The 72,089-nt window shown below is 43.9% G+C and overlaps 1 long non-coding RNA gene across 2 annotated transcripts; it reads left to right on the top strand.

Annotated features, from left to right (window-relative positions):
* Positions 1 to 36,780: 36,780 nt before the first annotated feature.
* LOC143443260 (uncharacterized) lies at positions 36,781 to 52,028 on the top strand. Of its 2 annotated transcripts, XR_013112066.1 has the most exons (5): positions 36,791 to 36,904; positions 37,760 to 37,897; positions 40,488 to 40,602; positions 45,218 to 48,385; positions 51,823 to 52,028. It is a non-coding gene; the product is annotated as an uncharacterized LOC143443260 (long non-coding RNA). The 2 variants fall into 2 exon arrangements; XR_013112065.1 differs by lacking the exon at positions 37,760 to 37,897 and having other exon boundaries at positions 36,781 to 36,904.
* Positions 52,029 to 72,089: the final 20,061 nt, after the last annotated feature.

The following is a 72,089-nucleotide window of genomic DNA, read 5'->3' as shown; positions in this document are numbered from 1 at the left end:
TGAGAAATACACGCCTACACAGAGGACTTCTGAGGCTCAGGGAAAAGGAACAAAACATGGACAGAATCTATTTGTGCCTGATTCACAAGCAGGATTTGGAAGGAGGGAGCATGGAAAGGACACAGGAGGGGCTGGAGGGCTGGAGGCTAAGGAGAGGCTGTGGCAGCCTCTCTACTCCCAGGATCCCTTTTCGATGAGGAGGCCACAGCAGTGTGATGTGCCAGGAGCCCTCCTGACACATCTCACACTGAGCTTTAGGACTCAGTGTCCTGAGAGCTGCACTGCGATTCAGAAGCTGGAGAATTCCCTCCTTCTGAAGAATAGCATTAGAGACTCTCGGATGAGCCCCAGCTCCATGGACATAGCCATGGACATGAGCATTGGGATGTGTGCAAAGGAGGGGCTGTTTTTTCCTACTAATTCCAACTCTGAAGGAATACCCAGTGACACCACCACCTAGAAGCAAAAAGCACATCCTAAAGGTGAGGAGAGCCTTGGTTCACACACACTGGAGCAACAGTCTGTTGTTCATGACTGTTAGTCTCACATTCCCTAGAATAATAGGTATAGTGACAAATTTTGGCATTTTTTTATTTTTACAAAACATAAATATAAGAATAAGGGGGGGTGGTTATATCTCATATGTGAAATACGGGGCTGCTTCAGAGTGTCCACAGCAGCTGACTATGATTTGCCTCATGTTAAAGCAGGAGCATCATTTTGCCAGCAGCAGATAGTTTCTGTGTTTGTGTGGCATTGGGAATTCTGGGAACTTTCTAGGGGGAAAGCTCCTTGAGAGGCATAGTGGTTATTGGTTGCTCTCCCGTGCTGCTGTTTGTGTTATGCTAAGTAGTTGTGTGCACAGAAGGAAGAAGAAGAAGATGCCCTGAATATCCTGACAGAAAAGACCAAACTTGACACAGGAAACTCAATTCCCATAATCATCAGGAAATCGTCTAACAATAATGGCTGCCGCTTTTCCTTCTATCCTTTTTTCTCTCCTATCTAGTGTGAGGGGATAGAATGGGTGGAAGAAAGGGAGTGAAGAATGGGGAGAGGGGAGAACCAGCAAAGTAGCTAAAGCCAAACTAAGGACAGGTGACGGGAAATCTCCACAGAGTCTGCTAAGGCTGACAGTCAAAGCAGAGGTGAGAGTGGCCCTGAGGTGTCTGCCTGAAGCTCTCAGAGCATCTGTACAAGGAGGCAGAGAGCCCACTGAGGATGACCATGGCTCCAGGAAAGATTGGATTTCTGAGTTGGTTGGGACACAGGACAGACTGTAGGAAAGTTCATCTGTCCTCGGCTGAGGCACTTGCTTTGTTTGTGCTGAGCTGATGTGAAGCAAGTGATGAGACCAAGGGCCTCAGATCAGGGCTTGAGTCCTCTCCGCTCTGGGAATGTGGATATCACCTGACAGCAGAGGCAGCTGAAGAGCTCAGCCTTGGGTAGGATCCTGTCTGAGGAACACTGACTGAGGACATCTGAGGTAACTATGGCATAGACAGTGCCTTCTTCTGTTTTTCCAAGGAAGCCAAAAGGAAATGTGTTTATGCACAGTGTGAATGAGTCAAGGGAGGATGAGAGAGTTCCCTGGGAAATGCAGGTTTCATGTATTATAGGACCAAAGAGATCAGGCAGCTTGTCTACCAGAGAGAGGAAGAGGGAACCCCAGCTCATTTGTGTTGTTTCTAATTGGCAGGATGTGCAGAGGGGGCAGAGCAAGACCAGGAAGAAAAATGCTACTGTAAAAGGTAAGTTTCTGCTTTCCTGTGGAGAGGAATTCCATCTGGCCCACCACTTGGTGTCTCTGAGGAAATGAGATGGAATCAGGAAGAGGTGGCTTCTGGGAAGGAAATTAGAATCAGGGAATCTCCAGGTCTTGTGATAGAACAGCTGTGTTTGGCCTGGGATGGGCGCTACACATGGGAGTGCTGTTCAAGGCAGTGGACTGATGCTGTGCCTGTGTATGGGGGACTCCCAGGTCCACGTGACACCAGGTAACTTCAATTCTCCCAGCCGCATTTCTCTTTCAGATACCTGATCCCATGCCCCTTGCAATATTATAAGAAGAATGACAGGAGTGGAGGGAGGTGCAAGGGACATGTAAATGGACAGATGAACGCTCTCCATTCTCCTTGCTCACTGTCAGTGTCCTGTCCTTCCACTATGGTGGGTGAGCATTAGACTCCTAGCCTGGGTAGTCATAAGAGAGATGCCTCACTCCTGGGTGTTCTCATTCCTTGTACTTATACTACATAACTATCTCCAGATGGCAGAAAGGGCAAGAAAGGGGTGGAAGAGACTCAGACTCCAGCACGGCCTATGAAAATGTAAGAAATGTCTTGTGGAATTTTTCATACCAGAATGTGAACTCAGGGTCTAGGGATCTTCATACTGAAGATGCTATGCAGGATAGGATTAGAAGACAGTCCTGCTGGATGCAGCACTAACAGGCATCATATATGCAGGCAATGGAGGGACCATATGGCTACAGGGGCCATGGTTACACAGACTGATGGGCCTCTCTATCCCCTGGATGGTACTGTTGCTTTTGCTTCCTGTCTTTTGCAGTACCACCAAGCAACTTTTCCCTGGCTCCACACCACAGTGCTTTTGGAACCCTAGTGAGAAAATGAATCAGTTTCCTCTCTGTCCCTCATCTGTTGTCTTACCTCAAGGCTTTGGAGGATCCCATACAGCAGAAATTTAGTGGACTTATCTGGGGCATATCCTCTGTATTCTCAGAGTCAGCTGTGGCTACTACTCAGGTCTTCAGAAGCCCTTCCTCAGAAGGACATAAAACTGTGAGGTTTAGTGTTGCCTGTGTCCCTGTCCAAGGACTACTCCAGGCTCATGAACCTCCATAGCTTTCTCAGGACCAGCCATTACCTCAACAATTTGTAACACCAAGCTTGGTAGGTGTGACAAAGTTACAGATACTGGAAGAATTACCAAGTTCTACACCAAACCAACACCATTTTGTTTCCAGAGTAGGGCCTATGGAGTAGCATGTCCTACTTCATGTCAGAGAAGGATACAGGCATCCCTTCCAACTGAAAGCCAGCCATGGCAACATGGACTGTATTAGAAAGACACCAAAGGGTTTGATATCCAAAACATCAAGCAGCGATTAGCAAGCGGACTGGCAACTTGTCCAGGAGCGCCCTGCCCACTAAAGCCATCAGGTCAGCCTCCATCCTTCCTGACCATTGTCAGATGCTCCAGCATCATGAGGAGCCAGAGAATGAAGACAAGGCAAATACTGTGGGAGAACAACAAGGAATCCCAGTCAGATTCTTCCCATCCAAGGAACTGACCCAGCTTCAGGGACACTTCCCAGAAAACAGTGATCATTATTGCAAGAACAGGCCTCAACTCTCCCAGCCTGCCCAGGCCTCCACCCTCAACTCTAAATGCTACAAATGTAGAAAAATGAGGGGTTCTGTGCCCTTGGGAGTACCCTTAAAGAAGGAATTAGCAAACTGTCGGATACATAACAGCATCAAGAAGGGCCTTGGTCTAGGAGACAAAGATGTGCCTTGCACTTCAAGCAGAAGCCCTGGTAAAGGGCTAAAGCCCAGGAACACTGCACTGAGGACAGACAAGCTGTTTCACAGGAACCCTGCTGAGCATCAATCCTTCCTTGACTCAGAGACTGACAGGAAGCTGGCATCAGACATCATGCAACTTTCAGAAGAACGAAGAAGGAGGCCATATATGCAGATCCTTGAGGCAAGGTATCTGACCCCACCTGGGCTTCCAGCCTCAAACCTCCCCCAGATTGTGTATCCCTCCTCACCCATCTGTGATTCCAAGGCTGAACACTATTCCAAGGTTTCCATGATCCTGGAAAATTTGCATCACCAAGATCCAGGAAGGACATTGGTACAAAGTGCATCAGATGCCAGGCTAGAGAGTGCTGAGAATATACACTCACCTGCAGAGGTTCAGGAGACCCAAAGAGACCCTCCACCTGCAGTCAGCCATGGGGCCTCAAAGGCCCATCCAGGTCCAAGTCAGGGATACCTGAGTGTTCAGCAAAGTGCTTTCTACTTCCAGAAATCCCCAACAAAGGAGGACTATCAGAGGAATGTGAAGAGGCAGCCTGCAACCAACTATCACCCCAAAAAATGGCCAAGCATGCACCATAGAAGAGGTTTGAAGATGTGACCTCAAGACACCCCTGCTGGAGTATGACAATGGTGAGCCCTGAAGAAAGGATCCCGCCTTTAGTGGCCAAACAAACCAATACATTGTAAAAGAAGAAAGAGCCACCCCCTTCATGGAGAGTAAGTCTGGGATCCAGTAAAATTCCCAGTGGCCAAGCCATCAATAGCAGTCCCAGGGACTTTGGGTCTTTAGAGGCCAATAGAATCCCAGGCCACCTCAAAACACCTACCCCGCAGCACTCATGGAACTCAGCTCTAAAAACACAGGTGTATAGTTAGATTGGCTTGAGATCAAGCATGCAGCCACAGTACTGGCCTGTGAGATAACATCCTGATGGCCCCAGTACACTACACCCTGCTAAGGTCAGCTTGCCTTCACAGCACTCACTGCCCAGCTTACAGAATATATGCCAAACACCCAAGACTTCCCAGGGCTTATGTGATGTTTTCATAAGAAGACATGAGAGGGTGGAGACTCAAGAGTTCAGAGTCCCCGAAGAATGATATCGCAGCAAAGATCACAAGTGTTTCATCCCCATGAAGAGAGGCAGAATATTATAATATCTAGAGGCATAAGTCAGGGAGAAAGGCTTGGGAGGATAAGGCCTTCCATTCCAAGCTCCACCCAGCTCAAAGCTACAGCCAAGACTGGGAGTCAGGTGTCCCTTGATATACCAGGAAAAGGAGAGGCAGCGTCTTCCTAAAAAGCTCTCTGAAGAACATCACAAGGAATGCTGTACAATATGGAAACTTTAGCACAAAATACAAGGGGCAGGACAACTCTTTAAAGAATGAAATTCTCTACTAAGCAGACACAGAAGGTTGTAACAAGAAACAAGGTCATCTACAATATGGTAGCTGAAATACAATCTCTTGTGAATATTCTGATCCAGATCTTGGAGAACACTGAATGGGACCCATCAAAGGTACAAGGGTGTGAAGTGGAATTCCTGACATCCAGCTGGGTGGCTCATCCCTCTCTTCTGAGGATCTCTATGATCCAAACCACAGTGGAGCAACAAGCAGAATGAGCTCTGGCCACGCCAGCCCTGAGGATCACAACCATTCTTTCACTTATAGGAGTATTGGAGACAACCACAGTAAGGCTTGGTGCCCAGAGAGCCTGTGCCCAATATCCAAAGCGAGTGAAGAGAGAAATGGGCTTTGACTAGCTCCCAACTCCCAAGGGGAATGACTATCCATATTGGCACAGGGAACTGTAGACAAGCAGGAACCAGGTCTTTCTCACAACAGAGCCTGTGACCCAGCTCAAATTAGTACAAAGATTGTAACGGGGCACTGTCCACATAGAAGCCACAACCTTTCATTCAGATACAGAGAAATTGAAAACTGGAAAATGGAAATTGCCAGGCATTTCCCATAAAGCCTGTGACCCACATCAATGTACAAAGAAAAGGATGGGCTATGGCTGCCTTGTAAGTTCCCAAAAGAACCATCCAGTCACTCACAGGGGAACTGACTGCTCCTGGCCTTCAGTTGCTGCCCAGCAAGGCTCTCACCCCAGGTAGACCTCACCAGGGCAGGTAAAGGAGCAGGTGGCTCAGACCATCCTTGCCTTCCTACACCAGGATTTTCTAGAAGATGTCCCATCTGCCCAGCCATATTTATATTTCCCCTATGCCTCCTGTTAAAAAAACAAAAACAAAAAAACAAAACAAAAACAAAAAAAAACCTCTTTCCTGGAGCTCTTCCTTGGGTGCTCATGGCGCCTTCCCAGATAGGAGCTGCTTCCTGGTTCATGCTCCTTCCTTGCAACACAGTGTTTTCTGTCCTACAGTGATGGAGCAGGGGAAGGTCAGCATTGCTTCTGCCTCAGTACAGTTTATGGAGAGGCAGTGTACCTGGGAAGACATGGTCACTTTGAGGTGTCCTCCTCACACAGTCCCATCACTGTGCAGTTAGTGTTCATCTTTCTGTCATTACAGAGACAAGAAAAGTCCACGTTTTTCAAGATGAGTCAATCCTGTGAAAACCCCACCCAGGTCTGTGATCCAATGTGTGTATTCCCTTCACTGTCCCATCTTGATGTTTGTGTCACTGTACGTAATGGTGTGCAGAGACAATAATCACAAACTGTCATTTCCAATTCCAAGACAGGAGAATCTCCACCTGCGTTTCTAGAACAGACATAGAGATGAACTATCCCAGGAGCCTCTACTCACCTTGACTGAGCCCCTATCACCACTGCCTGGGTGATAGGGCAGTGACTATCCACACTATGCCTTCCTCTGTGACTAGAGCAGGGCACAGCATAGAACCTGCCCAGTGACACAGCAAATCCTGCAGAGAAACCACAGACATCCCATTGAGTCCACTCAGTGCCCTCCCTGGAGACCTGGATCATCCTGCCCAGGTCATCACCAAACTGTTTAGTGTAAAAGAAAGGAAATATACCAAAATACATGATATCCATTCATTACTATCCTGTAAACAATTGCATAATTCTCCCAGGGTGGAAATCTCACCATAAGTTTCCCCTTCGCAGCTTTGTACCATGACATCTCATGGGTCCTCTTCACAGGGAGCCCTACCAGGCCACCCCACGTCTGTTCATCAGCTCTCTAAGAGCTTGATATAAGCCTGAACGCCACTCCCACTCTAGCATGTTTGCAATCTGAAAATCCCATACCCTGGGATAGTGCTTGCCTAATCTGTAGCCAGCCTTGTGTGATCTGCTCTGCATCACCACAGCCAAGTGGCATCTTTGCCCCTTAGTGGATGAGACTTAAGATGCTGTCCTTGGTAGCTGCTGTTAAACTTTCAGCAACAGCATCAATTAAGAGCTGCTTACTCCAAATCAATTTGCATTCTCTCAATTTGAAACCTTTGATGAGTGGTATCTTGCCCTAACTGGACTTTTCCTACAGCCTGAGAGGTTTGCCCTTAATGGACCTGTTCACTCTGTAAAAGAATTGGTTCCTGGAGAAGTTTGAACGATGCATTTTGATAATATGCACTTCTCCCCAATTCTCCCCAAATATCCACTCCTCCTCCATATCCACCCCAACATTTTGTCTTTTTTTAACCCTTTAAGACCCATTTGTGCTGCCCATACACTCTTGGATGCTGGGTCATCCATTGGAGCACTGTCTACTTACCAGGGGCTCTCAAAGAAAACTGTCTCTCCCTCTACCAGAAGCCACCAGTAGTGCCACTGGGTTGGGACTGTGTGTCTAACTCTGATCTGTCTCCATGCTTGGAATGTGGCCTGGTTTAAGCTCTTGTGTGTGCTGTCACAAGCAACATGAGTTCATGTGTGTGGCTGTCCTGTTGTATCCCCAAGATTCTTTTCCTCATCATCTACCACCTCTGGCTTTTATTCTGCTCCTGCCTCTCTTCTGCAATGATCCGTGAGCCTCTGGAAAAGAGGATGTGGTGTCTAGGTTTCCTTTAGGGCTGATCGCTCTACAGTCTCTTATTCTCTACACCTCGGCCAACCCTGGGTCTCTGTATCAATCCTGCAATAGAAGCTTCTCTGACAAGGGTTAAGAACTGCATTGACGTATGGATATGACAACAAGTCTGTAGGAGTTGCTTTAATACAATGTCCATTTAGCAGAATAATAGCAATAGGGTCTCCCCCAGGCATCCACGGCCACTCTATACACAGACTTTTGGCCTGCTAAGGGTACAATGTATGGGTGTCATCTTGCAGATCGGGACTCAAATCCAATTAGAAGCTAGTTGGGCACATCTTGTCAGGCCTGTCATTATGGTGGCTTGCAGATTCCACCAGCTGAGGAGGACTGATGATTGCCTCTCTCCTCTACCACCATACATAACACCTTCCAATGCTATGAAAGCGATCCAGTAAGGATGAAGCTTTCAGGTCAGTATCAGCTCGATTCTCCATGTTCTATAACTCATATATGAGATGCCTTTTTTTTTAAGACAGGGTCTTTCTAAGTAACAGTGGCTGGCCCGGAACTCATTCTGGATACCAGGCCTCAAATTCACAGAGATCCACCTAGTTTTGCCTCCCAAGTGCTGGGATAAAGGTATGTACAACCATACGCAACCAACAGTAGGGTCTTATCATCGTGTTCTGGAGGGTAACCAAGAACTTTGGCAATATCATGAACTATCTGGGGTTTGTGGGACCTCACTCTCCAACAACTCCAAAAGAAATAACCAATTCCTGGCACTGGAAGTTTTATTTGTGAGCCTCTGGTGTCTAGTAGGAGCATTGTTGGAGGGTGGGTTTTCAACAGAAGGGAGACCGAATGTACTGTATAAAAAAGTAAGGGGGAGAATGGGTATAAAGGAAGGGTTAAATTATAGTGGGGAGCAGAGGGCAGGATGGAGTAAGAAAGGATAAATAACACTAAAGATCTTTTGAAAACCTCATATGGAAATGTACTGCTACAGAAGCTTCCTAATACACACACACACACACACAAAGACAGACAGATACACACACACACATGCACATGCACAGATACACACGCACACACACAGACACACATACATAAAAGCAGACAGATACACACACATCTGCACACACACTCACATACAGACACACACACATTAGCACACTTGTACAGGCACACACTCACAGACACACACACACACTCACATACAGACAGACAGATACACACACACAGTTAAAGTGGAATTGCCATATAATGCTGCTTGCTCAGCGTCCGCTTGTCTGTAACTTTAAACTTGATTGTGCTTCCCCCCACCCCACCCCCACACTAAACTACATGGTGTTTTCACACCTCTCTGATCCTCCTGTCTGCTCCTTGCTCACTGTAGAGCTCCATAAGAGTAGCCTAGACTGACTACGCCCAGGCTGCACAGACCATTTCAGTCTATTATTTAATTCGGCTTCTCTCATGGTCTCAGGAACTGGACAGAATTCAGCCAGTCTTTCTCCAGAGTGTATAGGAATGGCCTCTGGCCTAATTTCAAACAGAATCCTGTTTCTTTCTGAAATCTCCTGGGCTTGGCCTGCATTGTTCATGTTTTTTTAGCATTTTGGTCTCCCAGAGCTTCATAGACTTGTGCTTCCAACATTTAGAACGTCAGCAGTCTGAAGCTCCAAACTCTTCCACATTCTCCCCACAAACAATTCCAAATGCCTATAAACCACTTGATTGGGTTTACCATAAAAAAAAAAAAAAAAAAATGTCCCCACTCTTCAGTACTAGTGTTCAATATCTGTCACTTTTCTCATCGCCATAGCAGAACTTGCAGAAGGTTTATTTTGACCCAGAGTACAGCAAAGGATATAGGTTACCCTGACATGGAAAGAGCAGCGGTTGGTCTCACTGTGTCCATAGTCATAACGAGCAAAGGGTAGACAGGAAGTAAGACCCGGCTGTTACGCTCAAGTCCCACCCACTCACTTCAAGTGATGTACTTCCTCAAGTGATGCACGAGGCTCTCAAGTGTACCCTGTCCTACCTACTGATAATTTAAACCAGAAAACAGATGCAGTGCTCTGAGCACATCCTGGTAGAAATTAAGAGGCTATTACTAGCTAGGGATAAATTATAATTTAAAAAGGCTTGATAAAACACCACCCCAAACAAGTGTGATTAAGAACAACAACAGTAAACCCAGACATGGGAGTGCAGTCCTTGGAACCAGTGTAAGCCTAGTTCCAAAGACTTGTGGATCAAGACACTCAATACAGGTAAAAACCACATTTCTCTTTTTATATACTCACTGTCTTGGTTTAGGTTTCGTAACTAGAATAGAAACGCCATGACCAAAAGCAACTTGGGGTAGGAAAAGCTGTATTTTACTGTATAGCTTATAGTCCGTCATTAAAGGAAATCAGGGCAGAGACTCAAGGCAGGAAGCCAGGGCCAGAAACTAAACCAGAAACCATGCAGAAGCACTGCTTATTGGCTTGCTCCCACAGCTTGTTATTCCACCCAGGACTACATGCCCATAACAATCATTAATCAATAAAAGACTCTACTGACCAATCTGATGGAAGTAAGCTCTCAACTGAGATTCTCTCTTGACAGATACGTGTAGGTTTGTGTCAGGTTGACAAAACCAACAAGCACACTTACATACATGCACATGCACACATCTTGGGTGTTTTATACTGCCTGACCCATGTTTAATATACTACATGATGGTTAATCTTCACTGCCAACTTGACTGGGCTTTAGAATTAACAAGAGACACATCCTGGGCACGTCTGTGAGGTTCAATCCAAACAGGTTTCCGTGAGCAGGGAGGAACTAGCCTGACAGCGACATCATTCTATGGACTTGATGTTAAAAACTTAAAAGACACACATGACATGGACACAGCTTTCACCTCTCTCTGCTTCCTGACTGCAGTCACTTCCCTAGGACGCCTCAGGCTCCCAGTCCACTGAGGCTTCCTGTCAGAAGAGCTCAATGTTACTAACAGTTTGTTCCAACCCAAACTGTGACCATGGGTTCCCGCCCGGCTTCTCTTGGGGTGTGACTTAGAGGAAAGCTACCATCACAGATGCTCCTTCTACCAGTGAGATGTCTGTCTTCTAGAAGTCTGGAATCCTCCTCTCTTTTCCTGTTTTGCTTTTTCTTCTTTTGGCTTTTTGGACACAGGGTCTCATGCTGACCTCAGACACATGATGTTCACGTCTTAGCTGCTGGAGTGTTGGGTTGACAACCACATGCCATCATGCCTACCCTGACTTCCTACTTCAGTTTGCTGCTTTCAGCATATCTGTTTGATTTTTTTTTAAAAGATATCTCTAATTGCTCAGTGCCATCTTCTTATTTTTGTTCCAGAATCCCAGCGCTTAAAAAATACTACCATCCTTCGAATGTATCCCCACACCAGTTGTGTTTGTTTGTTTTGTTTCTTGCCTTTGGTTTTTAAGGTGGAATTTCACATAACCCCTGTTAGCTACAAACTCTGTCTGTAGCTGAGGACAGCCTTGAGGTCCTTGATCCTTCTCTACCTTCCTAGTTCCAGGCATACACCATCCCTGGACCATTCTTCTGTCCCTCTCAGTCAATATCTGATGTTCATAGATGTTTTCATCTCTCTCTGTACATATAGCTGAGTGTCTTAGTCAGGGTTTCTGTTCCTGCACAAACATCATGATCAAGAAGCAAGTTGGGGAGAAGAGGGTTTGTTCAGCTTACACTTCCACATTGCTGTTCATCACCAAAGGAAGTCAGGACTGGAACTCAAGCAGGGTAGGAAGCAGGAGCTGATACAGAGGCCATGGAGGGATGTTGCTTACTGGCTTGCTTCCCCTGGCTTGCTTAACTTGCTTTCTTATAGAACCCAGGACTACCAGCCCAGGGATGGCACCACCCACAATGGGCTGGGCCTTTCCCCCATTGATCACTAATTGAAAAAATGCCTTCCAGCTGGATCTCATGGAGGCATTTCCTCAAGGGAGGCAGGCTTCTTTCTCTGTGATAAAGTCAACTATGTCAAGTTGACACATAAAACCAGCCAGTACACAGAGTCTGGAATCTCTTCCTCTGCTTATGTTGCCAGATCTGTCTATTTATCTGTCTGTCTGTCTGTCTGTCTGTCTGTCTATCTACCTTTAACTACTATTCATGAGCAATCACTTATTTACCTTATATCACTGATAATCTACTCAATCTAATTAATTACTTAATCTAATCTTATCCTCTGTCTATCACATTTATACCTGTCTCGTATTTATCAAATATCTGTCTATATTGTCTATCAATCATCTATCTTTTTACATACAGGCTTCTTTGTTTTTTAGACAGGGTCTCATTATGTAGTTCAAGATAGCCTATAACTTGCTTTGAATCCCCTCTGGCCTGGAACTACTTTCCCCCTACCTAAGCCTCCTGGGTGTTGGAATTACAGGTAGGAGACATCGTTTCTGGCTAGTTTAAGAGACTTGCCTTAAACTCCTGTATTTGAGTAATCCTCCTGCCTCGGAATTCTGAGTAACTGAGACTCAGAATTGGCATGCACCACTCTGCCTGGCACTTTCGGCCTGCTCAATTTTCTTGGCTAACTCCCTGTGTCTCCCCTGGTCTCCTAGTGTGCATCCTATTAGATGAGCTGGGATACAGATGATTTCTGGATCTGGAGCCGAGGGTGACCCTGAACTCCTTGATCCCCCTCCTTCACTACCCTGTATATTTTAGTGTTTCTCTGCCAAGTGCTTGGCCAACAGCTGCTGTAGTGAGTGAGGGACTTCCCTTTCTGATTTCACCTCAGGCCAGGAGTGGATTAAATACAGGGAAGACTGCAATATCAGAAACTGGCAGCAGATGGCACTGTAGGGAAAGGATACGCATATTAGAGACAAAACTGAAGTGTCTAGAGTGGCTACATCTGGTGATGGGTGTCGAACAGCAAGCACCTCTTGCTCATCCCCAGATGTTTCCCCTATGGACTCTTCAGTTCAGAGAGGCACTCGCTGTGGGACCCCTTCATCCCTCTCCCGACATTCACAAGTTCCTCATAACCTGGAAGAAAGTTTAGTGATAAGCATTTGATACTGGTGACCTGACCGGGAAAGCCAAGCCATTCCATTGCTGATGTTCCCATCACAGGCTCAGGACACACGTCAATGTCGCTCTGCAAAGTCTCTGTGGTTGTGAACATGGGGTATCACAGACTGCGCTATGACAGCACACATACCTTAGATCCTGTCTTAACGGAAGTGTTTATACCGGGACTCAGTTTCAAGGACTGGCAATGGTTGGTTCTCTTGGGGGTTAAGTTGAAACTGTGTTTGGGATGTGACCCCCTACTTTTTGCAAAACCAGTGTTTTACAGTGTCTGGGAAGAATGTTATGTGCTCCTTGGTGGGGTTTTCTTTGCATTCTTATTAAAGGGAGAGGACATCAACCAACTAGAACTGAGAAACAAGGATGCAACGATTTGTATATGCTTGGCTAAGGAGTGGCACTATTAGGAGGTGTGGCCTTGTTGGAGTAGATGTGTCGCTGTGGGCGTGGACTTTAAGACCATCATCCTAACTGCCTGGAAGCTAGTTTTCTCCAAGCTGCCTTTGGAACAAGAGGTGGGACTCTCAGCTCCTCCAACCTTATGTCTGCCTGGATGCTGCCATGTTCCCACCTTGATAGTAACGAACTGAACCTCTGAACCTGTAAGCCAGCCCCAATTAAATGTTGTCTAAGTGTTGCCTTGGTCGTGGTATCTGTTCACAGCAGTAACCCCTAAGACAAAGGAGTTGAAAAGAGTATCAAAGTTTCATTCTCACTCACAGGACACAGTAGCTAAAATAGGTGGAAGCAATCAAACAACTAGAGATGTAGCCCAGTGGATGGAGAGCTTGCCCAGCTTGCACAGAGCTGGCACAGTCACCAGCGCTGCACACTGTGGAGCTGAAAGAGGAGATGAAACCTCACTTGTGCAAAATGAAATCATTCTTATAGCAGTCTCTGTTAAGCAGATACTCTGTTTGATGAAGTTTCTGTCTCTGCTGGGTTGTGCACATCTCACTGTTGCTCTAAGCTATTTGGAATCCAACTTTGATTTCTTAGATTCAAATTCCTTCTGTGTTTTCTTTTCTTTCTTTCTTTCTTTCTTTTTTTTTTTTTGGTTTTTTTTTTTGTTTTTTTTTGTTGTTTTTGTTGTTGTTGTTTTTTGTTTTTTTTTTTTTTTTTTTTTTTGTTTTTCGAGACAGGGTTTCTCTATGTAGCCCTGGCTGTCCTGGAACTCACTCTGTAGACCAGGCTGGCCTCGAACTCAGAAATCCGCCTGCCTCTGCCTCCCAAGTGCTAGGATTAAAGGCATGCGCCACCACCGCCCGGCAGATTTTGAATGTACTTAAAGTGATATAAGGGCAGACTTGAAAAAATAAACCCACCTCAGTTTCAGATCTGGCCCTAACCATAACCATAACCATAACCCAACCTTAACCCTAACCCTAACCTTAACTCTGTCTAACCCTAACCTTATTCCTGTCTAACCCTAACCCCCTAACCCTAGTTCTCCTCAGGAAGTCTGTTTCTCCGTGTGTAAAACACTTGCTGCAACAACCATCTCCGTTTCCTTTAGCCTTCTTTACGTGTCTATAATTTGTTTACTAATTTTCCTTTTAAAATATTTTAAAAGGGCATAGATTTTATTGTTTTATTTTTAATTGTGTATGTGTGTGTCTATGTGTCTTTGTGTGGGTGTGTGTACATGAATGAAGATGACAGTGGATGCCAGAGGCATCAGATCTCTGTGGAATTGGGAATAATGGGCAATTATCCCAATGTAAGTGTTGGGAACCAAACCCATGCCTTGTGCAAGAGCAGTGTGTGCTCTTAACTAACTGAGCCAGCTCCCAGTACCACGCCTCTTTATTTTTGTACTAAGAATTGAACCCAGGGGCTTGTGTATGCTGGGCAAGCATTCTACCACTAAGCTAAAGCCATGGGCTAATATTTTTTTAATTAATGTATTTGGAATGCATTAGGGACCCTTTAAGAACAAAGAGAAAAAAAACATGACTTGATTAGTGTCAGTGTACTTATAACTGCTCAGGCTCAGGACCACGGCCACCCTATCACGTTGATGGAGCCTTAGTGTTACAGTAACCCTGTAGCCATAAAATCCCCAGTGAAAATACATGTTACCATATAAGCTGATCCCTAACAAAAAGTCTCAGTGTCCTGTTTCTCTAAACAAGAATCCTATAACAAAACCACACATTCACATCACATAAATGAGAGAGAAAGAGACAAACACAGAGACAGACAGACAGACAGACAGACACACACACACACACACACACACACACTCATGGCAAAAATTTATTCAAGACCTGTATGGGAAAACCCGCAAATCTCCACCAAACGACATCACAGAAAAGATAGTCCATGTTCATGGATAAGACTTGACATTGTTAAGACATTCCTCCCAACTTGATCTGGAAGATCCCGTGGGATCCCAAAGTCAACTTCTTCATGGATATTTACAAACTGATTCGACGATTTTATCTGGAAAACTTAAGAAGACCAGAGTGACCAACACAATGTTGACTAGGGACAAAGCCAGACTACTGACTCAGCTTCAAGCCTCTGTATGAGGCTCCAGTAATGAAGACAGCATGGAACGGGTGACAGAATGAATGAAGACACAGAAAGAGCACCTATCAGTGCTCTAGGACACATAGACAGCTGCATCAAAGCCTGCACAGTAAAGAAAAGAGAGACACACCAGACAGGACTGGACACAGTCACTACACAGTTTGTATCACACTGATATATAGTTAACATTAAAAATGAATCACAGACTTAAAACTTAGTGTAAAACACAAAACTAAAAAATGTGTAAAGGATAACAGAAAAAAATCTAAATGACCTGTTACTTGGTAATAAGTTTTAAGTTATAATTCGTAAAAGAAAAAACTGGTAAATGGATGTCATTAAAGACTCTTGGGGCCCAGGCGCCGGCTCCTGTGGTAAAGCCTTATGTGTGTGAGGACTTGAGTTTGGATTCTCCAGGACCTGGTGCCTGTAGTCTCAGAGATAATGAGATGGGAAGCAGAAACAAGGAGGTCCCTGGAAGCTGGGGACCAGTTAGTCTGGCTTATGTGACAAAGTCTCAGGCCACTGACAGACCCTGATTCAAATGAAAGGTAGGTGACAGCTTAGGACTGACACCCTAGGTTCTCCTCTGACCTTCACATGTGCACTATACACATGTAAGTACACACATCCCATAAAAATTAAAGACTTCTTATCTGAGAAAGAACTATTAAAGAATGAAACATAAGTCACAGATTGGGGGTGTAGGGATGTGGGGATTGTAAAATACCACCTCATAGAGTCTTTGGATCTGAATTGCACAAGAACTCTGCAAATGTCTCCATATTAAAACAAACTGCAATTATGGTAGCAAGTCATGTGACTAGACATCTCACCAGAGAAGACGCAGAGCCGGGCAACAAACAGATGAGCAAAAACGTACAGTATGAGAAATGCACAAGGCAGCTACGAGACAACAGTTGAGCCCTGGAAAAACAGCCCAGATCCCAAACGCCGCTGATGACAAAGATAGCAGCTGACTCATCCGGGTTTGGCGAGAATGTGAACAGGTGTGGCTCCTTGAGGAGACCATCGGGAAGAAGTGTCTCAGAAAGTTAAAAGCAATCCTTGACCCAGCTACTCCTTGGTGATTAACCAAAGGAGTTGAAAGGCTGCAGAAAAGTTTATACATAGCAGCTTCCTTCATTGTCAATAGGGAGAAACAACCAAGATGTCCTTTACCAGAAAAAGGAGACCAAAAATGAAAGAGATCCGGTGTGTCTGCCCAGCTATAAAGGGACGTGAGCTAACCAGCCACAAGAAGACATGAGCTGAGCCCTGAGGTGGCACAGGCCTTAGAGGACATCGGGGTCTACATAGTGAATTCCAGGATAGCCAGGGCTATATAGATTCTGTCTCAAATGAAACAAGGATGCAAGAGCAACAAAGTATCCAGCCATGGGGGAAGGCGAGAGGTGGGGGAGGGCAAACCAGTCTGAAAAGGCTATGTACCTCTGAGTTTCACTGTATGGCCGTTTGGAAAAGGCAAAACTACAGAGACTATGAAAAATGTTAGTGTTTTACAAGGGTTTAGGAGCCCCAAAGAAAGCACGAAGAATGAACACCGGAGGCCAAGAGCTAGTTAAGGCAGTGACACTCTCCTGCTGTGTTGTCATGGTAAGACTGTGGCTTTGTGTGTACACCAAAACACCAGAGAACACAAGTGTGAGCCTGAAATATGCTGTGGGCTTAAGTTATGAAAATAGATGGGTGCCTCGTGGTTTCCCGTGGCGCTGTACCCCAATAAGCTTCTTACCCATAGAAAATACTGTTCGGTCACAAGCACTGCTCCACCAGACCTGCTCTGTTGATGACGGTCCCCTGGCAGTGAGCAATGATGGACACCTGTCCCACTCACCATCTGCAAAGGCCACCAGTTAGAGTGAATCCTCAGGCTTGTCCCCATCAGCTATTCATACTGAGCTTCTCGGTTACTGAACTGATTTTCCCGATCAGCGATTGGCAAATGTGTTCTCCAGTTCTGTGGCTTCTCTTTCATCCTTTAGCAGGAGTTTTCAAAAGTGTTAACTTCTAATGCTCTCCTGCTTATCCACCTCCTCCCCTTTTTATCTCTCCTTCCTTCCTCCCTTCCTTCCTTCTTTCCTTCCTTCCTTCCTTCCTTCCTTCCTTCCTTCCTTCCTTCCTTCCTGTTATTTATATTTTAAGACAGAGTCTCATAAAACCCAGGCTGACCTTGAACTTCTGATACTCTTACCACTACTGCCTAAGGGCTAGGATTGTAGGCATGTGCCACCGTAGTCAGTTTATGAATACTGGGCAAATACTTTACCAACTGAGTTTCATCTCCAGGCCCTAAGAATATTTTCTTATGGTGTGTGTCTGTGTGTGTGTGTGTGTGTGTGTGTGTGTGTGTGTGTGTGTGTGTACATGTGCTCTCTCTCTCTCTCTCTCTCGCTCTCTCTCTCTCTCTCTCACACACACACACACACACACACACACACACACTCATTCACTTCCTTTGGGGACCAACCTTACCTATGACAGGCAAGTTCTCTATCATTGAGCTACACCCCCAGCCTTTCTCTGTGTCTTATTCCTTTTTGTTTTGAAACAAAGTCTCACTCTATACCCCAGGCTGGCCTTGAACTTTTGATCCTTTAGCCACAGTCCCCACTGAAATTGTAGACATGGTCTGCCCCCTCAACATATTTAGCTTAATTAATTAATAATATAATGTATCTTGCCATGGATTTTGTTAACCCTGTACTATTTATTATATGGTCACTTAGCATGTCTAAACTGTAGATAAAGAGATTTTGCCAAGTTCACAGTTTTCAGCCATTATCTCTCTGCACTACCTGTCTCCAGCAGGGTTCTCCTTTCTGTCTGTTACTCCTAAGAGGTGAGCGTCGGACCTTTTGTTTATTCTCATTAGTCCTTGATGCACTGTACTTTCCCTTCTTTAGTGTTTTTTCTCCTCTGTTTTTCAGATTGTACATATTCTATTGTTTTCTCTGATTTCCCCGATGTATTCGTTCTTCTCGTTCTTCTATTGAGCCCGTCCTGAGAGATTTTTTTTTTTTTTTTTTTTTTTTTTTTTTTTTTTTTTTTTTTTTTTTTTTGGTTTTTCGAGACAAGGTTTCTCTGTGTAGTCCTGGCTGTCCTGGAACTCACTCTCACTCTGTAGACCAGGCTGGCTTCGAACTCAGAAATCCGCCTGCCTCTGCCTCCCAAGTGCTGGGATTAAAGGCGTGCGCCACCACCACCTGGCCAGAGAGATTCTTTAGTTGTGAAAGTTAATCTTCAATTCTAGAATTTCCTCTAGGTGCCTTAGTATATGTGCTGTTTTCTTGCTAGTCTCCCTGTTTCTTCATTTGTAAATCGTAATTAGATTTACTCTTAAAAAAAATATTTTATTTTTAAATCATGTGTTTCTTTGTGCCTGTGCATGCATGACTGCAGATGCATGAGGAGGCCAGCAGAGGGCGCCAAATCCACTGGAGTTGGAGTTTCCGGTGTTTGTGAGCTACTCTGCAGAGTTGCTGGGAGAACAGGTTCTCGGCAGAAGCAGCAAGTACTCTTAACTGCTATATTTACCGTGTACCGTCACTTTCATGATGGCTTCTTTAAGATCCTTGCCAGGCAATTCCAGTATCTGATTCTTCCTGCCATCCGAACCTGATTTCTTTTTTCCAGTTGTTATTGTCCCAGGTTCTGTTATGACAGCTGAGCTTTTATTAGATCCCAGATGTGTGGATGCTATCAGAAGACCCTACAGTATCTCTGATCATGTTTTGTGAGCAGCTTATCTTGGCTAACTGTCACAGGCTGAGAATCCAACGGCAGCAGCAGCCCCAAGCCTCTGCAGAGCAATGGAAGCTCAGCTGGTGCTGTAAGAGCCCCTTCCTGGCACACGCTGGAGGCCAGTGTGGGAATACAGATTTCAGACAAGAGATGTCAGGGTCAGGAAAGCTGCTGGTCCGATAGCCCACAGGAAATGGCTTTCTTCACAAGCCTGATGACCTGAGTTCAATCCCCAGAACCGGTGTAAAAAAGCCAGATGTAGAATGCATCTGTCCTTCCAGCCCTCCTAAACTGAGGGGGGAGGCAGAGACAGGAGATCAGCTATAAGCTCAAATGTCAGCTAGCCTGAAATATGCAACAAAGAGAGAGAGAGAGAGAGAGAGAGAGAGAGAGAGAGAGAGAGAGAGAGAGAGAGAGACCCACCCTTGACAAAGTAAAAGGACCCATCTTCTAAATGGTGTCCTCTGACCTCTGCATGTGCACCATGATACATGGTGGCCACACACATATACTTGATGCACACAAATAGTGGTGGTGGTGATGATGATGATGGTGGTGGTGGTGGTAATAATAAACTTTTTTTAAAATTCCCAGAAGAGTGCAAAAGTTTTGGGCAGTCAAGGTCATCAGAGCTCCCAAGAGCAGAGGCCAACACCAGTGCATATCTAATGCATGAAACGCAGACAACAAAGATTGTGAAAGGCAAAGAATTATGTTAAGCAACAGGGGGAGCCTCCTGAGACCAAGAAGCCATTCAGAGGTACGTGACTGTCACTAGAGCGCCTCCCAACCAAAGGGGTCTCAAGAAAAGGTTGTAACTGTCTAGCTCTTGCTTGGGGTTGAAGGATGGGCTTTGCAGAAAGGAGGAAAGCACAGGGAGAGCAGCGGAAGGCTGTCGATCAGCATGCTGCCAGCTGTGTGCATCTGTAAGTGGGATGTCTTTAGCTACAGTCCCAAGAAGTTGCCACCAAGCAACAAACTGTGAGCTCTGCTAACAGGAGAAGCCTTCAGGGCCAGGAGCTCAGTTGACTACCTGGTGGAGTCCAGCTAACTCCTGGCCTCACTAGAACAACAGCCCTTTTCCCCACTTTCACCAGCCTTGCCATTTTTTGATGGGAGCAGGCTAAGCAGGAGGAAGCTCTTCTTAATTCTACTTCTGAGCTGCTTCTGTCTTTGGGGTGCACACCGGGGTCCCTGCTTATAAGAGGTATGAACAGAAAAAATTTAAAACGAAAACTCAACTTGTGTTCAGAAAATAAAATTCTTCCTTCTTATTTTTTAGACTTATCTTATTTTGTATTACACACACACACACACACACACACACACACACACACAAAGCTATTTGTTCAAATGCATATCTATGTGAGGACCTGGTGCCTGGGGAGGTCAGAAGAAGAAAAGAAGGCACTGGATTCCTTGGAGCCAGAGTTATTGACAGTTGTGAGCCACCATGTGGTTGGTTACTGGTAATCAAACCCAAGTTCTCTACAGGAACAACAAGTGCTCACAACCAATTACCCTCCTCCCCAGACACCTCCCTTCTTTCTTCCCACACCCTGGGGAAATCAGTTTTATATTTTTTTTCTCCATTTCAGATTATGATGTCATGTCCAGTTATGAACTGCCCTCTCCCTCAGGGAGCTTTTCTGTCATGTGTCCCCTTGTCCCCCTGTCCTCTGTGTATACACAGAGAATGATCCCACCAGGCTATGCTCCACTTCTCCTCCCTCCAGGCTGCAGCTCTCAGCAACAAGTTCTCAAGGCCCAGTGGCCCCTTGTTCAATGGCAGCCCTGTGACCAGGTACACACCTGCATAGGCCCATGCTCTCTACACTCAGGAGCTTCTAGCATTGTCATCTTATGGGCTACACTAGGATTTTCTGGGACGTTCTCTTCACTTATGGGCTCCATTTTGTACCCTACCATAGACCAGAATCTATCCTTGCTGCTGGGTCCGGCATGGTCTTAATGGGGACAGAATGACATGGTTCCTGCCCAGGGCACAGAGCCAGGGAACATGGGCCTACAGGAATGTTGATGACTGCTGAGGGCATAAGGATTGTTTGTTTGTATAATAATGTATATATTTCCACATTTTTTCCTTTAAGGAATGTCCTCCCTGTTAATGTTAATGATTCCATGATAATCAGACATCAGGAGTCCAGGAGGTGAAGGTGTGGTTAATGTCTCAGCAAAATGGTAAACACTGGAACCTTCAGGACAGCCCTTGAGGCTGTGGGAAAGAACTCTAAAATCATGAGTTCGGATATATATAATTTCTCAACTATGCAAAAAATAAGGATGTGATATGAATTACATGAGGGGCTTTACGAATCTAAAGGAACAGAGGCAGCTGCACTGTGAGCCAACTTGTCAGAAAGACACTAAGGAAGGAGATAAAGAGTTTTAGGGAGTGGTGATTACAGGAGATCCCACCCGGCTGAGTTTTTTTGTTTGTTTGTTTGTTGCCTATTCTTACAAAGGCAGACAAATTACCAAGTTCAGGATCAGCCTGGTACAGAGCACGGTTAGGCCCAGGTATGATAGAAATGGTAATTTCAGGTTATCAGTGCCACTCAGCAAGCTTAGCATCTGTGCTTAATAGAGGCAGGAAGATCTCTAAATTCTTGTACAGTGTTAAAATATGTCAGCAACAAGGCTGCCACCTCTCTCCCTATCTGCTCAATACAGTATTTGAAGTTCTAGCCAGAGCAACAAAACAACTAAAGGAGATCAAGGGGTTATGAATTGGAAAGGAAGAAGTCAAAGTATCGCTATTCACTGATGCTGTGATAGTATACATAAACAACCCCAAAAATTCAACCAAAGAACTCCTGCAGCTGAAAAACACCTTCAGCTGGATACAAAATTAACTCAAAGAATTCAGTTGCCCTCCTTTATACAAATGATAAAGGGACTGAGAAAGAGTGGAGATACAATACCCTTTACAATAGCCAGGAATAATATAAAATATATTGGTGTAACTCTAACCAACCAAGTGAAAGATCTGTATGACAAGAACTTCAAGTTCTAGAAGAAAAAGTTGAAGATCTCAAAAGACGGAAAGATCTCCCATGTCCATGGATAGGTAGGATTAATATAGTGAAAATGGCCATCTTACCAAAAGCAATCTACAGATTCAATCCCCATCAAAATTCCAACCCATTTTTTTATAGACCTGGAAAAAGCAGTTCTCAACTTCATATGGAAAAAAACAACAAAATAAATAAACAAACAAAAGAAAAAAAACAGGACCGCCAATACAATCCTGAACAACAACAAAAGAAGAAAAAAAAAACCTTTAGGAGGAATCACCATCCCTGACCCCAAGCTGTAGTACAGAGCAACAGTGATAAAAACTGCACTTCTGGTCTGCCCCAAGCACTGAGCAGATCCTGGGCTTCAGCTCTGCACCCAATCTCACAAAATCCAGAGGAGGAGGGGCTCCCAGGAGCTCTAACCCCAGCATTATCTTAGGTAAGGAGACAACAACACCCGCCCCAAACAAGTAGTAACTGGGACCCACTGGGACCCAAGAATTCACTCCTGGCCAGGGACACTGGTTCCTTCCGGGACCTCAACTCTAACCCCAACAACAACACCCACCCCAAACAATTGTGACACAACCAAGATAATAGGAAAGACAGGCTCCAGTCAGAGACAGAGCAGGTAGCACTAAGGAGATCCAGATGGCAAAAGACAAGTGCGAGAACATATGCATCAGCAACCCAGGGTACTTGGCATCATCAGAACCTAGTTCTCCCACACAAGAAAGTCCTGAATTCTCCATATCACCAAAAAAGCAAGATTCAGATTTAAAATCACTTCTAAGGATGATGATAGAGGACTTTAAGAAGGACATAAATAACACTCTCAAAGAAATTGAGGAGAACACAGGTAAACAGGTAGAGCCCTTAAAGAGGAAACGCAAAAACTCCCTCAAGAATTATAAGAATCAGAACTAAGTGTTTTAGTTAGGAGAGATGACAGAGGTGCTGGTTAGTCAACAAAAGGATGGACTGGGTATTAGGACTATCTTGTACCTCACTGGTACAAATAGGCATAATTATGCTCTAATTGTATTTTGAGAGAAAAGTTTCCTTTTAACAGGAAGGGTGATGTGTAGGAGGAGCTAAGGTGGGAGGAGTACTGAGAGGAAGAAAAGGAGTAAGAAGAGGAGAAGAAGAAGGAGAGGAGAAGCTAGGTGATGAAAGAGAGATAGAGGGGGGAGACAGGGAAGCAGATGTTCATGTATCTCCACCAGTCAAAGATAGTTGATATATCTAGGTTGGGTAGTGGGTTACACCTCTGATTGAACAATACCAAACTTATAAAGCCTATGATTAACATTTCTTAAAAAAATGTATAAATGCAAAAAGGAAAAGGGGGCATGGGATAGGGGTTTTCTAAGGGGGGGGGAATGGGGAAACGGGATGGTATCTGAAGTGTAAATGAAAGATCTAATAAAAAAAAAAAAAGAATTATAAGAAAACACAATCAAACAGGTGAAGTATTGAACAAAACCATCCAGGACATAAAAATGGAAGTAGAAACAATCAAGAAATCATAAAGAGAGACTACCCTGGAGATAGAAAACCTAGGAAAGAAATCAGGAGTCATAGACACAAGCATCACCAACAGAATACAAGAGATAGAAGAGACAATCTCAGGTACAGAAGACACCATAGAAAATATCAACACAACAGTCAAAGAAAATGCAAAGTGCAAAAAGTTCCTAACCCAAAACATCCAGGAAATCCAGGACACAATGAGAGAACAAAACCTAAGGATAATAGGTATAGAAGAGAATGAAGATTCAATAAATAATAGAGTGAAGGGCCAATAAATATCTTCAACAAAATTATAGAAGAAAACTTGCCTAACCTAAAGAACAAGATGCCCATAACCATACAAGAAGCCTACAGAACACCAAATAGACTAGACCAGAAAAGAAATACCTCCCGTCACATAATAATCAAAACACCAAATGCACAAAACAAAGAAAGAATATTAAAAGCAGTAAGGGAAAAAGGCCAAGTAACATATGAAGGCAGACCTACCAGAATTACACCAGACTTCTCACCAGATACTATAAAAACAAGAAGATCCTGGACAGATGTCGTACAGACCCTAAGAGAACAAAAATGCCAAACCAGGCTACTATACCCAGCAAAATTCTCAATTACCATAGATGGAGAAACCAAGATATTCTGTTGGGAACCGCCCCACACTTGGGGGCCAAAATGTTGCAGCCTGCTCTGCCTCAACGCTTTGGGGCTAAGTGCTCTGGTCAAGAGAGAGAGTGGGGCTGCAGGGGCAGGAGACACGAAGAATGGAGACAAGACAGAGGTTCTGATCAAGTCTCAAGTCTCAAGTCTCGTTTATTGAAGGGAATTCTGAGGTATTTATACGCTTTTGCCACGTGCCTTGTAGGCGCGTGGATACCACGTGCCTTGCAGGTGTTGATATGACGTAAGCCTTACAGGCATCTATAGCGTGGATAGCACATGCACCGTGCACCTTGTAGGCTTGGATACCACGTGCGCCTTACAGGCATGTATGGCATGGATAGCACATGGACAGCACGTGAACCGCATGCCTTACAGGCGTGGCTACCTCGTGCGCCTTGCAGCTGGGGGCAATAAACAGCAACACAAAATATGTGGGATATCAGAGTGTGCTTCAGCTGTTGTAGGCTATTGAAAACCAAATCTCTTATCAGGGTATATGGTTCCAGATGGCTGCAAAGATAAATCTAGCCGCTTTCTGCTAAAAGTCGGCTCCCAACAATATTCCATGACAAAACCAAATTTATACATTATCTTTCCACAAACCCAGCACTACAAAGGATAATAGAGGAAAAGCTTCAATACAAGGAAGGAAATTATACCCTAGAAAGAGCAAGAAAGTAATCCTCTTCCAACAAATCCAAAAGAAGATAGCCACACAAACAATGCCACCGCTAATAACAAAAATAACAGGAAGTAACAATCTCCTCTCCTTAATAGCTCTTAACATCAATGGACTCAATTCCCCAATAAAAAAGACATAGACTAACGGACTGGATACATAAGCAGGACCCAGCATTTTGCTGCATACAGGAAACCCACCTCACTGACAAAGACAGACACTACCTTAGAGTAAAAGGCTGAAAAACAAATTTCAAGCAAATGGTCCTAAGAAACAAGCTGAAATAGCCATTCTAATATCAAATAAAATTGACTTTCAATTTAAAGCTATCAAAAAAGGTAAGGAAGGACATTTCATACTCGTCAAAGGAAAAATCAACCAAGATGAACTCTCAATTCTGAACATCTATGCACCAAATACAAGAGTACCCACTTTCATAAAAGAAGCCTTACTAAAGCTCAAAGCACACATTGCACCTCACACAATAATAGTGGGAGACTTCAACACCCCACTCTCAGCAATGGACAGATCATGGAAACAGAAACTAAACAGAGACACAGTAAAACTAACAGAAGTTATGAACCAACTGGATTTAACAGATATCTATAGAACATTTCATCCTAAAACAAAAGAATATACCTTTTTCCCAGCACCTCATGGTACCATCTCCAAAATAGACCATATACTTGGTCACAAAACAGGCCTCAACAGATACAAGAAAATTGAAATAACCCCATGCATCCTATCAGATCACCATGAACTAAGGCTGGTCTTCAATAGCAACAAAAACAATGGAAAGCCCACATTCACCTGGAAACTGAACAACACTCTACTCAATGATAATGTGGTCAGGGAAGAAATAAAGAAAGAAATTAAAGACTTTTTAGAATTTAATGAAAATGAAGACACATCATACCAAAACTTTTGAAACACAATGAAAGCAGTGCTAAGAGGAAAACCCATAGCTCTAAGTGCTTACAAAAAGAAAACTGGAGAGAGCATACACTAGCAGCTTGACAACACACCTGAAAGCTCTAGAACAAAAAGAAGCAAACACACCAAAGAGGAGTAGACAGCCGGAAATAATCAAACTCAGTGCTGAAATCAACCAAGTAGAAACAAAAAGAACTATACAAAGAATTAATAAAAACCAGGAGCTGGTTCTTTGAAAAAATCAACAAGATAGATAAACCCTTAGTCAGCTGGGGGGGTAGGGGCGAGCTTGAGAGATGGCTCTGCGGTTGAGAACACTGACTGCTCTTCCAGAGGTCCTGAGTTCAAGTCCCAGCAACCATATGGTGGCTCATAACCATCTGTAATGGGATCTGATGCCCTCTTCTGGTGTGTCTGAAGAAAGCAATGGTGAATACATAAAATAAAAAAATAAAATAAATTAAATTAAAAAAATAAAAAAACCCCTTAGCCAGACTAATCAGAGGGCAGAGAGAAATTATCCAAATTAATAAAATTAGAACTGAAAAGGGAGACATAACAACAGAAATCCAGGAAATTCAAAAAATCATCAGATCCTACTATAAAAGCCTATACTCAGCAAAATTGGAAAATCTGGATGAAATGGACAATTTTCTAGACAAATACCTGTTACCAAAGTTAAATCAGGAGCAAATAAACCATCTAAACAGTCCCATAACCCCAAAAGAAATAGAAGCAGTCATTAAAAGTCTCCCCACAAAAAAACCAAAAAAACAAAAACATAAAAACAAAAACAACAACAACAAAAAAACAGTCTGGGACCAGACGGTTTTAGTGAAGAGTTCTATCAGACCTTCAAAGAAGACTTAATACCAATTCTCTATAAACTGTTCCACAAAATAGAAACATAAGGAACACTACCCAATTCGTTCTATGAAGCTACAAACCACGCTCATACCTAAACCACACAAAGACCCAACAAAGAAAGAGAACTTCAGACCAATCGCCCTTATGAATATTGATGCAAAAATACTCAATAAAACCCTTGCCAAAAAAATCTAAGAACACATCAAAACAATTATCCATCATGATCAAGTAGGCTTTATCCCAAGAATGCAGGAATGGTTCAATATTTGGAAATCCATCAATGTAATCTACTACATAAACAAACTCAAAGGAAAAAAAACACATGATCATAGCACTAGATGCTGAGAAAGCATTTGACAAAATTCAACATCCCTTCATGATAAAAGTCTTGGAACGATCAGGAATCCAAGGCCCATACCTAAACATAGTAAAAGCAATATACAGCAAACCAGTAGCCAACATCAAACTAAATGGAGAGAAACTTGAAGCAGTCCCACTAAGATCAGGGACTAGACAAGGCTACCCACTCTCTCCCTACCTATTCAATATATAACTGGAAGTCCTAGCCAGAGCAATTAGACAACAAAAGGAGGTCAAAAGGATGCAAATTGGAAAGGAAGAAGTCAAAATTTCACTATTTGCAGATGATATGACAGTATACTTAAGTGACCCCAAAACTTCCACCAGAGAACTCCTAAACCTGATAAACAACTTTAGCAAAGTGGCTACAAATCAGTAGCCTTCCTCTACTCAAAAGATAAACAGGCTGAAAAAGAAATTAGGGAAACAACACCCATCACAATAGTCACAAATAATATAAAATACCTTAGTGTGAATCTAACCAAGCAAGTAAAAGACCTGTATGACAAGAACTTCAAGTCCCTGAAAAAAGAAATTGAAGCAGATCTCAGAAGATGAAAAGATCTCCCATGCTCATGGATTGGAAGGATTAATATAGTAAAAATGGCTATCTTGCCAAGAGCAATCTACAGATTTAATGCAATCCCCATCAAAATTCCCACTCAGTTCTTCACAGAGATAGAAAGAGCAATTCTCAAATACATTTGGAATAACAAAAAACCCAGGATAGTGAAAACTATTCTCAACAATAAAAAAACTTCTGGGGGAATCACCATCCCCGAATTCAAACTGTACTACAGAGCAATAGTGATAAAAACTGCATGGTATTGGTACAGAGACAGGCAACAGGATCAATGGAATAGAAGACCCAGAAATGAACCCCCATACCTATGGTCACTTGATCTTTGACAAAGGAGCTAAAACCATCTAGTGGGAAAAAGACAACATTTTCAACAAATGGTGCTGGTTCAACTGGAGGTCAGCATGTAGAAGAATGCAAATCATTCCATTTTTATCCCCTTGTACAAAGCTCAAGTCCAAGTGGATCAAGGACCTCCACATAAAACCAGCTACACTGAAACTAATAGAAGAGAAAATGGGGGAAAGCCTCGAACACATGAGCACAGGGGAAAAGTTCCTGAACAGAACACCAATGGCTTATGCTCTAAGATCAAGAATTGACAAATGGGACCTCATAAAATTGCCAAGGTTCTGTAAAGCAAAGGACACTGTCAATAGGACAAAGCGGCAACTAACAGATTGGGAAAAGATCTTTACAAATCCTAGATCTGATAGAGGGTTAATATCCAAGGTATACAAAGAACTGAAGAAATTAGACTCTAGACAATCAAATAATCCTATTAAAAAACGGGGTACAGAGCTAAACAAAGAATTCTCAGCTGAGGAAACTCGAATGGCCAAGAAGCACCTAAAGAAATGTTCAACATCCTTAGTCATCAGGGAAATGCAAATCAAAACAACCCTGAGATTCCACCTCACACCAGTCAGAATGGCTAAGATCAAAAACTCAGTTGACAGCAGATGCTGGCGAGGATGTGGAGAAAGAGGAACATTCCTCCATTGTTGGTGGGATTGTAAGCTGGAACAACCAGTATGGAAAGCAGTCTGGTGGTTCCTCAGAAAATTGAACATAGTATTAACTGAGGACCCAGCTATACCACTCCTGGGCATACACCCAAAAGATGTTACAACATACAACAGGGACACATGCTCCACTATGTTTATAGCAGCATTATTTATAATAGCCAGAAGTGGAAAGAACCCAGATCCTTCAACAGAGGAGTGGATACAGAAAATGTGGTATATTTACACAATGGAGTACTATTCAGCTATTAAAAACAATGAGTTCATGAAATTCTTAGGCAAATGGATGGAACTGGAAAATATCATCCTGAGTGAGGTAACACAATCACAAAAGAACACACAAGATATACATTCACTGATAAGTGGATATTAGCCCAAAAGCTCACAATACCTAAGATACAACACATAGCCCACATGAAGCTCAAGAAGGAGGAGGAAGACCAAAGTGTGGTTGCTTTGGTCCTTCTTAGAAGGAGTATCAAAATACTCAACCAGAACTCCCAGGGTCTAAACCTCCAGCCTGAGAACACAAAGGGAGAGACTCGTGGCTCCACCTGTATAGGTAGTTGAGGATGGCCTTGTCAGGCATCAGTGGAAGAAGAGGGCCTTGGTCCCTGAAAGTTTGGATCCCCTGGTGTTGGGGAATTCAAAAGCAGGGATGCGGGAATGGGTGGATAGTGGGAGCATACCCTCATAGAAGTAAGAAGAGGAGGGATGGGATAAGGGGTTTTAGGGGAATGGGAGAGGGGATAACATTGAAAAGTAAATAAATAAAATATCCAATAAAAAAAAAAACAAATAATGGGTCTGGCAGTTGTAGTCGAGCAGTCGAGACTTTTTGTCAACAATTTATTACGGGGAATCCTCAAGGACAAGGTATTGTGGAAGAGGCCCATGGAACTTTAAAAGGATTGATAAGACATACCATTGCTGAGACAAAGAATGATGCTGACCTGTGAGCTTGCTGAGTGCCCTGACAAGGGTGACTGGGAGCTGTATTGGACATATGTTTCTGACCCATCTTTGCTTGAATATATCCCAGATGGGACTAGCTGCCTTGCCTCAAGTTTTTAGACCTTGTGGGATAGAGAATCAAAAAGAAAAATTACAATTTCTCTTGTATTTTTCTTAAAGGTGACCAGCTATTAGGACTCAAACATGTACTGATCTAGAAATCAATCCAATATTGGAAATATCAGTCTACTTTTGGAAGACTGGATCTCGACATTGTCAGAGACATATTTGGAAGTTAACTGTAGCTCACTATGATGTTATGATAGCAAGAGATAAAGTTGGGACAGGATCTGGATTTCAAACAAAGGTTGGTGCATGTTTTAAGGCTCTTTTAATTGTCAAGCTAAAATTGGTTTTGTCTCTTCTACAGTATTTATTGTAAGTTGCAATGACTGTATAATTTCCAATTGTGTTAGTGTGTTGAAACCTGACATGTCTGTTACAGGGGTCTATCAACCAGTTTTTGTCTTTACTGCCCTTGATTCACTGAAAAAAAAAAACTTGAAAGTGCTGGAAGAAGTGAGTTAGGCTTTAAGCAGAAGTAAGAGGGTAGCAGGCTTGATTATTGCTGGTATAACAGCTTTAATTTCATTAATTGCTAGCACCACTGCTTCTGCAATAGCATTGACACAAGGAGTTAAGATGGCTATTTTTGTTAACCATCTAGAAAAAAATGTTACTAATGTATTGAGCATACAAAAGGATTTATATAGGTATCTGGAACAACGGATGATGCTCTATAACCTATTCAAATTATCTGAAGGAGGTTCAGGGTTCAAGAGTTAGGAGCCACCTCAAGTGTTATGACAAATATAATTGGAGTAGTGTTACTTTTGAAATTCACAATGATTGTCATTATAATTATAAAAAAGTTTAAAGACACTTTTAGGATATTTGGCATAATCCTAACACCTCTTTGGGTGTGTTAACTTTCGTAGTGAGATTATGAATTTAAACAATGCTGCTCTGTTGAGCTTTGATGCTGCAGATAATGCTGATAAAATTATCCATGGCCTAAGTTTAGTATTTCCATTTTGGTCAAACCTCAGAAATGACATATATAACTTGATCAGGCTAGCCCTTCTTGTCCTGGGAATACTTTTATTCCTCCCCATTGTATTAAAACTTGTCTCTAACTACATCAACAGGCTGGCAGCCAAAGTACATGACTTGAAACTGATAATGGACCCCCAGACAGAGTTATTAATTTAACAGGCTGGCAAGCCACAGATGGGTAAGACTCTGCACAGAGTCTTACCAACCTAAGACAGAAATGCATTGCCTTTGGTAATGCATATTCCATGACAGGCAAGAATGGCATTCTTGTCAGAATGACCTAAGACAGACTCAGTCTTGTTGATAAAATAAAGAAGGGGGAGAGGTGGAAAGCCTTAGGGGCTGCTTGGCAAGAAGCTGACATGGGCCAAGGAAAGAAAATGGGCTGCTTGACAGGAATATGACATTGGCCAAGGACAAGGAAGTAGGCTTCAGGCAGGAATCTGACATTAGGCTAGAACTAAGAAGTAATTTTAGGTAGGAATCTAAATCTTACAATACAACAAAGAAGTAATCTCAGGCAGGAATCTAAATATTAGGCTAGAACAAAGAAGTAATTTCTGACAGGAATATAAATGAGGCTAGAACAAGGAAGTAGGCTTCAGACATGCAAATGACCTTGGGGTAGGACAGAGAAGTAGGCTCAGATACTTTCTTTGGTCATCCTGATAAGCCTTTAGAAACAGTGATCACAGGAGTGTTCACAAAATTGGGTTTAATGCCTTGCTTTTTCTTTGACTATTTGTGTTTATTGTCTTGCTTGTTCCTTGACTATCTGCATCTATTGTATTGCTAGACCCTCAATGTAGAACTGACCTTAATACATACATGTAAACAAAATGGTATAAAAGCATAAAGGAAGAGGGGGTATAAGATAGGGGGTTCTAGGGAGGGGAAATGGGAAAAGGGGATGACATCTGTATTGTAAATAAATAAAGTATCCAATTAAAAAAAGAAAGACTATTTGACAGACTGAGTGTATCAGGGAGTCGGAACAAGAGCAGGGGAGTAACAGAGGGAGCAGATACCTCAAAATATATTATATACATGCACAAAAATATTATGATGAAATCATTGTTTTGTCTAATTGTATTTGCTAGTAAAAAGCTTCTATTTAAAAATAACTGCATGGTATTGGTGCAGAAATAGACACATTGATCAATGGAATCAAACTGAAGACCCAGAAATAAACCCACACACCTATCGACACTTGGTTTTTGATAAAGAAGCCAAAACCATACAATGGAAAAATGAAGCATCTTCAAAAAATGGTGCTGGAGTAACTGGATGTCTACATGTAGAAGAATGAAAATCGATCCATACTTATCACCCTGCACAAAACTCAAGTCCAAGTGGATCAAGGACCTCAACATAAAACTGGATATACTAAATTTCATACAAGAGAAAGTGGGAACTACCCTTGAGCACATTTGTACAGGAGACAATTCCCGGACAGACCACCAATGGCTCAGACTCCAATATCAACAACTGATAAATGGGACTTCATGACACTGCAAAGCTCTTGTAAGGCAAAAGGCACTATCAAAAGGACAAATTGGCAGCCCACAGATTTGGAAAGGATCGTCACCCTATATCTGACAGAGGGCTAATATCCAAAATTTACAAAGAACCCAAGAAGTTAGATACCAACAACCCAAATAACCCAATTTAAAAATGGGGTACAGAACTAAACAGAGAATCCTCAACAGAGGAACTTCGAATGGCTGAGAAGCACTTAAATGTTCAAAGTCCTTAAGTCATTAGGGAAATGCAAATCAAAACAACCCTAAGGTTCCATCTTACACCCATCAAAATGGCTAAAATCAAAATCTCAAGGGACAGTACATGCTGGCAAGAATATAGAGCAAGGGGAACACTCCTCCATTGCTGGTGGGACTGCAAGCTTGTACAACCACTTTGGAAATCAATTTGATTTTTTTCTCACAACACTGGGAATAGCTCTACCTCAAGACCCAGCTATACCACTCCTGGGCATATAACCAAAAGATGCTTCAACATCTCACAAAGACACTTTCTCAACTATGCTCATAGCAGCTTTATTTGTAATAGCCAGAAACTGGAAATAACCTAGTTATCCCTCAACTGAAGAATGGATAAAGAAAATGTGGTACATTTACACAATGGAATACTGTTATGATATTAAAAACCAAGACATCATGAATTTTGCAGGCAAATAGACAGAACTTGAGAATATCATCCTGAGTGAGGTAACTCAGTTCCAAGAGGACGTGCATGGTTTGTACTCACTTATAAGTGAATATTAGACATAAAATACAGGATATGCATGCTACACTCCACAGACCAAAAGAAGCTAAACAAAAAGAAAGGCCCAAGTAAGGAATCTTGAATCTCACTTCGAAGGGGAAATAAAATAGGCATAAGAGGCAGATGGAGGGAGAAAACTGGGAGGGAGGGGGATAGGGAGGTGAATGGTGGGGGAGGTTCAGGATCAGATGGGGGGAGGTTCAGGATCAGATGCGGGGAGAAACAGGAGAGATGGCTAGATGGCTATAAGAATGAATGGAAATCTGTAGTTGACAGGGGTGAGGAGGTAGGGGGCATCTCCAGGATGAGACATAGCCCAGGACAAGGAAGACACCCAAGAGTCAATGGGGGTGACCTTAGCTGTGACTACATTGGAGATATGGAACCTGAAGAGGCCACCACCTCTTGTATCCAGATAGAAACCCCAGTGGATTAGCAGAGACACTAACTAACCCAAAATTTATCCTATCTACAAGAAATGCAGGCACAGGGGAGGGAACAGAGACTGAGGGAATGGCCAACAAATAACGGACCCAACTTGAGACCCATCCCATGGGCAAGTATCAGTTCCTAACACTATTAATGATGCTCTTGTTATGCTTGCAGACTGGAGCATGTGGTCCTCTGAGAGGCTCCACCCAGCAGACTCAGACAGCTAAATGTAAAGTGAATAAGAAAAAAAAAATAAAGAAAGAAACTGTGAAAGGAGAAGGGGAGATGAGATGGACGTTTCGGGGGGGGCGGGCCCGGGAAAGGGGATAACATCTGAAATGTAAATTTAAAAAAAATCCAATTTATAAAAGAAAGAGAGAGAGAGAGAGAGAGAGAGAGATATTGCTTTTTCCTAAGAATTAAGGGGCTGGGGTCACGAGATGCTGATTCATAGGATAATAAAAAAGAAACCAGAAGTAAGTGAATGGATTGATGAATAAAATAAAATACTGGGCTTATGATCTGCAGGAGATGAGCTATCCAGAGAATTGTTTAGAATAGCAAGAGGGAACCACTTGGAGAACTGTCTCCAGAAGAACATAGAGAGAGAGCTGTCTAGAGATCTCCAGAGAGAGCAGATCAGAGAGAAAGAATGCAAAATAGAGAGAAAGCAGGCTGGAAAGCTGTCTCCAGCAGAGCACGGGCCACCAGCCTGGACCCACAATTTGACTTGGAGTCATTTGTTTGTTTTCGCCACTCCCAGACACCCCTTTTCTCAGAACCCTTCTCCCCAAAGAAAAGCAAGCTCCCCTCCCTGTGGGATGTGTGCTTGCCTTTTAACTTCTCCATCCCATTCCCCATTGGAGGAACAGTTCTGTGCTTCCTCTGTGAAGCCTTGGCCTTTGATTCCCACACCAAGGATATAGGGAAGCTTCCAGCAAGAGCCTCCCCACCACCTACTACCAAAAAAAAAAAAAAAAAAAAAAAAAAAAAAAAAAAAAGACTGAGACAGGACTGCACTGGCCAGGGGAGAGAGACACGTGCCAGTGCTGTTCTTTGCCAGATGCCAAACATCCTCTGGAGCTCAAGCCCTTTGTTTCCTTTTATAAAGGCACAAGGCTGAGCTGAAGAAATGGGAGGTTATCTGGGTGAGGTTAAGGTGGGTGCTTCTCCTCACCCAGTGACCCCTGTTGATGTAGCCCCATGTGGCAGCAAAGGCATTAGGTAATTGCTTAACTCCCCTCCTCCACTCTTTGTGTGTGTGTGTGGGGGGGGGGGATGGTAAGGTGTTATTAGCTTAAAAGTCTCTCTCTGATGAAAGCAGTACATCATTAGGGAGATTAAACTTCTAAGGATGGACACTTGGGATTGGGAACCTGTTCTAGGAAGATGAACGAGCTCTATCCAAATATCCGGCCAGGGCTGCTCCTCACAAAGTCCTTCAGTGTCCACCCTCATGTCTCATGACATGAAAATGTTGTGTCTGCCAGAACATGGCTGCTTCTGCTTCATCCCTTCATCCTCCCGAGTGACAGGAAAAGCAGAAACAAAGTAACAACAAATTCCTGGCTCCTTCAGAGAGACAGGAAAAGATGAAACAAAGTAACGACTGCCCTAAGGGGCGGGGCCTGGGAGATGACTCAGTGTTGGCTCCACAAGCATGAGGACCTGAGTTCAGATTGTGCAAAAGGCCAAGTGTGATGGTCCATCCGTGCCTATAACCCCAGCACTATGAGTGAAGCCAGACAAATCCCAGAGGTCATCAGGTCATCGGCCAGGTGTTTTAGCTGGATCTGTGAACTCCAGGTTCAGAGAGAAAGAGAGAGATGCTGTCTCAAAAAATAAGATGGAGAGGGGTTGAGGAACTTACCCAGTGCCAGCCTCTGACCTCCACACCCACAGCCTCCCCTCCACTCCCCCATCCACATGTGCCTAAGTTCCTAGAAACACAAGAGATGCAGGGGAAATCCTTCTTGGCTCTGAGTCAGATCGGAGAGAATCATACAGAGGAAGAACCCAGAGTCAAGCAGAAGGACCTACAAGCCCCACCTCCCTGGAAGCCAAACTGAAGCAGTGATGTAGCTTCTTCATTAGCAAAAATTCAGAGAGCAAGGAAAAATACACGCTTCCTGCTCAGACTGTGGAGCTCTGATGTTCACCACGGTGCAATCATCCACGGGACTAAGGAGTCATGACAGATGGTCGTCACACCCTCGCTAATCACTGCAAATGAATGTGAGTGTTTTGTCCTTTAGAACGCTCAATGCTGTCTTATAACCACCATATGGTCCCCTGTCATCTGCAGAGTTTTCTGTCACTTGGGCACTGACTTATTTATTACACTTCAAAAAAATATTTGCAGAGACAACAATGAATTGGTGGTAGTAAAAACAAACAAACAACAACAACAAAAATAATGAGTGTCCTGTCGTGAAGACCTGGGGTACCACTTCCAGCCCCCCAACCCTAATCACTCACAGAGCCAAGGCCTCTGTGGTCGGAGGCAGAGAATAAACCTACTTTTCTATTATTGATGTACTTATTTCTCACCATGTAGCCCAGGCTAAGTGCAAACTCACAATCCTCCTGCCTTAGCCTCCCTAATGCTGGAATCACAGATGTGCCAGACCACACCAGGCTCTCCTTGTACACATCACAGAACACACATATTACACAACACACATTCACACACCAGACAACATGCACATCATATGCCATATACCACACACACATTGTACAACACAAATAATTCATACACAATGCATACGTGTATCCACATACTACATACAACAGCATGCACACACATCACACAATTCACAAAGCACCCATACAAGTCACACACACATACTCACGTCGATACACATATATAAAAATAAATCAATTAGATAATGGGAGGTCTCTGACAACAAGCAGGGTGGTAATGCCAGAAGCAGGGTCTATATGGGCATTGCAGACACGGACTAACCAGACACAGACATGATCAGATCCCTCATAGGAAAAGGGGGCACACGGAGACCACGTTCTCTGGACTGCATATACACAGCAAGGGTCATTGAATGCTCCATACACAGGAGCATTCAATGAGAACACATGAGGGACATCTGAAGTGTCGTCTGTGAGATTCATGTACCCAAGGCTAGCTGTGAAGGCAACCCAACAACAGAGGGGTAGGTGACAGTGTTAAATTACAATGTCAAAAGCCTGGACATCTCTGCTTCCGAGGATGTGTAGTCCTGGAAGTCTTCTGAGAATCTTGCAAAGGTGATAGCTACGACCAGTGCCAGCAGAAGCGGAGTTGAGCAGGCTGGAGAATGTTTTTTTTTCTTCTCCTGGTTGCCATGGGAGCATAGTGAACAGTGAGAACAAGCCAAGCGGGACCAGGGCTTGCGCAGTGCACTACGTAGTAGCCGCTCTCTTAGGTATCTACAGGGGATCTCGGGGATCAGCCACTGTCAGCTATTTTATCACAGGCCATCGGTGAGTATTGCGCTTCCTTATCTCATACACGCACACGTGTATCCCCAACATAATCTTCAAAGCTCTGTGTATTTATCCCTTAGTATCTGTGCCAGCTTTCTATCACTGTGATAAAATACATGAGGGTTTTTTTAAGCACATAAAGGAAAAGGGGAAGCTGACGAGATGTCGCAGTTGGTAAAATGCTTTCCTGAGTTCAGTCCCCAGAACCCACGTTATTAAAAAGAAAGGAAATAATGGGCGTGGTGTGATGAGCTTGAAATCCCAGGGTTGGGGAGATGGAAGCAGGGTGATCCCTGGGCCTCACTGGCTAGTCAGTTTGCCTTACCTAGTGAGTTCCAGGCCAATGAGAGACTTTGTCTCCTAAGAAGGAAGGGGAGGATGCATAAGGAATGCCACAGGAGGATGTCCTCCAGCCTCCATGTGCAACCACACACATGAACACACAAACAGACTAACTCAAATAGGAGGAAGCCTTCTCTATCTCACACATTCAATGGTTTTAATCTACAGTCACCCAACCTTGTTACTTTAAGCCTAACACAACAGAATGTCCTGTGGTGGGACATGGTGGTGGTAGGTAACACAACAGAGTGTCCTGTGGTGGGACATGGTGGTAGGTAACACAACAGAGTGTCTTGTGGTGGGACATGGTAGTAGGTAACACAACAGAGTGTCTTGTGGTGGGACGTGGTGGTAGGTAACACAACATAGTGTCCTGTGGTGGGATGTGGTGGTAGGAGGCCTGTTCATCCGATGGCAACTGAGAAGAAAAAGAGAAGGGGGAGACAAAGAGGTGAGGTCCCAGTGTCCCCTCAAGTTCCTGTCCACAGTGATCTGACTTTCTTCCACTAGGTCTTACCTGTTACGCTGACGGTGCCAGGGCTTTGGACCAAGCCTTCACCATATAAGTGAGAGGACCTAACTCACTCCATTTTAGAACAGGCAGCCATTCGGGCCTCAAGCTCCAGTTTCCCAAAGAAGCAGGCAAAGGTAAAATAAATAAATAAATAAATAAATAAATAAATAAATACAGACAATAGGCCATTAATCAGCAGTGGCCTGACATCTAGCCAAGAGAGATAAGCAGCCCAAGGACTGAGACAGTTCCTGGAATTTCTCTAAGGCCTGACCAAAAATGGTAAAGCCAATATAGCAACCAGTTAAAAATGTACTAATGTAATTGCTGCTTACCTAGCCAATCATATTAAAAATGACCCAACCATCCCTAAAATTCCCCTACTTGTTTTTAAAAGGAGCCTGCGGGCTCTTCTGGTCTTCAACGTTTTGTTTGAATGGCTGACCCCTGCATACCAGTTGTTTCTGCAAAATAAACACTCTTGGCTTTTGCATACTATTTGAGTCTGGGATTTGCCTTCAGCGACTCGAGGACCCTTACCACAGGTCTTTGGGGAATTTTTCAGACAAAAGTACAGGAGTATCTGCAAAGGATTGGTTCTAGCATCCTGGTCAGGCACCAAAGTCCTCTGATACTTAAGTCCTTAATGTAAAATTGTGTAGCATTCTCTTAAGAGTCTATATATATCCACCATTATAGTATGTGTGCGCGTGTGTGTTTGTGTGTTTGTGTGTTTGTGTGTTTGTGTGTGTGTGTGTGTGTGTGTGTGTGTCCTAGTTAGGGTTTGTTCTGTTGTCATGGGGAGAAAAGAATTTCTGTGGCTTACACTTCTACATCAAAGAAGCCAGGATGGGCACTCAAGGTGATGTAGAAAAACAGAACAGTAAGTTGATGTTATAAGGGATCTACTAACCCCACTTAAGAAACATTAAGTTATATAAAGTAAAACTTTGGTTCTCCGACCAAGCATTATTTCTGCCAGGCAGACAGGATGACCTTGGTTAACAGCTGCCTGGAAAAAAGCAGCACTAGTCTGTGTCCAGATGACAATAATAATATTGTTACATTGTAAATCTCTCCCACAAACAACCAGACGTTGGAATTTCTGCTGCTGAGAAACCTGTTTAATTGCTCAAACTATAACTTCAGGCCATGAAACTATAAACTGATGGGATTGTCATCCTGGGCTTGTTCCCTTTGCTACATTAGCCAGAACCAAGTGTTAAGGAGTTGTTCCTTTATTAATCTTAGTGGTGGCATGATTTCTCACTGGGCAAGACCCTGAAGCAGAGGCATGGAAGGACACGACACTACTTGCTGCTTGTTCTCCATGCCCAGCTCATCCTGTTTGCCTATGCCATCCAGAAACACCTGTTCAGGAGTGGCATTATTCCCAGTGAACCGGACTCTCTCACGTTGACCATTAATCAAGAAAATGGCCCATAGACTTGCCCACAAGCCAACCTAGTGAGGTCATTTTCCCAATTCAGATTCCCTTTCCCTAAACAACTCTAGCTTGTGTTAACTTGAGAAAACAACAACAACAAAAGAACAGTGTATGTGTGTGTGTGTGTATGTGTGTGTGTGTGTTGCCAGAGATTGAACCCAAGTCTCTGCACATACTAAATACATGTTCTACCAGTGAACTTTACATTTGCCTTCACATGTTAAATAGTTTCTAAATTACTGCTCACACCCAAGACCACGGAAACACCATGTAAGTCATTACAGTCTAATGTTCAGGAAATAAGGACAAGGGGAAAAGTTGCCCATGCTCAGTACAGATGAAACGTTCTTTTTCAAATAGTCTTAATTCACAGTTGGTCGAGCCCGTGCTGTGGAGCCCACATCAGCAGAGGGCTGGCTGTACTCTGAGTTGGCTCTCCCTAACAGTTCAGGCAATTCCGTTCTATTTCGTTTAGAAAGGCAGCCGTGGGAACAGACCTAAGTTGATCATCGCTGACCTGCACCTCCCCGTGTTGATACCATGCATGATCCTGTCCTCTTGGCCCAAAGCAGGATCTGTGCCTTCTGTTCTGGCCAGCAGAATATGGCAAAAATTATCACGTGCTAGTTTCGTGATTAAGCAATTTTATATATGAATTCTCTCTTAGCACACTGGAGTGGCCCAGTGAGAAAACAGTCATTTGAGACACCACAGGTGGTAAAACCCCATAGAAGGACTCCGACACCCAGGCAATGTCTGGAACAAGACTAGTAACAAGACTAACACTAGCAAAAAGCAGGATCCTTGAGCAAAGTGGACCAGAGGAGACAAACTGTTGATAAACTGAATGAATTTGAAAGAGGCTTCGCTCCCTGTTGGGATTTCAGATGAAGCACACAGCTCAGCCGGCATCTTCATTGTACCTGAGTAAAGGGGCTAGCTAATCTGGACTCCGAGTCCTGGCCAGAGGATGTGTGAGACAGCAAATGTCTACAGTAAACAAACAAACAAACAAACAAACTGCTTCGTGGTGGATCACACTCACTAAATGAGTTTCGTGACTGGGTTGAGTGCCATCCTTTGAAAAACACAGATGTAACCAACCAGTGGACAGCCACACTTTTGAATTGTGTAGGAATGTGACCTTTAAGAATGTCAATAAATTATATGAGAATATCTGTGACAGGCATTTGAACATGTGCGCTGGGAGAGGGAAGCCAATGTAGAATAGAAGTATTCTACAATGATGATTAGATTCTCTTCCTCCCTCCTTACAGGGGAAGATGGTGCAGAAAAGTCACCACTGAGCCAGCCTCTGTGAAGTGGTCAGACTCTAAGAGAAAAGAAGAGATCATTCGGGCAGCTACCAAGGATGAGCACGGGACTCGGAACGTGAGTAAGGTTTCCTAGAGGCTTCTGGGACTGAACCTGCTACCGCTGTATGCTCCATTTCTTGTTTTCAAGGCTTTGGTCTTCACCGCACATAGTTGGCCAGTCATGACTCCATGATGTCCCCTGTGAAATATGAGGTTGTGGCTTAAAGAAATACCCTCAACCCTCATCATTAGGATCCCAAAACAAAAACAAACAAAAAGAAACAAAAAATTGAAACTTCTTCTCTAATACAGCAGTTTCCTCTGAACAGAAACATCCCTGCCACCATCGGAGGTGTGACTCAGGAGACTCGGGAAGTAAACAAACCTTGCATGATTTGCTAACCTAAACAGACAAGGTTCACCAGGGCCCCTCCTGGAGGTTATTGGCAGCAGTAACCAATTTCAGCTGAGTTACAGAGAACAGATTCTCTGGTAGCGGAGAGGAGGTTCTCTCAACCGTTGAACTACTTGCAAGTCTTGGAGAGGAACTCCACAGTTGCGTTTTTCTGTCACCATGTTGGGGTGGAGCTTTTCATTGATGCCTTTGAATCATTCCTGTAAACGGCCCAAGCCCTGAGTGGCCAGGCCCCGCCCCCAGACTGCTCTAAAGGCCAAACCCAGTCTCTCGAATCTCAGGAGTGGCCCAGCCTCACCTCCCAGACTACAAATCCCAGACTACCTTGGAAAGCGCCTCCACAAACCCCCACAGAAACCCTGTATATACATGCTGCCTCCTGCTCAGTTCTCTGCTGCTTCTCTCTGGAGCAGAGGTGGCTATTCTCTGGTGTCCTTCCCAATAAATCTCGTGTGAGGTTTGTTGTGTGGCGTGACTGATATTCCTGGGCTCCCAACTGCGGGGATACCTTTCCCAAATGAACTGTAAAACTCACAACCTCTGCTCCTATCAAGTAATTCCTCCCATACACATACCCCTATAAGTAACGCTAACAAACTCCTTGGTTCACAGAGTTAGTGTAATCATGAACCATCCCTCCATAGTGTCTGGTGACAAATACTTTTTTATTTTATTTTTTGAAGCTCAGACTGGCTTCAAATTTAGGACTCTCCTACCTAAGTCTTGTGGGTGCTGGGATTATAGGCATGTACCACCATGACCAGCTAAGATATACATTTTTCCTGTGTGTGAATCATAATGTCATAGGTTGGGGGCCTCTTTTTCACAGGTGGGAGCAGTCATGTAACCTTTGAGAATTCAATAGCAGTCTGACAAGAGTAAATATGGTCTGCTAGGGGCTGGAGAGATGGCTCAGCGATTAAGAACACCGACTGTTCTTCCAGAGGTCCTGAGTTCAATTCCCAGCAACCACATGGTGGCTCACTCTTAGTAGAACCTGTGGGTATTCAGGACAAAACTGAGAAATATTTAAGAGTGCATTAGACTTTGTAAAAGAAATACAGCCATATAAAATATCTATCTCTACTCTATCAATCAATAATCTTTTCATTTATCCACTTATGTATCTGTTTAGATGGATGTGTTGTGAGGAATAGGGTCACATGACTACATAACCTGGGAAATTCCACACTTGCTGTAGTTCAAAGGCCGGACAGCAGGGATCCAGAAAGCCAATGGAGTAGACTCCAGTCCATCTAAGAAGACCTGGGAACTGTTAGTCACTGCTAAGCAGATCCTGGAACCAGCACCAGGGGTCGGAGAATGTGATCCTGTTCCCTCTTCTTGGTCCTCTGTTTGAGCCTTCAGTGGGGTGGGGGAGGCTCACCCACAGCAGAGAAGGTGGTCCACCTTTACCTGTTCCAGTGCCGAGCTCCTCTGTGATGTCCTCGCAGACACACAAGCAATGGTGTTTAATTTGATCTCTGGACTTCTAGTGACAATGATCAAGTGAACCATCACAAGCAATGTGGGACTGGAGTGACCAAAAGAGATTTGTCTAGGAACAGAAAGACCTTGGGGACCATTGATGTTGGGGTCGAGTAAAGTCACAAGTAGTCAAATTGTCCAGCAGGAAAAGTAACCAGGAGAGGGGAGGGGAAAAGGGGGGAAGAGAGGGAGAGGAAGAGAGAGAGAGAGGAAGAGAGAGAGGGGGAGAGAGAGAGGCTCTGAGGATAAAAGCATTGAGAGACTGGGTGAAGGAAAGGAACTCTGTGTTCAAGTTATGAGAACTAAACAGTAGAGAAATGGAGAACAGGACGTGTCGTAACATCAATGGTTTAGGATTTTTAAAATGAGTCTACACCTAAAATTATTTTAATTAACAAAAAAGAACTTGTAAGATGTTGTTCAAGACAGTTATCTACCAGGCCTCCGATCACCAGGCCTGGTACCCTGAGTTTGTTCCCGGGCCCACATGGTAAAAGATGAGGATGCCTCCTGAAAGTTGCCTTCTGACCTCCACATATGTGCAGTGGCATACATGTGCCCAAATACACAACATATATACACATCATGAAGAGGAGGAAGAGGAGGAGGAGGAAGAAGAGGAAGAAGATAAAGAAAAATCTCTGTAGCCACCCACATGTTTCAAATTTATTAGTGGCTATTGACAAAGACTTCCGGTGAGACTGAATCCAAGACATGTACATAGTCCCTGTGTTTACAAAAAGAACATCGAGTATAATTTAGGATATAAAGAATCAAGATTACGAGGCAAGAATAGCTGGGTATGATTGTCCAGAATGGCTGGAGAACTGAAGAAGCATGTTCTGGGACCAAATCAAAAAAGTGGAGGGTGATGGATGTGAGCAGAGGAGCCTCTGTGGGCGGAGAGGCAGCTTCCACGAGCAAGTGGAAAGAAGACACCAGGCAAGATCCAAAGAAGAGAGGAGATGCTTGACAAGATTAGTTAAGAAGAATTTCAACAAAGAGATGAATCAGGGTAAGGGATTAAAAAAGAGATAGTCGGAGCACATAAGGGCTAGCTCCAAAGGATGATCCCTCACTTCAAGGCCTGAAGTGGTGAGGGGAAAGGATGGAACCGAGGTGCTATTGGAGCCTGCAGAGACCAGAGCAGGAGGCAGGGCTATGGTGCAGGAGGTGTAGCTATGGTGCAGGAGGTCTGACCTTGTTACTGGAGGCAAGCCTGTGGCTCCAACCTTGGTATAAGAAGCCTGGCTGTGATACAGGAGATGTGGCTATGGAAGGGGCAGGGAATGGCTGTTTCATGAGACCTGACTGGTGAATTCAGAAGGCATGGTCATGGTGGGTGCAGGAGTCTGTTCTCAAAAATTCCCCAGAAATGTCTTGTTTGGACCACTTGAACCATTACTCTTGGGCACACAGAATTAGGCACCAAGTCTTAGTTGCTACATATTTGTCATCTGCTCTAATATGATACGTTTGATCCATATGTTTGTTAACATCCGTGTTTTTGCTTACAGGTCTCTTATGGGACATTTTTTATTACAAATAGATATTTATATGACTTATTTCTTTATAACAAAATGCAAACTGAGTGTGGGTACTAGGTATGAGGATTGCTCATACCAAGTGAGAGGCCAGCCTGGTCTACATAAGCCAGGATGGATGGCTGCAAGTGAGAGGCCAGCCTGGTCTACATACAGCCAGGACTACAAAGCAAGACCCTATTTCAACAACAAAATCCCCCACACACAGCAGCTGGGTGTTTTGCGTTGTCACCGGGACTGAGAATGTCTTTAACCCTTAGCCCTACAAAATGGAGGCCCCCTCCGATTCCAATGCTATGATTTCAGAAGCCCACAAATTCCCACCCAGTCTTGCTTGGCTTCAGCTTCACCACAGGCTATGGAGGTTACTTGGGTGCTTTACAGTGGCCTCACAAAGATGATCAAATTTTCCCTTCTATTTTCAGGATGTACCTTACTGTTGATTCATGACAGCCAGACTTATGGCCATAAGCAGCCTTGTAACTCACCCTGATCGCAGCTATACACACATACACAGGCACAGAGACACATGTGGGCATGCACACATGCCCACATGCGTGTGCATTTTCACACGCACCAAGCACACCACACCCTTCCTGGGCTCATGAATACTAGAAATCCCTTCCGTTGTAGGAGGCCATTTTGAAATCGAAATCACCCAGGAAAACAAAAACAAAAATTGGGGTACCAAATGACTATAAATATAAGTTAGAAAAGCAAAGATGAGCTGAAGAGGTGGCTCAGTGGTAGAGTGCTTATGATTCAAGCCTGAGATCCTGAGTTCAGATCCCCAGTAAAAAGCTGGATGTGGTGCTACCCACCCCAGCACTTGGGAAGCAGATACAGGAGGATCCCAGGAGTTCACAATAGATAGCCTGGCTAAATTCAGCCTCTGTATCTCCCATCAATCCCCCGTACATTGTATCTTCCAGAGGCTGAAGAAGGTAGTGCACCCATCCCCCAAAGGAGTAGAAAAATAAAATTCATCTTCTTCAGTCTTCCCACTCACTGTGTGGACAGACTGATCTGGAACAGATGGAATTTCATGGGCACAATCCCATGATTGATCACACCCTGGCTCCAAAGGTTTAGGGTGGCGCCTAATGCACAGAAAGAGAATGAATCAAAGAAAACCCACCAAGAATCAGGCAGTTTCTCAGCAGCCGTCTTCCTCTTGCAGCAGGTTAATAATTCCATTGAGGGCCCTGAAATTTGCTAAAAGTCTTTGCCTATGTTTCTTACAGATGCAAAAGGGATGGTCACCAGGAAGAGATTAATAAAAAGCAAGAACCACTTTTAAGATCATATTACTTCTCCAGTGAGAAACGTGTGTCAAGAATCCAGCAGAGGCAGAGAGCCCAGGCCAGTTAATGAGGTCACACAAAGGGCCAGAAGAGAAAAGATGGTGTGTCTCACAGATTGATGTTTCTAGTCTCTCCTCACATCTGGACGTATTAAGATTTTCCCACAATTAAGACACACTTGGATAGGCAGTCAGCCCTCAGCCCAGAATCAGTGCTTGTAGAAACATCTCTGTATTCCCGTTATTTTTCTTTTTGGGGTGTGTGTGTGTGTGTGTGTGTGTGTGTGTGTTCATGTGCATATAATTACCTGTGTGTGTGTGTGTGTGTGTGTGTGTGTGTTCATGTGCATATAATTACCTGTGTATATATGTGTATTCATGTGTGTGCGAGTGCCTGTGCACACGTGTGTGTGGTGTGTGGAGGTCAGAGTGAATGGTACCTATCTTTTTCTATCATTCTCTATCTTGGTTTTTGAACCAGTTCAGCTTGTCTGATCAGCAAGGTCCAGGGACCTTCCCATCTCTGTTCCCCTCTTCACTGAAGCTACAGACAGATGCCATTGTACCTCGCTTTTTATGTGAGTGCTCCAAGCCCCTCCTCTTCCACTTCCTTTCTTTTTCTCCCCACCCCTTCAGTTCTCTTCCTCCCTCCCCTCTCCTTCCCTACATAGTCAATATGTGTTGTTTCTTCAAGCTTTTTGTCTGGAGGTTTTCAAGCACACAGAAGTTGATAAAGCATACAACACATTTCTATATTTCTGCCATGCAGCCTCAAGTACTGGCAACATTTTTTCACCTCAGTTTTATCTGTTTTCCACGTCTCATTTTGTCTTCTGCCCAGTGTTTCCCTGGAGCATTTTAAAGTAAATTCTAGAATTTCACTCTTAAAGGGGTCATATACTGTTCTAAAAGATAAGTCGTTTTTAAAGTCTTAAGCCTGATGTGTTAGTATTACTTCCCCAAATAAATCACCTTGATGTCATCTGATACCCACTTTGTTTTAAAAATCTCCCTAATTTTCTCAAAAGAGAGAAAAAGAGCTTTGTATATTTGGTCTGTTCAAACGGGCTCCAACAGAGTGTGAGAGATCTATCAGTGTCCAAAGCCCCTCGGTATGCAACGCTGTCCTTGTTCCTGGGTTTCACACCATATGTTTGGGCAGCTCAATTTTCCACAGTCTAGATCTTGATGAATTGCTTTCTCATAATGTAGCTTAGACATTCCTCTGCTCCCTGTGTTTCCTGTAAGCTGGTGTTTAGACTTCGAAGTCTGCTTAGGCTCCATTAGAACTTGTAAGCATGAACACTCCACAGCAGTGACAGGAGTTATGACTGCAGCACCGGGGTCTGGATTCCCAGGTTTGTGCTTGGAGATTTGATCATTTGAAACGTGGATGTGTAGACACAAAGAGCCTATGTGAGCCACTCCTATATGCCCAGTGCAAAAGCCTGGTCTAACCAGAGAAATACCCATCCAGTGCAGACTGGGTCCAAACAGTTCATAAAACCAGGATCTTTATAACCTCACACAAGCCTGCAGTTCTTGGAGCCCACTGGGTTTTATTAGTACACGTCGGTACTGTTTTAACTTTAAAATACCAGTCAGCTTGTCTTCACTCCAGTCCTTTGTTTCAACATTTTTCTCATCAATGGAAATTAAAATAACAAAACCTCTAACCTCTCTCTCTCTCTCTCTCTCTCTCTCTCTCTCTCTCTCTCTCTCTCTCACACACACACACACACAGTGGATGAAACAAGCTCCAACAACTTTTTTTTCCCCTCTTAGCCATTTCATACCACCTAAATCACCTCACAGCCATGGGTTACATATTCTCCAAAAACAACTACCACAAAAACATATCCTTCAAAACACATTAAAAATCATTGCACAAAAGGAAATTTCAACAACAGGATTATTGATTATGCATCTTTTTCTTGAAACGACATAACTGAACATTTCTGTCTATCTTTCTCTCCCCGAATTCATTGTAACCTCAAAGCAGTAACTCTCTTGTTGATTAACAAAGTTGAAGCAAGTGTTTCTCCCTGTGCTTAGCTGACGACAATTTGTATTTACCAAGAAACAGATTGCTTGTCTTATGGCTTATTTTTGAAGTCTTGTTCAACTAATCTTGCTAGTCATCTATTCTCTATTCTTATACTCACAATAGAATTATTTACTCCTTGTTCATAACCCTGTCTTTTCATGGGGTACACTGAAACCTGTGACCATATCCCCAGATCACAAGATCAAATAACTCAGACCCAACCCAGAATGAATGTTTTCTTTGATCATTAGCTCATCCCAAGCCTATTTTCTCTTCCAAGTACAGTTATGTGTTTGTAGCGCATGAAAGCTCACTCACTGTGCCCCTCCTCTAACCTCTGAAGACTTTACTACTGTACAAGGAGAGGGCACGTTCTATTCTTGATTCTAACTTTATTACATCTTTCTGGCAAAACAGCCTAAACTATCTCCTTAAACTTTCTACCCACTAACCAAACTTCCTAAAACTATTTAAATCAAATCAGGAATTCTGGGAAAATCATTACTTCATCTAAACAACATTATTCCATGAAACTCCATCTCCATATTGATCTGTAGGAAAATTTCCCAGTAAAGTGGGCTGTCTCCCAAGAAGCAGTCACACAAGACTATAGACAGTGAGGGTCTCTCCCTGTGCCCAATCACACCATGCTAGATACGGGAAGAATATAGCAACAACAAGCATGAGAAGGCACAGCAGCAGCAAGAAGCAATCCAGAGATGAACATCCTGGGGCTGTGTCTCAAGATACAGCCATCGCAGCTACACAAGATGCTGGACAATCTCCAAGAAGCTCACTTGCCCACCACTGCAGTTCCACCTCCATGGTGTTCATCACGTGGGGTTGTGACCACCTCCCCCTCTGTGCTGGCAGTCATTCTGGCTTGAGCTTGAAAATCTTGTGCATGCTGTTACAACCACGGAGAATCCATGACTGTCTGTCATCCAGAAAATACTATTTTCTGCAATCACCTACCACCTTAGGTTCCCATAAACTCTCTGCTGTCTCTTCCACAGTGATTCCTGATCCCTGGGAAGTGAAGATGTGTTACAAACGTCCCATGTAAGTTTGAGAACTCTGCAGTTTCTTATTCTTTGCCTTGACTAGTTGTGGGTCTTTGTGTTAACTGTCATCTCCTATAATAGGAAGTTTCTCTAGGGGCCAAAGTAATAACCTATGAATATAATAAATCATTATGATTTATTAATGCTATGTCCTTTTTTTCTCAAATTTTTTTTATTTATTTACCTCTCAAATGCTGTCCCCCTTCCCAGTCTCCCCCCCCCCACAAACTCCATCCCATGCCCCTCTCCTTTGCCTCTAAGAGGGTGCTCCCCCACCCACCCACCAACCCACTCCCACCTCACCCCTCTAGCATCCCCTTATGCTGGGGCAACACACCTCCACAGGACCAAGGGCCTCCCCTCCCACTGATGCCAGATAAGGCAATCCTCTGCTACATATGTTTGGTTGTTGGTTTAGTCCCTGGGAGCTCTGGGGGTCTGGTTAGTTGATATTGTTGTTCTTCCTATGGGGTTGCAATTCCCTTCAGCTCCTTCAGTCCTCCCACTAACTCTTCCATTTGGGGGCCCCAAACTCAGTTCCATGGTTGGCTGTATCTGCATCTGTCCTAGTCAGATGCTGGTGGAGCCTCTCAGAGGACGGCCATACTAGGTTTCTGTCTGGGAGGACTTCTTGGCATCAGCAATAGTGTCCAGGTTTGGTGTTTGAAGATGGATCCCAAGACGGGGCAGTCTCTGGATGGCCTTTCCTTTAGTTCTGCTCCACTCTTTGTCCCTGTGTTTCCTTTAGACAGATACAATTCTGGATTAAAAATTTTGAGATGGGTGGGTGGCCCCTCCCTCAACTGGGGGCTATGTCCTTTTAACAGAGTAATGCTGGTAGGTTCTCACACAGCTGTAGGATCTTGGTTCCAACAGTGCCAGGCAAGGGTTTCATCTTCAGAGCAGGACTTACATTCGGTCGGAAAGTGGTTGGTTACTCGCAAGCCATTTCTGCCACTATGGCTCCAGAGGGCTTGCCTTCCCAGACAGGAGTCATTGGAATTTGCAGGGTTCACAGCTTGGTGAGACTGAGGATTTGTTTCCTCAGTGGTTTGCATAGCACCTTCCAGAATTGTGAGAGCTAAGCAGTAGGGGGTGAAGCTCACTTACCAGCTTGCTTTCTCCGTGTTCTATGATTCAAGTGTGTGGCGTCTTCAGTGATAGCCTCTCGCTGTCACGCTCTGGGTAGTAACCGAGAGCCTTGGCAAAAGCCAGCATCATTTAAGGGGCTACGGGGCCTCACTGTTCCACAAATCCACATGAGGTGACCCATTCCTGGCACTGGGCTTTTTACTGGCTAGCCTCTGTGAGTCGTAGGAGTATCATGCTTCCTTGTAGGTTAACTCCACTTAAACACTTTTTATATGCAGCAGTTTGTTTGTTTGTTTGTTTGTTTGTTTATTTATTTATTTTGGAAACTTCTGCAGTGGTACTTTTTCTTGCGAACTTTTCAGGTTTTTCTTTTTTACAATCGCTGAAGATTCCAAGTCTTTCCCCATATTTTACTCTTAAATGCGTTTGGAGAGCCAATGAAATCCAGAGAAAAGGCCTTCCTTACCCTTTGCAATACAGTCAATCCAAAAGTCGGGAAAGAAAAATGGAGATTCTACAAGAAATAGAAAAAGGTGGAAAAACAATACATATGACTAACAGTGTTTAGGGATGAAAATATTCTATCCCCAAAATGAGGGACGTATTTTTATTTTACCAAGAGCAAAATAGGGAAAACACATATAACAGAAGAGAACATTTTTTATTGGATATTTTATTTACTTACATTTCAAATGTTTTTTTTTTAATTGGATATTTTCTTTATGTACATTTCAATTGTTTTCTCTTTTCCAGGTCTCCCCTTTAGAAACCCCCTATCACATTCCTCCTCCCTCTGCCTCTATGAGGGTGCTACCCCACCCACCCACTCACTCACTCCTGTCTTCCCACCTGGCATTCCCCTACACTGGAGCATCGAACACCCTCAGGCCCAAGGGCCACTCCTTCCACTGACATCCAACAAGGCCATCCTCTGCCACATATGCAGCCATATCCATGGGTCCCTCAATGTGTACTTTTTGGCTGGTGGTCCAGTCCCCAGGAGCTCCAGGGGGTCTGGCCAGTTGACACAGTTGCTCCCCGAATGGAGCTGCAAACCCCCTCAGCTCAGAAGAAAACATTTTAATTAGTGATAATACTGTGAGTGTGTGACTGGGGGGGGTGGGGGGGCGTTAATGGAGGGTTGCATGATAGGGAGTAGGGCCAGAGTAGAACCCCACATCACTCCTCAGGTTCTGTCCACCTTGTTTTTTGAGACAGAGTCTCTTATTGGTCTGTGTAGGCAAGACTGGCTGTCCAGTGAAGGCCAAGGATCCCGTCCTCCCAACTCTGCAATTGTTAACATGTGTCACTGCGCCCGGCTACCACCACAAAGTAACCAGGAAATGGAACAAAATGACAAGAATTAAAGAGCCAGCTCACCTTTAGGCACTGGGTATAGAAGGAGATGTGTAGCCCAGTGGTTACCCCACACACTCTACAGCAAGAGGCTGCCAGAGCCTATGAGGTCCTCAGGAGTGTGCCCTGGGTGTGTGAGCATCTCAGCCTGATGCCAGCCATTTGGTGGTTTCGTACAAAGGATTCTGGTCCCTTGAAACTGCTATTTCAGAGAGAGTTTGTGAGAACGGTTTACTTCCCTGTGATCAGACCTCCATCCCAAGAATGCCAACCACTTTGGGGAAATTGTCACAAATTTGGCACTTTTCTTAGAAAGCCATGTGAGCTGTGTGGAAAATCTCATCCAATCAAGACCTGCTCAGAGATTTGCTATAATGTCTTCAATAGCGGAGACAAGGGAAAAGATCATGTTATATTCTTCATAATTCTCATTCCAATTAAAAATGATTACAATTATTTTTAAATGTTTCCACTGCTACTCTTATGAATTTTTTTTTAAAGATAAGGTCTCAGTATTTAGCCCAACCTGCTCTCTGATCCTCCTATGTCCTGAGTGATGAAACCACAGGCTAGTACTACTAGGCTGGGCTGGCAGTGAACTTTTGATGAAGCAATTTGATGGTATTTAAACTAGATCCATATGCTCGGCTCAGTACCGGTGAGGGTGACTTTGCAAGCAGGGCAGCCATGTAAAGGGTCCTGTGTCAGCTTGAGTCAAGAAGGAAGGCCACACAGAGATTACCTTTCAAATACAACTCACTTCCCACAGGAATAAATCAACACAGAATCATTTGCCAAAGCCACATACTGGTTTCGTTAGTTTGCTTTTACCATCCACTAGCTTTCCAATATTGAAACTTCAGCTTCTCAAGATGTTAGGTTTTGCTATTTTTAAAGAGCTATAAATTTTGAGACTTAGGGTTAAAAAAAAAGTCTAACGTAACAATGTGCAACTGGATTTAATTTATTTCATTTCTTCTTCTTCAGGAAAACCCAGGAGAATTTATTCAGTCTACCTAAGAGATTAACCAGACATCCAACGTGAAGTCTATGCTACGGAACAGAAAAATTTGTAATTCCCATCTGGTTATAATAAAAAATAAACATTTAGGACTAAGACTTTGATTGCTAAAAGAAATGGAATATTTATTTTGAAATTAAAATAAAAATGTGAATACCAAGTTAAGGAAGCAGTTCACCGCCCCTGGATGAAATGTGAGTTTCTTTCTGCCTGGAAGGATGAAGGGTGCTTTCTTCCCAGCACAGAGCAGGACTACACACCATTAGCTCAGCCTTGGTTGCTTGCTCCCACAGCCTGGAATCTACCTTTCATGGAGCCATTCTGTTCCCCTCCAAATTTCCAAAGTCTTCATCCTACCCAAGACATGAGCCTTATTCCCTCCCTCCCTTCCTACCTCCGTTTCTCTCCCCTCCCCTATTTCTTCCCTCCCCTATCTCTCCCCTCCCCTATCTCTCCCCTCCTCTCTCTCTCCATCCCTCTCTCTTGTGTCTGGATAGCTGTACACCCTTGAATGCATTTGCACATGCATGTAGAGGCCAGGAGGCAACCTTGGGTATTGTTGCTTAGCAACCATCTACTGTCTTTTTATGTTAAGAGGAAAGTACAGTGGGTGAGGAGATAGCTCATTTAGTAAAGGAGTTGCCCTTGAGTTTTGATCCTCAGAGCCCAGGCTGGGGTTTCTGTTTTGTTTTATTTGGTTGGTTTTGTTTTGTGTTTTTAAGGCTTGTCATGGTGGCACAGATTTGTAATCTCAGTGCTGGGGAGGCAGAGAGAAGTGGATGCTTGGGGTTTGTGGAGCAGCCATCCTATCCTGTTGGTAAGCTCCAGGTTCAGGCCACGATCCTATCTCAAAAGACAAGACTTCCTAAAAATGTTTCAAATTCCTTTACCCAAGTCCCCTCACCCCACCTTGCCAAGCAGGGGGCTATAGGCAGGGCCACAGGAGCTGGTTCTCTCTATATATATTCTTTGAAGGTGTTCGGGAACCTGCAGTAAATAACCTGCTGTTGCAGAAACTACTTACAGAAAAACAGGGTCTTCAAACTGATACACAAAATATAGAAGAGATGGAGATGTTGTTCCTGGTCAGTTACAATGAGGAAACCGTGTTAGGACAAGGTGTGAAGGGTTCTTTAGAATTTCTCAGACTCCGTACTGCCTAGTTTTGTGTGTCATTTTGACACAAGCTGGAGTTATCACAGAGAAAGGAGCCTCCCTTGAGGAAATGCCTCCATGAGACCCAGCTGGAAGGCATTTTCTCAAAGTGGGAGGGCCCAGCCCATTGTGGGTGGTCCATCTCTGGGCTGGTAGTCCTGGGTTCTATAAGAAAGCCAACTGAGCAAGCTAGGGGAAGCAAGCCAGTAAGTAACATCCCTCCATGGCCTCTGCATCAGCTCCTGCCTCCAGTTTCCAGTCTTGATTGCCTTTGGTGATGAACAGCAATGTGGAAGTGTAAGCTAAATAAACCCTTTCCTCCCCAACTTGCTTCTTGGTCATGGTGTTTTGTGCAGAAGCCTTGACTAAGACAGACTCCCTTTACCCTCACTCCCATCCTAAGCCCATTTAAATTTGTTTGAAATGTTTAGTTATTACTGTTGTTAATCTCTGCATGTGCATGCAGGCGTGCACACATATGCGTATGCATCTATGTACGTGCCAAAACCTACTTGTGGAAGTCAGAAGACAACTCGCTGGAGCTGGTTCCCTCCCTCCTCCCTATTACAGCACAGCCTCTCTGGCTTCTGCTGCTGCTGTGTGCTCTTGCTGGCCCACACACTGACTGGGGATTCTCCAGCCTCCACCTCCCATCTCACTGTAGGGAGTTGGGATGATGTTCCTTCCAGCCTTTGTCACCTGGGTTACAGAAATGAAACTCTGGGTCATCCTTTCTGTGTGGCAAGGACTTTTACCCAAAGAGCCACCTTACCAGCCCCCTTACTCTCCAAATCTCCCGTAGACTATGGAGTTCCCAAAGACAAAAACAGAATTCTTCAAAACTCCCTCTCTGTAGAGGAGAGATGATAAGAATTACGAGGTAGGCATACACAGAGCGGTGAACTAAGAAACTACACAGGTCTCTGGGTTGAAACTTTGGAATCTTAGGCTCCTGTTAATGAGGTTTCCAAACTCTCAGGAAAGAACAGGGAGGTCCTCATGGCATTCTGAGAGAAAATCCAGATCACCCACAGAAGCAGGAATCATGGAGAAAGACCGGTGAACAACAGCACATTGTTAGCTCTCAAAGTATGTGAGACTGCACTTCTATTCCTGATTGACATTTGCCCAAGCACAAGAGATTTTCCAGATGTACACAGATTCTAAGTATTTGACCCCATTAACCTCTGTTCATAAAAAAAATAAAAAAATTAAAAAAATCAGGAATTTGAATGTGGATGAATGGGAGATAACATGCTGGACATTTCCAGCACTGAAAAACAGTAGCAACAGCAGTAATAATAAATAAATAGTTGCCAGTTTTTAAAATGAAGGAATAAACAATCCCTGGGAACTAATATCACGTTCTATTTCTTTGTAGTAGGGATCAAGTAGAGGAAAAATAAATGGCTTCCTACACATCCCCATCAGTCATTGGCAATTTCAGTATAATGATAATCTCAGTAATAATGGCAAATAATACGCAATGCCTTCGGGTACCCTACGAAATGTAAAGGATGCCCTTATTGAAAATTTAAAAAATATAAGTCGAGGGGAAAGAAATTTTTACCACTCAACTTTCATCGTGGACAAATCAGTATAAGCCTGAAGTATAACAGCCTGCTTTGAAGCTTTGGAACAGTTTAAACCCAGTATAACGTCCTCTAAAGAAACTCGTGACCAAGGTGTTAAAGTCCTTGGCTATCTGTGTGACATCAGTGAGTCAGGGGAGTTCCTAGGTAAGTGGACAAATGAAGTATTTATTCTCTCGGTGACACAGCTTAGCCGTATAAAGTGCTGAGTCAGCATGGGCACAGCGCCAGCATCAGTGGTGGGCTAATTCTGATAAATGCTGAATTACTTTCCAAGAGGGCTGAAGTTCAGGAGAATCTGTGTTTCCAAGTCCCCTCTGTGTATGTGTATTCTCAAAGACACCCATTCCCAACACTTCAGTAACTCTAATAAAGCAAATTTGTGATTTTTTTTTAGTTCTATTCATTTCCTTGTAAATGTTCAGAATGATCATGGTACAGATGTAATAGTGGGAAATTGGTGAAATGACAAGTCAGTGTGTGCATGAAATAAATGATGCAGAGAAGGGACCTCGGCACAACAGGGAGAGGTAGCTCAGGTCCGAGGAAGAACATTATTCAAATGTGTTGATAGAGACAAGAATGGCTGGGAAATACTATGTCGGCAAAGGTTGAAGATGGACTGGCCTCTATCACTCTCCAGGTTATTTATTTGAGACAGGGTTTCAAATCCTGAATTTCACCATTTCCGATATTTTGGCTGGCCACTGAGTCCTGGGATCTGTCAGTCACAGTGCCACAGTTACAGATGTGTGTCATCACACCCAGCTTTCATTTTGTGGGTACTGGAGAATCCTAACTCAGGTCCTTGTACATGTGCAGTGAACATTTTACCCTCCAAGCCATTTTGCCCATTTTTAGAGAATAATTTTTAAAGTGTTGGAGGTGGGGGTGGTAGTGGGGGGATAAAATCCCACTTACTATACACCCAAAGAAGTTCTTAATGGATCAAAGAATGAAATACAGCGACTTCCATTCAAAGGTGGTACTCAGAGCCCTCCGTTCCCAAACCTCAGTCAGATGATAGTCTATGAAGGTGGGTTGGGTTTGTTTTTTGTTTTTTGGTTTTTGGTTTTTGTTTTGTTTTTTTTTTAAATGCATGAACTTACAAAGAGACAACAAAACTTTTGGAAGCTAGAAAACAGTGATGGCTGAAGACAGTTTGACAGAAGCTGCACCACAAGGCTGCCAGAAGTAAAGTCTAATCATGGTGGAAACCACAAGGAGGTGCCACAAAGAAAAGCCGAGAATAGAACTATCATCTGACTGGGCGTGACCACTCCTAGATACGTAACAAAGAGTTCTAAAGTCAATAGACAGAGATGCTTGCGGCTTACTGCAGCATCAATTATGATAACAAAGGCATGAGTCAGACTAGATGTCCATCAGCAGATGATAGAATACAGGAAGTGTGGTCACATCCTCAGTGGAACTTTATTCAGCTGTGAGGAAACGTGAAATTATGGCATTCTAGAGAAAAAGAGTGAAAGTAAAAAACCATTCTGTTAAACAAACTACGCCAGATGTAGGAAGGCAAAAATCATATTTCTTCTCATATGCAGAACCTCAGTCTAAACATTTTTGTGTATATGTGTATATCTCTATGTGTATCTGTGTCTGTGCATACAAGTATTTGTGTGCATTTGTGAGTGTGTGTGCATCTCTGTGTGTTTCTGTATCTATGAATGTGTGTGTATGTATGTGTGTATCTATGTACATCTGTGTGTGTATGTGTCTGCGAATGTGTGTGTGTATGTATGTATGTATGTATCTATGTGCATCTGTGTGTGTACGTGTCTGTGAATGTGTGTGTGTATGTATGTGTGTATCTATGTGCATCTGTGTGTATGTGTCTGTGAATGTGTGTGTGTGTATGTGTGTATCTATGTGCATATGTGTGTGTAAGTGTCTGTGAATGTGTGCATGTATAGGTCACAGAAGTAAAGAAAGGAGGAAATGATCTTAAGGGAAGAAAGGTTACAGAAGGCATGGACATGAAATCAGGAGCGACTGTTTAGTGATGGGAAGGTGTATGTGAAAGACTCTTCCCAAGGAGACACAACACACTCATGTCTACTCATCTCCTAAAAGAGATCCCAACCAGACCAAAATAATGATTACATCAAAGTCTAATTTGGGGAGCCAATTAATTTTTATTACGGTTACTAATAGGAGTATGTATAGGAATCACTTACAGGAGCATAGGAGACTCAAAGGCAGCTGGAAAGCCCACTCCAGCATGGTGACAACTTATAGAGATGGCATTCCTGGATCTCTGCACAACTTGAAGGCAGTTCTACATGTCTGAGAATCTCTACTCTGCAGCTGGACTGGTCAGTCTCCTCTCCTCGGCAGCCACTTACTGATGCTATAAAACTGGGGAGGGGGGCTTGAGAATCATGCACCTTTCTGCTTTTTCTGTGTGATATTTGTTTACCTCCTGGGTCCCCTGAATCTCACAAGTCCCTCCTGGAAGGAAGGTTCCACTCAGAGGAAACTGCTGCAAAACAGAAAGGAACCAGCAAGGGGATGGGGAAGGGCAGAGGGAGAGAGACATGAAATAGAAGAAAATATAATGACAGAAACGCATGAAAATGCCATCATTCTGCATACTAGCTTAAATCAACTTTTAAAATGAAAGTTATCTAAAAGAAAAAAAAATCTGATAATCTGAGAGTTTCCAGAAAGAAGAAATGCACCAAATATGGGTCACATTAAATGAGAGTACTCTGCCATCGGAGCTACTCACATAATGTCAGCATTCTGGGGAGAAAAGGACGGCTTCACATGTTCCTAAGTGGTGAAAACTAGGTCAGACACAAAGACTAGAACCAACAATCACCTTTCTCCACAGCAGCGATGGAAGCTGAACTACCAAACTCCAACAATTTTTCCATTCCATTGTCCCCAGAAACTGGGAAGGTGCCAGCTGACACAAGCAAAGAAAAACATGAAGCAATAGACCAAGCATTCAGGAACCAGCTGCTCGAAAACGGACATGAAGGTTACAGAGTGTAACAAAATCTCTCTCCACCGCAGCAGGGAGCAATGAAGCAGCGCCCACTGAGGACAGGTACCCTAGGTCCTGCCAGTGACCACTGGACCTAGTGCCCCTATGGGCTCCTCAAAGGCTGTTCCTGGTGGTACGTTCATCTTTTCCACCAAGTATCAATACACCTTGTCTCTCACACGCAGTCTCCTGGAGGTCATTCTGCCCCAGTGCAGGTGGCTTTGGGACATTAGGCCACAGCCAAAGTTTCAACCACTCACAAATCAAAGTAGATTTTTAGTAAATGATATCTGCTGCCAGGCCTCAGATTTGACCACTCACAAATCCAGGTGGAATTCAAGGAGATTGTGTCTGCTGCCGGGTGTGGTAGTGTACTGAGGCTGAGGCAAAAGATGGCTGGGAGTTGGTGCCTACCTGCTCTACTTGGTAAATGCCACCTCAGCTTGAACTATAATGTGAGGCCCTGGCTCCAAAAACAGTGTCTACTGAACGTGGGTGAACTTTTCTTGCAATTGTGTTTCTTAAACATACAAAGCAAAGACTTGCACCTGTGTGCACCTGTGCATAACAGGGCTGAATATAAAGTATCTTCTATTGCTCTCATTCCCTTGAAACAAGGTTTCTCACAGAACCCGGCCCTCTTGTTTTTCAGTGCCTCCTGGTTAGTGGCTAGCAAGCCTCTGCTCCTCCTCCTTCCATACCACTGGAGTTATAGGTGTGCATGGCATACTCTCATCAGCACCGAAACTGTGTTCTTCCCAGATAAGCCTTCCCCTGTGTGACTTGGAAGCTTTTACAATTCTAGGGCCAGCTGGATCTGATGGTGCACACCTTCAATCCCAGCACTTGTGAGGCAGACATAGGCAGAGCTCTGTGAGTTTGAAACAAACCTGGTCTACAGAGTGAGTTTAAGGTCAGCCAGGGCTATAAAGTGAGACCCTGTCTCTAACAAAACAAAACAAAACAAAAAGCTACCAGGCCTAATAGCCTGAGTTTGATCTGCAGTACACACATGGAGAGAACAAATGAATAATGCATATATGCATACATGTACATGCATACATATATACATATATATATACATACATACATACATACATACATAACAAAGTAAACAATTCTACTGCAGCCTCCTTGTCTACGGATCTATTTAATATTTTTCATATCTCACTGCTTTTTGAAACATAAAAGCCAGCCAGCACTCCAAAAAAGGGGGTTAACATGGCCCTGACCTTGGCTCACTACAGTCAATTTCTTTGGCTTCTGCTTTGCAACAATGTTACACAGTGTTTCTGAGTTTGGTTAGGGGAGCCTTGAGGAAGTCATCAACACTGTATCCATGTGTCTAGCCACTTTCCCATCCTTTTCAATAGCCTCATCATGCATTTTCTGGAACAGTCCAGACTGGAGCAGATTGGATGTTTTCCTTTTTTTGATTCATGAACACTGCACTCACAGCCAATAGCACTAAATCTAAATCGTGTCTGAATGCAGGTTGTGGAGCACACACATGTCCTCTGAATACAGATTGCCTCTGTAAGGCAATCACCGCCGCCTTGTGCTCAGGAATGCTTGCCATGTTTCAGCTCTGTGCTGGGTGGAGAGGGATTAAGACAGGAAAATTACCAACCAAAAGCCACAAGTGCAAAGGAGCCCACCACAGCATCAGCCTTCACTTCAAAGCTGACCACATCCAGTGTGTTCAGCCAAGGCAGCAGGCTCTTGAAGCCAAGCCTTTTTCCCTTGGCTTCTCTGCAGTATAGCTCATGCTAAATACATACAGCAAGGATTCCAGAAGGATTGCTGCTCCTAGACTGGGTGCTGCTTGATTTTTCTTTTAATGTTTTGTAGAAACCCAGTGTTGTACAGTTATTACCTCTGCATTGAAGTATTTCTTCCTGGAGGGAAGATATTAAGACTCAGGAAATGGGCAAAATTTGCAAGTCTCAGGAAGTTCCTGAAACTTAACAAGGTACATGAGACCTTTGTCCAAGGATATACAAACAGTAGCAGTTGGTAGGGAAAGGGAACTCCCATCAGCAACCTCCCTAAATCATGCAGCAGCTCTAGGGATACAGCTTTTATGAACTGTCACCCCATCTCCTTTTGAGTCATTCATGCTCCTGAAAATAACCCAATAAACTCATTTGCTAACCTGGACTTTGAAAAACTCCTTTTTTAAAAAGATTTATTTATTTATTTATTTATTTATTTATTTATTTATTTAATGTATGCAAGTACACTGTCACTCTCTTCAGACACAGACACACCAGAAGAGGGCACTGGGTCCCATTACAAATAATTGTGAGCCACTATGTGGTTGCTGGGAATTGAACTCAGGACCTCTGGAAGTCAGTGTTCTTAACTGCTCAGCCATCTCTCCAACCCCAAGAACTGCTTTTTTTTTTTTTTTTTTTTTTTTTTTAAATCATTCTGGAGTGAATGGACATGTTCACATCCCAGGAAAAGTCACATACAACCAAGGAAAGATGTTCATTAGATGTGTTGTCCTTCAGTGACCTACAAAGTTAAAATCCATTTGCCTTGTGGTAGAAGAGAAGCATCATGGGAGAAGCTTTAAGAAGGTGAGGGTATAAAAAATTTTATGAGCTTATGTTGTAATTAATTCATTATTTTTATTTAGGGTTAAAAACTAATGGGTTCATACATGTATATTTTTGTACTTTGTTCTTGTTCTCCCTGACCCCTCTACCATCATTCTCTCTTGTCTTCCTCCCCTTTCTGGTGGTATAAATACATTTTTGGATTACAAAGTCAATTCCATCAACAGGTATTCTCTGAGTATCAGTGTCCTATAATGTCTTGGAGAAGCTGGGAAGCAGAGTAAAGGCTCACACATTCCTTCAGCAAAACTTGGATTAGAGTCAGGACAGGTAGATACACCAATGCTTAAAAGGGGTGTGCTGCCTGTTTGAGAACAGGCAATAAAAGAAAACTGATTATTCTTGGGGAGCCAGTCCTGGCTGACATCCCCATTTGATCTATTTTGTAAAAACATTTAGACCTTTGTATGGAGAAGAAAGGCCTAAATTTTTCCAGCCCGGAAAACATGTATTGTAATATGTATATTTTAATTTTAAAGTGCTGATACTCTTCTCAAAGGGTTACAACAATTTACAGTTAAACCATTAACAAGTAGATAGCCTTTCCCACACAATTCTACTATCAATGGAAGATACAACTCTGTGAGTTCTGTAAATGTGTCCTATCCAGCAGGGCATTAAACAGGGGTCTAGGGAAATCACCTAAAAGAGAAGATGGGGGACAGGCAAACACAAAGAAACACGGCTTGTCTATGGGCTGATCAAACCGTTATTTTTTACTTCTTCACACAAGGATTATATACATAAAAAGGCAGGATGTGGGGAAGTGGATGACACAGGAGCATAGGTGTTCAGGGGGAGTACAGGTATCTTCAAGAACAGAGTGTCACCGGGTGGTGGTGGCACATGCCTTTAATCCCAGCACTTGGGAGGCAGAGGCAGGCAGATTTCTGAGTTCGAGGCTAGCCTGGTCTACAGAGTGGGTTCCAGGACAGCCAGGACTACACAGAGAAACCCTGTCTTGAAAAACCACACACACACACACACACACACACACACACACACACACACACACACCAAAAAAAAAATAATAAAATAAAAAAAATAAAAATAAAAAATAAAAAAAAATAAAAAAAAACCAGAGTGTCAGCTGGGTGAAGGTTCAGGGGGTCAGGTCACTATGACTCTGCCTATGATTTATTTGTCCTTATCTAAGTTGGTACTATCCACCAAGCTTACCTATCTACAAGGTCTATGACAACTTAGGCTGGCAAATTTCCACCAAAGCTGCTTGTTTGCAATAGCTTCTAGCCATCTGTTTCAGTGTTTTTCCACAGAGACCCAAGACTTCGTGTTAGCAGTCATGTATATTAGGCCTATTGCTGATTTTAGGACTATGGCTGATTCTAGGCCTTCAGTGTATAAGCAGGGCTGCCCCTGACAAATATCTGCATTCTAATATTAGCATATCATCTGAGATTCCTTACCTCTGTTTAAAAGCTATCCCTATATCCTGCCATCTTAATTTTTTTTTGTTGCTGTTTGGTTTTGTGTTTTGGTTGGTTGGTTAGTTAATTGCTTTTAGCTGTGATAGGGATTGAACCTACAGTCCATGCATTTGAAGGAAGCCCTCGGCCACGGAGCTACAGCCCCAACCCTATTTTACCATCTTACACTTTTTACTTTTTTATTGCTTATTTACATATTATTGCAGTAACTGTTATATTTCACATTCACTGTGAATATTTCCCAGTCTAATGCTAGTCAGGATTTCTTTGATTGCGTGTATAATTTTCCCCCTTCCCTTCTCACTCTTGCTCCGGGTCCCACTTACTCCAGGCCCTGCTCACTATAGCCCTGCTTGCTACAGACCCCTTGTTACAGCCCAAAGTACACTGTAGCTGTCTTCAGATACCCATATGAGGGCATCAGATCTCATTACAGATGGTTGTGAGCCACCATGTGGTTGCTGGGATTTGAACCCATGACCTCCTAAAGAGCAGTCGGTACTCTTAGCCACTGAGCCACCATCTCACCAGCCCGTGTGTATAATTTTTTGAAAAAAAAAAAAAGTCTATATATACATAAGATGTATTCATAAGGGTTTGTAGGACATCACTATAAAGGATTTCTGGATTTGAGTTTGAGTTTTTAGCCTGACATGGTGTTACACATCTCTACCTCCTGATAGAAGCATGAGAGCCAAGAGTTCAAGGTCTTCTTTTGCTATATAGCAAGTTCAAGGCATCCTGGCCTACATGAGAACCTTTCTCAGAAACAAACAAACAAACAAACAACAAATAAAAACAGGGCTGTAGAGATGTCTCAGCAGTTAAGAGCACTGGCTGCTCTACCAGAGGACCCAGGCTGCACCTACATGACAGCTCACAACTATCTGTAACTCCAGTTCCAGGGGACCCAATACCCTCACATAACACCAGACATATATACAGAGAAAACATGAGAACACATGAAAGTAAATATAAGTAATAATTTTTGTTTGTTTTTCGAGACAGGGTTTCTCTGTGCAGCCCTGGCTGTCCTGGAACTCACTCTGTAGACCAGACTGGCCTCGAACTCAGAAATCCACCTGCCTCTGCTTCCCAAGTGCTGGGATTAAAGGCGTGTGCCACCACTGCCCGGCACAATAAATTATTTTTAAAACAACAACAAAAATAAAATAACTCAGCAGTTAAGAGTGCCTCTTGTTCTGGCAGAGGACCAGAGTTCAGATACCAGCACACCCCGAGATCTGGTGTCCTCTTCTGGCCTCCCTAAGTTCCTGCTCACAAGGCATCCATTCATACAAACACACATACAAAAAATTAGAATAAAAATAAGTATTAAATAGATAAACAGCGCTTTCTGGGCAGCGCTGAATCTTCACGGCCAAGCACATACCCTGCATCACAATGGGGGGAAGCTCCGCTGGTCTTTGAGGTCATGTGCATTTTCATAGACTTTTTCTTTACAAATTAAACCAGTTCACTGTTTACCTTTTAACCTTGCCGGACGATTAAGCATAAGACCCAGTTCTATTCTTTCTAGATTTTTGTGCCAAAACCTTTGGCCCAATAAGCCTTCTTTGCTTCTGAGCTAGGAGACCCGGGTGTGGCACCTGGAACCTCAGAGGACGCAGCATTCTCTCTGCCCCATTTCTGTCAACCCATTCTTTTCCTGTCCCAGTTTCCGTTTCTTTTGCTTTTTCATCTATAAGATATTATAGAGTCAATCATCCTAATTGAAAGGGCTCAATTCACTGAACCCAATTAAATGCATCCTGAAAACAAAGCTCCAAAGGCTTGACTGTCTGATTTTACTTGGTAATGGTGGATGGAATCGGTAATGTTTGTGAGGTAGAACTTTTCCATAAAAGTTTCCATTACCACAGCTGGCCCTGTGTCTGGTTCTGCCTTCTCATCCAGCCCAGATCTGATGAAGGACCTTGTCCCTTAGCACCCACAGACCTTTGCAGCTCCCTGAAGCTCCCACAGCGCCCTGCAGCACCCGCCACACCAGCAGCTCCCCACCTGCATCATCTGCAACGCCCACAGCTCCCACAGCACCCGCAGCACCCTCTCCGCAATGCCCACAGCACCCCCAGCATCTGCAGCTCCCGCAGCTCCCAGAAGTTCCCACAGCATCCGTAAGGCCATTTTGTCTTCCTGCTTCGCATCAACAGGGCTAAGAACTGGCCACACAAGATAGCAGTGGTGCCAACATCTACATCATTCCCTACCAGAGTCCCTCACGGTCACTCCAGACCAGACACTGTAGCCATGCAGAAGCCCCCCAAAAACAAGTGTGGGCACAGAATGTAGAGAACAGAGACTAGAGCAGAGTCCCCATGGAGACAGGTGGTGAACTGAGTGCCACAGGAATGTGGCACGTGAGACTGGAGGAGAAAGGCTAGAGCCCTGAGGAGCACCCAGGTCCTGGACTCTCGCTTGTTCTCTGCTTGCTTTCATGTTCGAGTGTTTCTCTTCCTCTATATGTAAAAATAACGGATTCATCTCAGCCCTTATGAGCTTTGAACTTTAACCTTTTAAACATTCCCTGTTCACTTCAAGAGGTTAGAAACCAGGCTCACGCCAGGCGGTCGTGGCGCACGCCTTTAATCCCAGCACTTGGGAGGCAGAGGCAGGCAGATTTCTGAGTTCGAAGCCAGCCTGGTCTACAGAGTGAGTTCCAGGACAGCCAGGGCTACACAGAGAAACCCTGTCTCGAAAAACAAACAACAAAAAAAAAGAAAGAAAGAAAGAAAGAAAGAAAGAAAGAAAGAAAGAAAGAAAGAAAGGAAGGAAGGAAGGAAGGAAGGAAGGAAGGAAGGAAGAGAAACCAGGCTCTCAGTCTTGATCCATTTTCTGTTGCTCAGCTCCCTGTCACCGTAACAGATACCGGAAGTAACCTAGAAACGAAGAGAAAGAATTGTCACACTCATCCTTTCAGAGATTCTAGTTCTTGATAAGCTCTGTCTGCTGCCCGGAGACCTGTGTGGGTCCATCACGGTGAGCATAGATGAAGAAACAAAATCCTTGAGTAGAAAGCCAAAGAGAGATGAGGAAGGAATCTACCTGGATGCCACGTTCCACTTGAAGGATATTAACTCTAGCAACCTACAGGCTTCCCACTCTGCTCCATCTTTGCCATCAGCTGTGCACACCGGAACCTCTGAGGGTGCCTGAAATCTGTAGTGTGGCACCACATCTGGAGTTGTTTATTGGGACAAAAGTTCTGCAAGGGTGTAGGAGGCACAGAGGTCCCTGTGTTCACAGATAAGCACCAGGGAACCAGGCATGTTGAATACACAGGGTTGTTCTTCAAAGAAAGGGATCCATAATCTGTTATCCACCCAGGAAGCTGGGAGCAGACATAACTAATCACCTGGTGACCTTTGTACTATCTGTGTGGCTGAGACATAATTGTGAACTTGTCAATCTAGAAATCCTGCCTTTATGAAAGGTGTCACATGTAGTCAATCTATAGAACCCATCTTTATGGAAGAGGTCTCACATACTTTTTTTTGTGCCAAGAAAGTGTTTGATCCCCACCCCCACCCCCACCCCCCCAAAAAAAACCAGACAGGAGCCAATCTGATGAAACTCATAGCAGGGTCTTTACTCTATTTGAGCTAGCTCGGGCCCCTCCAACACACCTCTGTCACACAGGACAGTTTTGGTGGTGGGGAGCCTAATATATCTATCCAGGCAAGGCTTTGTAGTAAGCAGCAAGTTGGGGGGTAAGTGTGCAAGCATCTAATTGGAAAGCTACTGTGGCCTTTAACATAATTGGCTGGTTCTGGGAGTCATATCATAAACTTAACTTTTGCTCCCCTCTGCATTGGTGGTTTTAGGCAACGGATGGGCTTGTAACCCAGGGATGTAGGTTTATTGGGGGAGTAACCTGGAGACACTGGTCTTGTTGAGAAAGAGCCTAAAGACTGGAGCTAGACTGAGGTTTTGTTGGGGAGCAACTTGAAAACTAATGCTAGGTACCACCCTGTTAGTTTACTTGAGTTCAGACTTAGGTCAGGTTCTCTAAAATGGAGTCTGAACCTCAAAGATTTGGCCACTCACTTTCCAGAGTGCTCAGGTGTAGTCATGTCTTAAGCTTCATTGTGCACTTGGGACTGAGTTAATTCTCACTAGAAAGTTTTTAACTAAATCATATTGTGATTAAACATACCTAAAATAAACTGCTCAAAGTCAGACTCCCGAAGTTTGAACCAACACTGGCTACTACAATTCAACAGTTACTCACCTTCAGATTGTTACTCTGCTGGCCACTGTGGTCACAGAGACCCCTGCACAAGGGACAGCCATGGTGGCTGTCTCTGATGAGTCCTGGCTGGAGGGAGGCTCTGTAAGGGTCTGAGGTGATGCATGGGAGCACGTGGTGAGAAAAACTAAGCATTCTAAGTCTCTCTCCCTGTTCTCGGAAAGCCATTAATGCATGTGTCACGCGGCCCCCTCCCCCGTGACCTCACCCAACCCTTGTTATGTCATGAAGGCTACACCTCCAAAGAGCATTGTCAGGTAAGTGTAGGGACTGAATTCCCAACAATTAATTTTAAGAGATAGTTGAACCATGTGCCTCCCAACCCCACCCTGCTTAAATGAAGACACCCCATATTCTCTCACCCTCTGGGTTTGGCATCCCAACCCACTCTCTCCAACCCCACAGGCAGAGGTGGTGGGAGTACACAGGGAGAAGCATCAGTTGCTATCTTGGACATCACCCAGCCTCTCCACCTTTACTTCCTGAGCTTCTCCCACCCCTACCCCCATGGCATCCAGGGCTTTATTTTTCTTCCTTCCAAGATTCAAGTGTAGTACTCCGTCTACTGCTAGCTTCTCTTTCTCCTCTACTCCTACTGGGTCTTTCCTACTGTATTGGCTTTCCATGCATTCCGGTGGTCCTGGACCACTGCAGTAACTGAGGATGCCACAGGGACATATTTAACACTGGGTGTCCCAAGTCATTGGCAAAGCACATGGTGACTCCCCTAAGACCTTAAGGACACAAGCCTCCTGGCTCTCCCTCAGCAGGTCCACAGTGGGTTCTGAAAACACAGAGCTTTAAAATTTCTCCTGGGAAAAAGCACAAGGACACTTGTTGAAGGCTGAATTGGGTTCTCCACAAGATCACATGCTAGAGTCTTAACCTCCAGGACCTCCGGCTATACCGATAATCAGACTATCTTTAAAGAGATGACAGAATTAAAGTGGGATTACAGGTATGCAGCATTGTGCTGGCTGGATCAGGGTATTGGGTATAGGACTTGAGGTCTTTTGTATCTAAGCAAGTGTTCCCTGAACTAGCCACATAGCCAGCCCTAATCATTTTTTTTTACTGAGTACTTAGAACTGCAGGAGTTGGCCTTGCTTCTGAAATATTTACTTCTCAGGTAAAAACCTGAGTCTCAAAGCTCTCGTTCTAGAAAATAGATGGGGTGTGGGGTGCATGATGGGGGAGCAAGAAGAGCTTTTCTGGTCAGAGAATGGAATCCCAAGCCAGCCCCTCCACCCCAGGGTGGGCTTCAGGGCTTTGGATACATTGTAAGAATGAGGAAAAACAGGCAAAGAAGGGAGAAATCAAATCATCATGTCTTTTTGGGGGCATAGGCAGAGACCTTTGGGGCTCTCAGGAACCACTTCCTTCCTTCCTTCCTCTCACAGTGTGTGTGTCACAGGTGCTGGTGGGTGACTCAAACCTTGAGATGAGAAAGATAAGGCCTCAGCAAGTCCATGTCAAGTTAACCCTCTACTCCAGTTTGGGGACAACAACATGTCTCAAATGCCAACCATGTCTACATACAGACTCCTGACCAATGGCCCCCAGTCTGACCTTCAACTTTTAACATCTCTAAGTCAAGGAAAAGCTGTAGAGGCTTGCCGGCTTGTTTAGGTTTTCCACAGTACCAAGGCAGACCAGAGTGACAAATTAGGCTGGTCCTCCACAATGCCCTGAAACCTCCTGCAGCTCTTAGACAAAGGAGTGGTCTCCAGATGAGGATGGCTAATTATTTGAGTTGTCTGGATAGCTCGAATTCTGAACTAGTTGCCTTACTGGATTTCTAGTTCTCAAGAGGGTTTTGTGGTGGAGTATCTTCCAGACTCCCACTCAACCCCAGCAAGTCAAAGACACAAGTGTTCGATGGTCTCCCCCAACTTTTCCATCATCCCACTTCATAACGTGGTTTAAGAAGTCTGTGTGGTTCCCCAGCAGTGGGCACAGGATTATCAGACAGACAAATGAGGATGTGCACAGGCTGTGCTCTCTAGAGGAACAGAACCAACAGAATAAGTGTATATTAAAAGAGAATTTATTAGATTGGCTTGCACAGCAATGGCTGCCTTACCCCAAAGAGGCTAAGAACCTGGTAGTTGTCCATGCAGTGAGGTTGGATGTCTCAATAGTCCCAACCTGGCACTGAAGGCTCAGAGAGTTCCTGGAGAGCTGCTGGTCTTCAGGTCACATTGGAAGCCTGAAAGGGCTGTGTTCTAGAATGTGAAGGAATCAGCAGAGGCAGAACAGCGTAGATGAAAATGCCAGAGAGAGTGAAAACAAGCAGGCAAAAGCAAAGTTTTCTTTTATCTCTTTCAATCTGAGCTGCCACCAGAAGGGACAAGCTTGGTATCCCGGGGCTCCTACTTCAAATACTTGAATCAAAAAAATAAAATAAAATAATCCCTCACTAGAGAGTCCAGAGGTTTGTCTATTGCTTGATCCCGGATCCTTGTCAAGATTAGCCACCACACAGAATAGACTTGGGGTAGGGAGATTAGGGTGTGTGGCCATCCCTCACTGACTGTGGGACCAATAGAATGAGTTTGCAAATACTTGCCATTACTGAGACCATGGAGTGGGGCCAGCTACCTCACACACTGGGCCTGCTACCTCACATATTCCTGCTATGGTGCCATCCCCATCACAAAGGACTACATCCTCTTACACCGTAAGACCAGATCAACCCTTTCTCTCCTAAGTTGCTTCTTGTCAGCTATGTAATCACAGCCATGAAAGTAAGTAATGACTTTGCTTGGATGCTGGTAGCAGCAGAGTTAGGCGTTCCTCCACTTCTATTCTGGAGAAACTCACAGCCCTACCCAGGAACCATACAGACATAACTAAGATTCACTCAGGTAACCCATACCTACAAGTCGGGGGCGGGGTGTAATATCTGTTAAGGCAAATGCATTGGTTTCATGCTTTATTCTTGATAAGAGAAGGCAGGTGGGCAGCATTTATTCAGCACCTGCAGTATGCTTAATCTTGAGCTATGTCCCTGACAAATGTCACTTCAGCTAACCCTCTCACATCTGCACCTTCTGCTTTTCCTCCCTGGCTTATTCCAATACCTGGTAGTATTAGTAATTAAACAGAGTCCCTGGCCACCTCCAGCTACGAGCTTCTGTACAGCAGTTTCTTCTCTGAGCTGAATTTTCAAGGATGGGAAGGAGACCTAGTTAGGGCGACCATTGCTGTAGTGAGGCACCATCACTAAAACAAGCTGAGGAGGGAAGGATTTATTTGGCGTATACTTCCACATCACTGCTCATTGAAGGAAGTCAGGACAGGAACTCACACAGGGCAGGAACCTGGAGGCAGGAGCTGATGAGAAGCCATGGAGAGGTGCTGATTACTGGCTTGTTCATCATGGCTTGCTCAGCCTGCTTTCTTATAGAACCCAGGACCACCAGCCCAGGGATGGCACCACCCACAGCGGACTTGGTCCTCCCCCATCAATTACTAATTAAGAAAATGCCTTACAGGAAGGCTTGCCTGCAGCCCAATCTTACAGGGGCATTTTCTCAATTGGACTCCCTGTTTCTCAGATGACATAAAACTATCCACGACAGACAGACAGAAGAAAGACAGAGAAAGCTGTGCCTGGCCCAATGACTGAACTTGGAGATACGATGAGTTAAAATGTTGTGGGGCAGAGCCAAATTACCTTGGGCTATTTGAGCCTCTTCAAAAGCCATCTGTTGTTCACCCCTGTCTCTGACACAACATCCTTGTGACTATCAAGACCTTGCAGTGTAACCTTAACAGACCAGATTTCACCAGTCCAGAGGCTAAGCATGTCATTGGACAGAGTCTGAAACCTGTGGCAGAGATTCCTTCTATTTGCTTGTAACTACCTATTGCAGACCCTATCCATGTATTGATTTATAATTTTCCTTGTTCTGTAATTTTAAAAACTCATGTACCTGTAGAAACTTAAGATTAAAAAGAAGCTCTGATTTTGGTTTTAAACTCAAACATTAACTTCCCCCAGGGACACATCCCAGGAGAAGCACATTTCAAAGACTCAATCAAACAAACATTCCAGGAAGAAAGACCCAAGATAGGAGTTTTTAGAGAGATGGGCCCTTAACACAATAAACCTGGGTAAACAGAAGCCACTTAAGCTGACCCTCTTTGTTGTAAAAGATAAGGTGCAAATTTGAGTTACTTAGAAACAGGGCCTGAGAATGGCTGTTTGAAATTTAGCCTTTGTGGTTATTCTTTAAGAGGTAATTGTATAACTGCCCTCATAAATTCTGGAAAAATGGTATAGAAGGTGCCCTTAGCTTTAATTTGGGGTTCTTCTTGCCTGCATGCAGGAGAACCTCAGTATAATGGTTGTCATCTTATCATCTTATCATCAATAAACCTCATGTTATTGCAGCGGATCCCATCCGTGAGTGTTTTGGGGGAGCATGTCCCCTGGTTTTGGATCTTTAGGTCCAACATAACCACTTCCACAGTAGAACACTCAATTTGGAGAAAGCTGAATGGGCGTTCCTGGGGCTTAGTCGCTCACATTTGAATCTAGAATGAACTCTCTCTTATTCCCTTTGAGGTGAGAGCTACACCAAACAGACACTTTCCCTCCAGCAGGGAGTAGGAGGAGCATAAAGCCAAAAATGACCACCTGGGACGAGACTCTGGCCAGGGTTGCTGAGCTTCAGCAGAACTGAACTTAAAAGAGGAGACTCTCAGACCTGTTTCGTTGCTTGCAAGTAGTCATGGAATATGGCTGCCATGTGCATCACCAAGTTCTGGCGGACTTTCTGGTGATGCAGGCGTGTTCGAGTGAGTCATCTCTGTTCCTTTGAGAAACTCATCACGAATACTTCTATGTTCACTTTAGTAACCTCATCACGCAGAAACAAAACCCACCTCATTGGTGCATCTGTTTGGACTGTGGTGTAACCCTTGCTTTGCTCTGGCACTGGTCCCTTTTCCGGGGTGAGTACCTGTGTGTTGCATCTACTCAGGAAAAGTTTCTTACAATACACTCATTTCCCCCATCCTCCCAAAAAGACCTGACAGAACCAAATGGGGGGGGGGGGACAGAGTGATTGCGTGACCCCAGATATGCACAGCAAGACACACACCCAAGGCTGAGCAGCCTGAATGGGGGAGCATCTGTCGGGGAAATCCCAATACAACTATATTTTCCTATGTGGTCACACAACGGGTAATCCCCATTGCATCCCCACCAACAAGAGCATCTTCTGGAATGCAGAGGATGTTGAGTTTGTTGTTGGGTTTTTGTTGTTTTGTTGTTTTGTTTTATTTTGAATGCATTGTCATCAAACCCAAAGGAAACTCCATTTTTCCAAATTCTAGTGGCTAGACAAAAGCCAACATTCCTCGGGAACTTGTGAAACCGGTTCCCCTCAACCAAAAGGAGCCATTTCCCTTATGACTGACAGAAGGAACAAATGGTGGTGCCTATTAGTATACCAAGGAACACGTGGGCCTCTGGATTCCCTCTGTGTCACTGTGTGTCACTGTACATTTCTGCGTCCGCCCTGCTCTTCTCAGCTCTTCTCTTGTTTTTTTCTACCCTAAACTTCTCCAACTCCTGGGTTCCCCCAGCCCTCGCCACCACGCCACCCCCTCAGCTACTCATGCTCCTTATAATCCTGCTACATTGTCTGTGATTGCTCTCTTTGTCTTCTCCTTCTCCCCGTTCTTTTTTGCCTTCATCTCTCACTGCCTCCCCCATCTCTGCCCTGCTCCTGCCTTCTCTTGTGGTCAGGTCCACTCTGCTGATCATGTTCAGTCGATTACTTTCTCAGCTTGGAACTCTTCTAAATGCCTCTGGATCTCTCTCTCTCTCTCTCTCTCTCTCTCTCTCTCTCTGTCTCTGTCTCTCTGTCTCTGTCTCTCTCTGTGTCTCTCTCTCTGTCTCTCTCTCTCTCTCTGTCTCTCTCTCTCTCTCTCTCTCTCTCTCTCTCTCTCTCTCTCTCATATCTACAATAGAAACCTTCCCCTTTACCATACCTTGGAACATTACTATCATCACTTTATACATCTGTGACTGATTTATGATCAACGCCGTTATTTAATGGTTTGGGAGACTGAGGCTTGGAGACGTTACTGTCTTTGATGATCAACTGTGTATGTCAATT

The sequence above is a fragment of the Arvicanthis niloticus genome, chromosome 8 (genome assembly GCF_011762505.2).
Source record: "Arvicanthis niloticus isolate mArvNil1 chromosome 8, mArvNil1.pat.X, whole genome shotgun sequence".
Taxonomy (NCBI): Eukaryota; Metazoa; Chordata; class Mammalia; order Rodentia; family Muridae; genus Arvicanthis; species Arvicanthis niloticus.
Note: the sequence above shows the minus strand (reverse complement) of the source record. Positions and strands in the feature narration are given on the sequence as shown.